Source organism: Symphalangus syndactylus, chromosome 5 (genome assembly GCF_028878055.3).
Source record: "Symphalangus syndactylus isolate Jambi chromosome 5, NHGRI_mSymSyn1-v2.1_pri, whole genome shotgun sequence".
NCBI classification, from domain to species: domain Eukaryota; kingdom Metazoa; phylum Chordata; class Mammalia; order Primates; family Hylobatidae; genus Symphalangus; species Symphalangus syndactylus.
In genome coordinates this window covers 105688406-105760494 of record NC_072427.2, presented here as the reverse complement: position 1 = coordinate 105760494, position 72089 = coordinate 105688406, and the positions used below count along the sequence as shown (strand labels likewise).

General features: G+C 34.7%; 1 long non-coding RNA gene across 1 annotated transcript; it reads left to right on the top strand.

Moving 5' to 3' along the window:
- Positions 1-23881: 23881 nt before the first annotated feature.
- On the top strand, positions 23882-66630 carry LOC129481819 (uncharacterized). The gene is made up of 4 exons (XR_010121212.1): positions 23882-24046; positions 59928-60117; positions 62846-63029; positions 64508-66630. It is a non-coding gene; the product is annotated as an uncharacterized lncRNA (long non-coding RNA).
- Positions 66631-72089: the final 5459 nt, after the last annotated feature.

The window sequence follows — 72089 nt, the reverse complement described above, 5'->3', positions numbered from 1 at the left end:
AGTGAAGATGTTTTTTATACCTCTTCTCTAGAAAAATAATTCCCTGATTCATTAATGTTTTAATCATTTTTGTGATTATTGTCATTATCTCCTTTCATAAATTTCCTTTTTCTTGTAACTTTAATTAATATCATGGTAGAACTTTACATTTGATTTATTTCTCAAAACTATCTTCAGTAGTTTTCGCTTACTTGTGTCTTTCTTCTTCATTCTGGTTAAATCTTACAGACAGATCTATTTCCTTGACTTTGTTTTCAGCTATGATTTATCTTCTCTACAATCTATCCATTAAAAATTTTTGTTTCAACAGCTTTATTCAGTCTATTTTTTACCAAATTTATTCAGCCATTCTTATTCCTTTCTAATCTTTTCTGAATCTTACCGTGATGGTTAATTTTATGTGTCAACCTGACTGAGCCACAGGATGCCCAGATATCTGCTTAAGCATTATTTTGGGGTTTATCTATGAAGGTGTTTCTGGAAGAGATTAGCATTTGAATTGCTGGATTGAGTAAAGCATATTGCCCTCCTTGATGTGGAAGGGGGTGTCATTATCCAATTAATCAAAGGCCTGAATATAACAAATGGTGGAAGAAGGTTGGATTCTCTTTCTGCCTTACTACTTAATCTGGGGGAACTTCTGCTGCCCTTGGTGCTCCTGGTTCTAAAGCTCTCAGATTTGAACTGGAATCTACACCACTGCCTCTCTGACCCTCAGTCCTTTGTACCACAGTACCAGTCTTCATGGGTTTCCAGTTTATAAACATTGCATTATGGAACTCTCAGCTTTCATAATTATGAAATGAGAAAAAATCAGAAGACAGTTTTAAAATTAACTAATAAGAACTTGTAGAAATGAAAATGTATTCACTGAATTTAAAAGTTCAATGGATGGTTTAATCTGAAGATTAGACAGCTAAGAGATGAGCAATGAGTTGGAAGATATAGCTGAGCATGCATGTTAAGAGATGAAAGGCAAGGAATGAAAATTCTGAAAGCTGGGGAGAGTTGAGAGGCATAGATTATGGACCGAATGAGAAGGTATAGTATGCATCCAATTGGCATTCTGAAAAGAGACAATACAGAAAATGGAAGAGGGAAGAAACAAGATTTAACAAAAAAAAGGCTGTGAATTTTCCCAAATTGATAAAAAGCATGCCTCTGTATTTTCAGGAATCATACTGAAACCAAGAAAATAAATTAAAAAAAATTTTCACTTGGACAAATTATACTGAAAATTTAGAACACTAAAGGAGATAAAGAAATATTAAAAGAAAAGAGGCAGGCTACTTATAAGAAGCAAAGAGTAAGTGAACATACAAAATGATACTACGAAACGTCTTCAGAAATGAATGGGGATTATAAAGAAAATTATCAGGATATTCATCAATATTGGTCAAGCATCTATGAGAATGTGATTTGGAAGAGCTAAAATGGCTAATCTCTTCCTTAAATAATTTGATGAATTGTTGGCTATCATGTACTAATTTGTTATATTTGAATATGGAATAAAACATTAAAAAATCTAAAATACTGTAATTCTAATAAAAATGTTGTAAGTCAATTGATTAGGAAAAGAGTATACTTGGATAGAGACATAAAGGAGTTAGTATTTGATCCTCAAAATTAGTATCAACTCTCAATTCCTGAGGCTTTACAATTTGTTAAGCCATCTTCAAAGGGGCATAAATCTATTAACTCCATTAGACCTTACACTAACTCAATGGAGTATATAATTTTGTTTTTCCATTGTACTGATGAGGAAAATAAAACACAAAGCAATTGTCCATAATTAGGTTTGAGTTTTGGCTAAGTATTCGCTTAGAAAGCTATCTTTTAGAACATCAGGAAATCAATCTATCAGAGCTAGAGAACACTAAAACAAAATTACAGCTTTATAATTGTAAGTTAATTAAAATATGCTCCATTTCTTCTAAAATATTTTTCCATAGATGTTTTAATATGCAAAAAGCTATTCTAAATGCTATAATTTTCATTTATCATGACCTCAAAACCTTGAATTTATATTCCTAAACCCAGGTCTATGCAGAGTTTTTGATTTATACTATACTTTACAAAATATATTTTATTCCAACATCCTTGTAAAGCTATTTGGGATGTAGTTTTTAAAATTATGATATAATTAGCTTTGTACATTTATAAATTCAGCACATGACTCAGGATTTTCTGCATGTGGTAAGAAAAATTGTATTACATTGAATAGCAATAACTTCTTGAATAAATATTCAAGTAAGTGAATTCCTTCATATAAATTAGAAATGGTAAAGCTTGTTAAGATCACTTTAAGTTAATGCATATTCTTATTCCTTCTGTAATTCTATGAATACTAATACCTGAGTAACTGTCTTCAATGAAAATCAACCCAGAATATGAGTAACACGAGAAATGATCTGTTCCTAGTTAATCACTCTTAAATAAGATACTTTTTAGCATTTGTAAATATGAGGGTAAATACATACATTTATAAGAAAATTCCTAGCTTAGACTATGTCAGATTTTCAAGTTACATCTTTATATAACATTCTCATCTCTTGTAGAGTATGCTCACTAAACAAACTATGTCAAATGAGACAATGCGTGCTGTGGAAACAAAAGTGACTTAATCTTGGATGCTAACCCATCTTGTTCACTTCGGATTAACTCCAATTTCACAAATGCCTCCAGATTTCTACTTGATATGCTGTCCTTAGCATAAGAACTTGTCAATCTTGATACAAATCATCAGCATACGGCATTCTTACCTGTCCTGGAGAGTTGCCTTTAATTGTCGTGCACAAAGCATATACTGTTCACAGTGGTATATAAGCCCTGAGTCTGAGGAGTAACAGTTTGGGGATCTACCTGTCTTGTTGCCACCTGAGACCATGCTTCTATCAGTAAGTTACCCCAGTAAACAAACTGGATTTCTCTGCCTTCTTCTTTGGTTTGTCACATCTTTCTGCATTTGGAGGTTGTTTTGTAAATATGACCCTTTCACAGAACACATGTGAAAATATATCAAAGTATACATTACTTCATCAGCATCAAATATTATTATGTTACTACTACTTTTATTAAGCTACAGCTTTCCTTATTTTTACAGAGTGGCAGAGGCCATATATAATAGAAGTTGTGCTATTCTTCAGTCTTTGAAGCAATGTTGTGTTCAAATCATGTTGTGCATAGAAAATATACTACATTTCAAACTTAGTGTGACATCATGTCAAGAGCATTTCATCTCTTCACTGAAATTTGAAATAAAGATTATGGATGCCACCAACATTTTTAATTATCTTCTATTTCTTACTTTAAAAAAACAACAAAAGAATAATCATATGAAGGAAGATGGGCCACAGCTCATTATTTTCAGTTTAAAAAGTGAGACATGATGAAAATTAGAAATCTTTATAGAATTTAGAATAAAGAATACAAGAGTTTGATAGTTATTAGTTATAGTTAACTGGGATAGTAAAGAAATACAAGTAACACTACGGCATTTATAACTTAGATGAAATGAACTAATTCTTTAAAAGACACAAGTTTCCAAAACTCACAAAAGAGGAAACAGATCATCTAAGTAGGCCTATTAATTATAGGCCTACTATAATTTTACAAAGAGAAAGTACAAGGCACTAAAGAGTTCACCAGTAAATTCTACCAAACATTTAAAAAAATAAATACTATCAATTCTCCACAAACTCTTCCATAAAATAGAAGCAGAAAGAATACTTCCTAGTTATCCTAATGTCACAATCAGGTAAAAACATTACAGGAAAGAGAAACTATATATCATCATCTCTCGTGAATGTAGATACAATAATGTTCAACAGAAATATTTCAGTACAGTTCAACATTATAAAATCTATCAAAATAATTCATCCTATCAACAAGCTAAAAAGCAAAAATCATATATCATTTGAGGTATAAAATAAAAAGGCACTTACCAAAATGCAATGCCCTGTCATGATAAAATTGTTCAAACTAGGACAAAGGGGGACTTTGTCAACTCTATAAAGAACATCTACAAACAACTTACTGCTAACATCATGCTGAATGGCAGGACACTTGACATTTTCCTTGTAGGATTTGGAGCAAGGAAGCGATGTTCTCTTACCACTTTTATTTGACATCCTATTTGAAGTCTTAGCTAATGCAACAAGACAAGAAAAAGATGCAAATGATAAGGGGGGAAACAGTCTTTTTTTGCAGATGATATGATTATATATGTAGAAAATTCCAAAGAATGAGGAACGACAGCAACAATGTTTGTAATGACTTAAGCTAGTATAATGATGCCACAGGATACACAGTGTTATGAATGGAAATGTGGCCTCCCAAAAGATCTGTAGAAATCCTGAGGTACCGGTGTATGTAACTTTATTTGAAAAGAGGGTCTTTTCAGAAGTGGCAAACAAAAGGTGCAGTCATTAATGGTGGACCTTAATACAATATGACTGGTGGCCTTATAAGAAGGAGAAATTTGGACAGACACAAAAAGGAAGAACATCTTATGACAACGGAGGCAGAGATTGGAATAACTCAGCTGCAAGCCAAGGAAGGCCAAGCATTGAAAGCCAACATCTGCAGTTAAAAAAAAAAAAAGCAAGGAAGAATTCTACATAGAAGGAGCATGAACCTTGAATATTTACTTCCAGCCTCCAGACCGTGAGAGAACACATTTCTATTGTTTTAACCACTTAGCTTATAGTACTTTGTTATGGTGGCCTTAGGAAACTTACGCACATGGTTTCAATAAAAAAGTCAATTATTTGGCCGGGCGCAGTGGTTCATGCCTATAATCCCAGCACTTTGGGAGGCCAAGGCGGGTGGATCACGAGGTCAGGAGATGGAGACCATCCTGGCTAACATGGTGAAACCCCATCTCTAGTAAAAATAGAAAAAAAAAAAAAATTAGCCGAGCATGGTGGCGGGCACCTGTAGTCCCAGCTACTCTGGAGGCTGAGGCAGGAGAATGGCATGAACCTGGCCAGCGGAGCTTGCAGTGAACCGAGATTGTGCCACTGCACTCCAGCCTGGGCAACAGAGCGAGACTCCGTCTGAAAAAAAAAAAAAAAGTCAATTATTTTTTGTTATAACAGGAATAAATACATCAAACAAAATATGTGCAGGACTTATATTAAAAGACCCACAAAACTCTGATGAAAGAAATCAAAGAGAAACTAAACAAAGAGTGATAGCCCATGTCATGAATTTGCTAAGATGCCAATATTCCCAACTGGATATTTAGATTCAATGTAATCCTTGTAAAAATTTCATTGAACTGTTTTGTAGATATCCACACACTGGTTAGAAAGTTTATATGTAAAGGCAGAAGGTCTAGAAGAGCCAACACAATACTGCAGAAAAACAAAGGAAGGGGATTGACACTCTTGATTCAAGATTTACTCTAAAGCTACAACAATCAAGACAGCATAATATTGGAGAAAGGATACATGTGGAAATTAACTGACCAGATTAGGGAGGCCAAAAATTGACCTACACAAATATAGTAAACTGATCTTTAATAGGAGCAGAGGCAATTGATTAGAGAAAGGATAGTCTTCTCACCAATTGGTGCTGGAACATTTGGCTGTCCATATGTAAAAGAAAAATCAACCTAGACATATACATTGCACATTTCAGGTGAACTAACTCAAACCAGATCAGAGACATAAATGTAAGCATACAAAACTAAAAATCTCCTAGAAGCATCATAAGAACAAATCTAGCTGACCTTGTATTTCTCAACGTATTTTTAGATTCAATACCAAAAGCGTGGTCCAAGAAAAACAGATAATTTGAACTTTACTAAAACTAATACTTCTGTGAAAAACCCTGTGACAAGAATGAAATAACAAGCCAGGTGTGACAGAACGTGCCTGTTGACTCAGCTACTTTGGAGGCTGAGGCAGGAGGATCATTGGAGCCCAGGAGTTTGAGACCAGCCTCGGCAATATGGGGAGACTTCACCTCTAAGAGAGAGAGAGAGAAAAAAAAAGAAATGACAAGACAGAGCTCAGATAAAATATTTGCAGAAGAAGTTATCTGGTAAGTAATTTTGTATCCAAAACACTCGAGGAATCCTTACAACCCAACAGTAAAAAAACTAACAGCCCAATTTAAAAATAGGCAAAAGTGGGCAGGCTGTGCATGTGTGGGGATGGGGCTATATGAGAGCTGTCTGTATTTTCCATTCAGTTTTTTTTTGTAAATCTAAAATTGCTCTGATAATTAAAAATGGGCAAAATATCTAAACAAACATCTCATCGAAGAAAATATAGTTGGCAAATAAGCATATGAAGATATTTTCAACATCATTTGTCATTAGGGAGTCACAAATTATAACAACAATGTGATATCACTATACACATTTTAGGGTGGCTAAACAAAAACAAAGACAAAACAAAGCTGGCAATACCAGCTGCAAATGAGAATGTGGAAAAACCGGAATCCTTCCTCATTGCTGGTGGGGATACAAAACAGTACCACGTTGGAAGACAATCTGGCAGTTTCTTACTAAAGTAAACATGGTTTTACCATATGATCCAGTATTGTGCTACTCCATATTTACTAGCTAATTTGAAAAATGTCTAAAAACCTGCACTTGAATATTTGTAGCAGATTTATTTATAAGCACCAAAAATGATTGGAAGCAACCAAGATTTTCTTCAATAAGTGAAAGTATAAACAAAGCATGGTACCCCAATGCAATGAGTGTTATTCAGAGATAAAAAGAAATAAACTATCAAGCACAAAATAATATGAAAGCATCTTAAATTCATGGAGCAAAATGAAAAAAGCCAGTCTGAAAAGGCTACGTACTGTGTGGTTCTAATTATACGTCATTCTAGAAAAAGCAAACTATAGAGACACAAAAAGATGAGTGGCTGTCAAGGGTGTGGGGGAGATAGAGGATTAAATATGCGAAATGAAATATTTTAGGGTAGTGATTCTATTATGTATCACACTTTAACTGTGAATATGTGAGACTATTCCTATGTCAAAACACATTGAGATTTACAGCACACAATGAACTTTAATGCATGAAAATTATAAACATTTTTACAAGGTTGGAGAAATCACAAGACTGAACGTAAAATAATATATATAATCTAACTGTACTGCAAGTATGTAAAACAACCTCAGTAAAGGAGGTAGGAGAAAAAGGTGTTGACCTCAAAATAACTTTGGAAATGAGTGGAGGTCCATAAAAATAATGGCAAGAAATTGAACATAACCACTGAAGCTTCGTTGTTAAAATTTTATTCCCTGGTGATACAAGTTAAAAATTCTGATAGTACTATTTGTGTATACTGGAATTGAACAACTAAGTAGAAGGATGAGAAATGTTGGGAGCCAGATTTCTCCCTGTTGGAATGGGAATTTATAGATAAACGAGGGAAGGAGGGGAGAATGATCCATATAGTAATGGATTAGAATTAGAAACATCACTCTGAACAGATGTTTACTTAATATAGACATGGATGGTTACATATATAAATATTTATAGAGATGTATAAATCCATTGGTTAGTATATACATGCATATATTTTCTTGTTCTAACAGCTAAGAGAGAAGAGAAGCAGGATATCTCAGTAGCAATAAATATACTAATACCTAACCTGTTCTTGATTTCTAATATTCTTTGATAAAAGGAACCAAGGAACCAAGTGTCTTTGGAGAAATGACTGACTTTAATACTTGGGCAGGAAAGTTTCAAGATGAACCTGGAGCATTTTGCAGTGTCAGAAATTAAGGAAATGCTGTAAAAACAAACACACAAACAAACAAAAAAACTTTCTTCACACAACTATGGAGTATGCTAAAAACACAACACAACAAAACAAAGCAAAAAACACAGGAGCCAAATGAAGGAGTTCCCAGTGGCCAAACCTGGAAAGATTCGAGTGACAATAAATAAAGCAATATTGGATTCTAATCTAAAAAATAAAATACATATCCATGAATTCATGCTGTAATCAATTAAGGATTGAATAAATAAATACATAGATTCAGGGGAGAAAATTTTCCATGCAGAAAATTTCCAAATTATTTATGTAGATACCTTGTCCTCAAAGAGGTGAAGCATGACTCCTCACCCCTTAAGTGAGGGCTGTGCATAGTGACTTTCTTCCAAAAAATACAATATGAAAAGTTGGAGAAGATATAACTTTACGAATAAAGCTGATAAACCTTACTGCAGGCAGGTGATAAAAATAATCTTCAACTATGATAAGTGATGTGGATACAATATATCCTTGATAGGATTTTAGTAAAATGGTATTTTACTTTGTGGTTTTTCTCCCAAATGTCCAGAACCCTGGTCTCATCCTGAGAAAAACTTCATACAAATGCTAATGCATGAATTAGAATGTGGGATATTCTAATTATCTGACCAGCACTCTTCAAAACTGTCACGGTTATCAGAAACAGCCAAAGTCTGAGAAAATACTGCAGAAAATGGAGCCTAAAAAGGTCATGACAACTCAATGCAATGTGGTATCCTGAAAAAGAAAAGGAGATTAGGTAAAAACTAAGAAAATCCAAGTTAAGGATGTCCATTATTCAACAATAATTTATCAAAATTGGTTCATTAATTGTAACAGGTATACTTTATTAAGGTAGGATATTAATAAAAGGGAACACTAAATGTGTGTATAAGAACCCTCTGTATTATATTAGAAATAACCTGTAAATCAAAAACTGTTAAAATGTATTAAAATTATTTTCAGAGGTTAAAATGTCTTTTATTTATGTGGATATTAGGAGAAATTTCTATATTGTAGGTTTACTGGATGATACGGTGCTTAACAAGTAGCAGTATGCAGCCTGCTTTCTCTTCTTTTGTAGTAGAAATAACCATGAAAAGAAGCAAATCTCCGACAGAAATCTAAAGTTTCAAGCAAAGTGTAACATTAGAGAAGTACAACTAAAAATATTCAAATGATCAAGAATATAGAGCGGAAGGGAGAGATCTTAAAAGAGCAAGCAAATAGAAAACAAGTTATAAAATGGCTCACAAAAACCGTATCATATCAATAGTCACATTAAGCATTGATGGACCAAGCACTAACAAACAGGTTGTCACCTAATTTTACCAATTTCTGGGTAGTATATAGGAGATAAATGTAAATGTAATGGATACTGTCTTTAATTTTTACTATGGCTTATTTATAAACACTTATTCAGAGACAAAAAATAAGCTTGACTTTGTAAATGTACAGCATATACAAGTATACTCATGCATAAACTAGCTAAAATGTATTGGATTGGTTTTTAAAACATATGTAATATAATTGCACATCGAGGTTACAAATTTCTGTTAGAAATTTTTGCAAAATCTCATCATTATTATTTAAGGTTGTTATTTAAGAATAAATATAATGTATGGACATATTTGATAATCATTTTTAATATACAACATTTTAACCACATATATAAGCCTAGTTCAACAAATATTGTATGCAAATAGTTTAAAGTCTACCTTCTAGTATATTTACTTAATTCATTTTCATTAATTCAGACCCAGAGATTGTTAATAATATATAAAATTTCAATTGAACATATACATATATTCTCCATTTGCAGATTAACCTAAAAATAGATATAATGTTTAGTTTTTGAAATCGAATGACTTATGAAACATGCACTGGAAATTTGCTTGCAACATACGTGTTTGTGTGTGTGAGTGTGTGTGTGTACATGCTTGGGTTATGGATTTGGTTCAAGATATTTTAATTGGTTGAGGTCATTCATGCAGATGTTTAAAAAAAGTTTTACTTTTTTATTTTTTCAAATTAAAAGTGGCAGAGCCAGTCAGCCTTGAAATGATTGACAATATCCACTATGAACTGTAATGAAATACATTTGAGGAAAGCTCTTCTTTAATTTTCTTTAATGAAGCCACAAATTGAAGCTATTATGTGCAAAGTAATTAGCAGCAATGTTTAAAATATTAATTTTTAGAATATGGGTTGTACGTTTAATATATCCTTAGTATTTAACTTCTGATATTTGATCCATGTCTAATTTTGAAATTTATTTTAGAATAAAATAGGTAGATTAAAATTAATAAAAATACTATGTTTTTCATATTACGATTTTTTTCTTGGTATAATAAAATCTGTTCATTAATGAGATTTTGACATTATATGAAAAATATATCATCATTTTTATTAGCTTAATAGGAGAAAAATTGACTTTATTTTTCTCAAGTTTATATTTTTAAATTGTGGACAAATAAACGCAATGGTAGAAGCTAAGACTGAATCAATTTTATACTGCAAATATCAGATTATTTTATTACTTTGGGTTGGTAAATTTTGTTAAGCAATTATGTTTAGCTCTTCAAATGTAATTAAGCATTGGTATTTTTCAAGCCATGGATTTCATCACTGACCTCTTCATTCAGAAGTTGCCTGATAGGATTTGCTGAAATATTGTGGCAACTACATTGAGAAACAAACAACAAAGTCTGCTAATTATGAAAAAAAAGCAGCAACAAATTCAGCTCTTAGGACCTCAGATGTCATACTGTAGCTGGATTAAGACACCTAGCAATTTAGGAAATGTGAATTGAAAAGACATGAGTCAGCCTGAGTATTTCAGAATTTTTTTTAGTTAGTTTTGAATGGATCTTCTTGCCTGTAAACATAAACATTTAGAATAAAGCTATTGCAATTTATATTTATTGATGAAAATACTCATATTTAGCAGGATAGTATATTAATACTATCAACAGAGTTAAACATTGCAATGCCCAGGATTCAGGCTCAAATATTATTGCTTTGCCTTTTGATGATACCTAAAAGCTCATCTCTGAAATGACTTGTAAAGGCCGGTGAGACATAATAGGGAACTTAGCATACAAATTGGAATTTTTATTTCTTTAATTTTAAGTGATTCAATTGAATTTTTTATTGCAACAAGACAGCTATTATTTTCTAGAAATAATTGTCTAGAAATTTTTGAATGCTAAATGTTTGTTAAAAATACTCAAATTTTCTTTAATTTTTTGTGAAAATTATGGATAATTTTTAGAGGTTTTCCCCTAATGATAGTGTTTCCTCATTAAATTTTTTATTTTATGATTATCCAGATACCATAGTTTCAGATCTCTCATATGGCTATTCTACCCATAGAGTACAATGAGTTTAACCCTCTTCCGCTAACATAGTCATAAAGGCAAAGATCAGTAAATGTTCAACCCTGAGGTACCTGGCAGGGGAGGGAACATCACTGAAGCTCTTTTAGAACAGAGAAGTTTGAATCCCTCAAATCTTAGGATTCCGGTGAAAAATGTCCCATGATATCATATTCCACTGTTTTAGCATACGATTATCATTTCTTCAATTTTTTTCTAAAATTGACACTTAAATAAGAGGCTCTAATTTTATTTTGTGGCTTCTGATACCTCTAAGTATAAACTCCTATGTCATATAAAGCCCACTTTTAGATGCAAAACCTAGAGGATATAGATTATTACCTTCCTACAAATAACCATGAGTAAAAATATTAAACTCCATTGGAAAGCAGAAATGGAAAGAAAATGGTTCTCAAATTTCTGCCCCCGAAATACACATCATATGTAATTCTTCCCCCTTAAGTGTGAGCAGAAACCCTGAGTGTGATGAGATGTCATTCCTATGTTTATGGTGAACTGTATGGCAAAAATATTTTACAGATGTAGTTAAGGTTTCTAATCAAAAGAGAGGTTACCTAGCTGGGTCTGATTAAATCAGACAAGCCCTTTGAAATAGAGTCTAGGCTGGGCTCAGTGGCTCATGCCTGTAATCTCAGCATTTTGCAGGCTGAGGCAGGAGGATTGCTTGATCTCGGGAGTTCAATGTCAGCCTGGGCAACATGGCGAAACCCAGTCTCTACAAAAAAAAGCAAAAATTAGGCAGAAGCGGTGGCGCGTGCCCATAGTCCCAGTTTCCTGGGAAGCTGAAGTGGAAGGGTCTCTTGAGCCTGGGAGTTTGAAGCTTCCTGGAGTTGTGTTCACACCACTTCACTCCTGCCAGGATAGGGTGACAAAGTGACACCCTATCGCAAAAATTAAATATATAAATGAAATGAAATAAAATACAATAAGCACTCAATGTAAAAGACAGGAAGCAACAGACTTCTTTCCCCATTCTTCTCTCTCTTAATCTTAATATCACTCCCTCACTTTCTGCTAGCTTTGAAGAGACACAGCACAATGCATTCTATAACTGAAAGGAAATACATTTTGCCAAGAACCACGAGGTAGAATGAGAACCATAAGCTTCAGATGACAGGACAGTTACCACTGACACTTTAATTGCAGCCCTGTGAGACCCTGAACAGAAGCCATAGCAAGTACTTTTAATATAAAAGCAAGTTCTTTTTATGTTAATATTTTCCTGCCCTAAACGAATTTGTTATTTTACTGTATTACTATTTTTCATTTCAATCTGCAAAACAGACATATGGGTCCCAGTTCTTAATTGTGCATAAAATTAAATAATTCAAAATGATAATGTCTTTAGTTGAATTTCAAAAAATAGGCAAGAAAGTTAGAAGTAAATTAAATAATTTAGATCACCTTTGAAGAAAATACTTATTTCAGGAAATTTTTTGACTTCTAATACCTAATGTGTAATTATAAATAATTTTTTTCTCTTTTCTTTGTAATCTAAACTACATAGTTTAAATAAAGCTGTATTGCCAAATTGTTATGGAAATCACAAGTAACATGCTGTATAAGGATGGTACAAATAATGTAATTAAAAATAGTTTTATTTTGTCTCCTACAGTCTCTTTAATATTCAATGTAGTATTATCTTTTCCCCTTGCCATTAAATAAAAGTTTTAGGTGGCTCAAGGGTTATTCCTAGGAAAGATACAATTTCATCTTCACTTTAAACTGGAAAAACACAGTCTGGGTTATGAAATTAGAATGCTCATCCAAATATATTTATTCAGAACTTCAATCACAATTTTTTAAAAATGATACTCATTCCTCCCTTCTCCCCCCACCATCAAGGGCTTGGCAGCAGATCCTTGTCTAGTCTGGGGAAGGAGGTTTTATCCCCCTTCCCACATTTTTCCTCACCATCTCCTTCTCCCAAAGCTATTATAATAGAACTTACAAAATTTAAGGATAGGGAAGGTAGCAGAAAGGTCAGCTCCTCTTTAATCCCTGATGTAATGAAGTGAGGTTGCTCCCTGGTGAGTATTTTCATGGCTGCTTCCAGCCTGGCCTTTCCATGTGTGACTACTTTGATGGGCAGTACTTGGCTTCAGGTGGCAGTTTCTGTCCTCGTTTCAATTTTTAATTATTTTCAGGCATTCTAACCCATGTAAACTCTCACTGTTTTGGTGCAGTATTTATCAAGCAAATCCTTTAAAGTATCAATTTTAAATTATCCCAGTCTTACATTGCTCCCTGGATTCCAAGTCTGATCCCAGGGTTTCATGGGTCTTTTACAGGTCGTAGAGGGGTCTGCAGTCATTTACAAAGCAGCACTGACTCTCACTCAGAGTCTCTCTCTTTCAGCCTATCCTTCCCTCTCATCTTTTCCATCTTACAAATAACCACAGTCTACTCTGTGTTAGCTCAGCTATTCAACAGACACTCCCAATTTAACACCTTGTCACACTGTCCAGACCAGCTCGGTCGGGGAGACCCTAACCCAGCGACGCTAGAGGAATTAAAGACACACACACAGAAATATAGAGGTGTGAAGTGGGAAATCAGGGGTCTCACAGCCTTCAGAGCTGAGAGCCCTGAACAGAGATTTACCCACACATTTATTAACAGCAAACCAGTCATTAGCATTGTTTCTATAGATATTAAATTAACTAAAAGTATCCCTTATGGGAAACGAAGGGATGGGCCAAATTAAAGGAATAGGTTGGGCTAATTAACTGCAGCAGGAACATCTCCTTAAGGCATAAATCGCTCATACTATTGTTTGTGGCTTAAGGACACCTTTAAGCAGTTTTCCACCTTGGGCGGGCCAGGTATTCCTTGCCCTCATTCCTGTAAACCCACAGCCTTCCAGCTTGGGCATTAGGGCTATTATGAACATGTCGCAGTGCTGCAGAGATTTATTTATGGCCAGTCTTGGGGCCAGTTTATGGTCAGATTTTGGGGGGCTTGCTCCCGACATCACACATTTCAATTCTTTTCTATCCAAGAAAAGGGAATACAAGAGAGTTGGATGTCATTTGCAATTGTTTGTAGCAGAAAAAAAATGTTTTTGCTCATACTTACAATCACTAGATGTGACTGAAGGAAATAGATGAATAAAATACAGTGTTACTTGCTATATTACAGACTTAAGGATGAATATTTCTTATATATTTATATTATTCATGTTATGTACAATGTTTATGCATTATACTTAATTCAGAAATCAACCAAACGCAATGTTTATTTTTAAAAATGCAAGCACGTTTAAAGTGAAGGAGGTTTCTCAGTATACCTTTCAAGGCTTCTGTTATTGTTGCTTCAATTTTTTGCTGGGTTATCACCTCAATCTCACAAATGCTTTTCATGTGAGACTGGGATGTGAACCTGGGTCACAGGAGGCACCATTCCAAGTCTCAGTTTCTTTTGAAGATTGTTCATCCTAATATGAAGTCAGAGAGACACGCACTGGTGTCATACTCCCTGCCCCTTTGTCCCGTCACTGAAGTTATAATGTTCATAGGCTTCAGAGAGATGTCTTCTTTCAACTTGTAGTTTCATTTTCTTAACATGGTAAATATGCCTCGCGAACTACATTTGTTAAGGCTGGTATTTAAAAATGTCATCAGACCTTCAAAGTGTAAAGGATCTTCCACAGTGAACAGAAATAGACAAAAAGAAGATTTGTTTCTGACCAATTTCTATAGTTAGTTATCTCACAAAATACTGGATTCCTTCAAGGCAGTGCTTACCTCTTTAAAAGTTATCTGTGGTAAGAGTGGCAAGAGTGGGAAGAGTGGAAGACCAGAATTCTAAGTTTCTTATACATATTTTTAGTATTTGGCAAGCACACATCCCTAAAGATTTTCTAAATTATAAAAATGAAATTTAGGCATTAACTTAGCCTTGTAAATATGTATCCAAGACTGAAAAATATCTTGAAATGTGTAAGTGCTCATAAAACTTTGAAATTTATAATTGGTCATAAAAGTAAACAAACATAAACTCTTGGATAAGGGAGTGAAAACTCATAATTTAATGTAGTTGGTTAGCTGAATGATCCGTATGTGAACAGCTTACAATATTACTTAGAACAATTGTTCAAATGGAAACATAAGAAATGATTTTTTTAGAATTTCCTACTTAAATTTTTCTTCTTAACAAATAAAATGGTTTAGTTGAAAGTCTATCAAGATTTCAACATTAATTTAAATGACCCTTCCTTTCAAATTTAAACTATTTTTTAAATCTTTGCCCTCACCAGATGTCAGCTTTTATTTATAACACTGTATCATATACATATGTGTATGTACATATATCATACATGTATGCATATAGGTACAGTGTATATGTATTGCATATATCACATGGCAAACTATATCACATGGCAATGTCAGGAAGTTACTCTACATGAATAATCCAGCCCTTGTTTAGCATATCATCAAGAAAATAACCATAAAAATGGGCAACCAGCAGTTCTCGGGGCTTCTCTGCCTATGGAGTAGCCATTCTTTTATTCCTTTACTTTCCTAATAAACTTGCTTTCACTTTATGGACTCTCCCCGAATCAGCTTTGAATAAAAATCACTGTGTTATTTAGAACAGAATGGATTATTTTATTAGAGACCTCTCTGAAAGAACTCTTCTTTTTCCTATAGTCTCTTAATATACAAAAACAACATTCTCAAGAGTTTTTTGAGTTGTTTTATACTTACTTGCCACAAAGATTAAGATTATTCTGTTTATATGAATCTTATGAAACTCTCTTCTTTTGATGAGTTTTTTCTGGCTGCTTTAACTAATTACCATAAATTTAGTGTCTAAAAAATACAAATGGATTATCTCACAGTTCTGTAGTGTCTCCATGAGCTTAAATCAAGGTCTTGGGAAGACTTATTACATTTTGTAGAATTTAGTGGGGCATGCATTATCTTGTTTTTTACAGTTTCTAGAGGTCTCACACATTGTTTGGCTCATGACCCCATTATTTTATCTTCAAAGTCTGCAACACTGCATTTCTGTGACCATTCTTGTGCAGTCACAACTCCTCTGACTTCCACTTCCACTTTTCAGGACTTCTGAGTTTACATTGCACCCAGTTAAATAAGAAAGGATGATCTGTCTATTTAAGGTCAACTGGTTAACAATCTCAATTTTATCTGCAACCTTAATTTCTCTTCAGCAAGTAAGCTAACATATTCATGAATTTGGGGATTAGAACTTGCACTCCTTGCAAATTGATGAAATCCTTATTTGCATTTGTAGTTAAGAACAGCTTTCAAGGTAATTAGAATATGCAGTCAGGCTTTTTTTTTTTTTTTCCTGGCAAATCCTAGCAGTGAAAGAAAGAAAAGGGAGGAGATAAAGAGAAAACAGTGGATGATTCTTGCACAATGTCACAATTCATGGAAAATTGAAAAGCCTGTCTTTGAATAAATCCTGACCTTAACTATTCATTATTTTTCTCCTGTCTCTTTTTGATATAATTAAATATAATTTCTTTTGCTGTATTTGATGGTTTTAATTTTATTAATATTGATCTTCATGTGTATGGTAAGGCAAATTTCACCAAATTTGTTTATGTTTAATTACTCAATACTTCTTTCAATGCTGTATTTCTTATTTGGTTGTGAGTTCCTTGAAATAATGGCTCTAACTTATCCATCTCCACATTTGTCAGGGCTGACACATTAATGATTATGTTGCTCATTACAGATGTTCCTTGAATAGTTGAGTAGATGGATGTATGAATGCTTGCCAATCAATAAAGTTATTGCCATGTCATTTCATCTACTAACAAGCCTTTAAAGCTTTGGTCAATATTTAACACTGATTACAATTGCATTTTTCTTTTTATTTTACAAGCAGCATTTCAAATTGCATTTATTTTAGAATAACTCAGAAAATGTTAAACCAGCCATATTTATTTTGTATTCCAAGTTTATAATCTAAATGGAAAAGACGAAACTAAAAAAATATTGCTGACTTGAGGACAGTTGCCATATGAATTTTTATAACATTTGTTTTATTTTACCTTACTGGGTAATCATCTTTTGTTTCAATCATTTAGTATGTAATTTTAACATCAAAAGACCACAGTCACAAGTACAAATGGAGAAGAGTAATAGCTGCTAAATTCTAATGTAAAACTGAGATGCTTATGGGGTCAGGCAGTGACATTATTTATCATAGCATATCCAATTGAATAGGAAGACTCTGCTGAGACCATTCCACCATGTCAATTACATAGTCAAAAGGGGGTATCTCAGGCTGGAGAATAATTAAGCCTGGATGAGTTAGGCATTGGATTTCAACAAAGGCTCATTATCTACCCAACAGCTGTTCTTGAAAAGGGGTATGTCTCTCAATTAGTCAGACCTCAAGTTCAGAACTCCAAAAGGGGGTATCTATAGCTGCTTCCATTTTTCTTGGTTAGGAGCAAAAGAGATAGAATTTGAATTGCAAGACTGCCAGACCTTAGAGACTAGAGGCATTTGTATTAAATCCAAACTACCTGCTGGTTGTAAAGGGCAGAGGACTGTGTCTCATTTGTGTAATTACAACTTTCCCCTATTGCTTTATTGGGATAGTCTACTCTGGAGCTTATGAGATAGAAAATAACAAGCAAATAACATAACACATCAATTCCTAAAATACACTCAAAGACAGAAGCAATGAAACACTACAATAAAACATTTAATTATTTTTTTTCTCCACAACAAGTTTTGCTCAAAGCCATTATTTTATTGTTTTAGAGATAAACTCACAGCTGCCACAAAATCCTGAGATCCTGTTATTTCCTGGCTAGAAAATTGTAATGCAAAGATGGAACTGAAGTGGCAAAAGCTCTCTAAGAGATCACTTAAGCAACAGGAGAGTGAGCATGCTTGTACACTCTCTTGGGCACACATGCTCTCTCTCTCTCCTTTTTGACTACTTGACACAGAGCTTTTATCTGTGCATCTGGAGTAACCATGGCCCAAGGGATCATTTACTGTGCCCCCTCAGACCCTACGTTGGTTCCATCCTACATTTCTTGGTGCCTTTAGCCACCTCTGTACCCACTATCCGTAAGAGAATGGGCATTCACGTACCAGTATCCAAAAGAGCCATAAGAATTAAAATCCTTCTCTGCTTGAAATTTCCAAATATGAGCTATAACATCCACAGTGAGACCTTGGACTCACCCCTAATTTTTAAAGTAGTAAAGTCCTTTGTAGAAGGGCACAAGAGATCAGGTGAACATGGAAAAACTTATATCTGTGTCAGTGAATGAGACACATTTCCTTTCAGGTTCAAGAATAGCAGCTGAGCTTCCCAAAACCATGTTCCAGCTATAGAAATTAAATAATCTTTCACTTCTCTTTGGAAGAGAAAGTGAAAAACAGCAGCAACAATTAAACTTCTTGTATTAATCCTACTTCCTACATAACAAACATCTTCTTAGTTCCTCCTTAAAGAAAAAGGAAGAGAACCACATATTACTAATTGGCTAAATGATTTAGTCAGTATGCTTGCTACCAATATCTACTAGCTAACGGGCCCTTGCTTTTTTTTTTTTCCAGCCAATCGTGTTTATGACAAGATTCCACCTTCTTTACCTAAATTGATATTTTTAAATTTATATTTATTTTTTTAAAATCTGATAGTAAAAACAAAGTTTATGAATCAGAGGTTAAAAATATTATTTACTTATAGAATATCTTAACACATGTTCTGCATGTTTCACTTCTACAGAAGTAACCTGCACATATAGAAGAGGCCTCTGCAGTACAGGATTGGAGCTCCACACTTACAAAATCTCCAAACTTATATAGGGCAATTTGTACATATTTTTTCTTCCCTTCTTGAGAAAGAAGAGAAAGCTTTTTCTCTAATGTAAACAAATCCCCTCTGGGAAGTGTGCAAAAAGGTTCCTAAGTTGCTTCAACTCTTTAAAATGTAAATGAATGGGTCAGAAATTGATTACCTGTTGTTATGTAAATGAATGGCTCTAGAGATGATGAATTTGTAAATTTCCCTAGGGATTTTATCTTTAATTTCCAGGACTTGTTTGCCACTTCCTCATTTTTTTTTTTAACTTGGATTACCAGTACATTTTGCCCAGAAAGTCATGACCATTCAAAAATGTAAAAATAGTCACATTTTCTTCTAACGCAAATTGATCTCTATACTGATGGTGTTATATTGATGGCAAATAATGATTTTCTCAGCACGTAATTATTAAACATGTAGTAATGCTAATGTGGAGGATAAGGCAGTATACAAGGGGGGAAAATATCTTTGCCCTCTAGACATGGGGAAAACAAATAAGCAAAACAAATGGTAACTTAATAATAAAAGCCAAGGGAAAAATAATCAGAGAAACAGACTGAAATCACGGGGACTTTGGGATGTTTCAAGAGGATGTTCAGAGAAGTTCACATTAATGAGAAGATAGTATCTGAATGAAGAATCTAAAAATGAGGGTGTGAACCTTGACAATGACAGAGAGAAGTTGATTAGGGATCAGGACCAGTGAAAGCAAAAGCCTTAAGCCAGAGTCATGTTTGGCTATTCAAGAAGCAAGGATAATAGCATAGCGAGGACAGAGAAAGTGGAAGAGAGACTGGCTATGATAGATAATATTCACAGTCAGGTCACTAAGTAAATTAATTTAATATATAATTGAATGCTAATATATTGCATATGTTACACAGTAAAATTAGGAAAGGTGTCAGGAAAGGATTGGAAATTGGATTCCTTCTATAAAGAAAAATACATTTTATATATACAGAGTAGGGATTACAAAGGAATTTAGGCAAAGTCTTTGTGGCTAAAATCCCTATGATATTACCAAATTTTACCCTTTTTATCTTCAGCAGAGATAATTAGCAGAGATAATTAACATGACTGCCCAGCTAGAATACATGTCTCTGCCTCTTTTATAATTAGATGTGGACATAGCTAAATTATCACAAAAGGCAAATATGTGGAATTAAGTAGGTTTGAGAAAAATGGAATGGCCTGTTCCTCAATATTGTCCACCACGCTGAATCTAAAACACAAAACTGCAAGCGCTTCTGCTTTCTCTTTTCTGCCCTTCCTCCTTTTCACCTTTCTTTTTTCATCATTTCCCCCTTCCTTTCTCTTTTCTTCCTTCCTTTACTCCTTCCTCATTTTCTCCCACAAATGATTCATCCACTTCTACATGTCAGGCACTTTACAAGGTGTCTGAGATTCAGCTGTAAGTCAAACCAGAATCTGTCTTACCCCAGTGGATCTTATACTCACATATATGAAGAGATGATGATAAAAAAAGGTTTCAGATTGAATGTTACATTCCAACTTGTATAACTGGTAATGAAGAAGTATCATAAATTAAAATAATAATAAGTGAAATATGGCAGTATAATATAATGCTCAAAAAAGTTCCCTCACTTTCTGAAATTTCAAAGCCATATAACATTAGGTGGCCGGGCGCGGTGGCTCACGCTTGTAATCCCAGCACTTTGGGAGGTCGAGGCGGGCGGATCACGAGGTCAGGAGATGGAGACCACGGTGAAACCCCGCCTCTACTAAAAATACAAAAAATTAGCCGGGCCTGGTGGCGGGCACCTGTAGTCCCAGCTACTCGGAGAGGCCGAGGCAGGAGAATGGCGTGAACCCGGGAGGCGGAGCTTGCAGTGAGCCGAGATGGCGCCACTGCACTCCAGCCTGGGCGACAGACGGAGACTCCGTCTCAAAAAAAAAAAAAAGCCCCTGTAAAATATACAAGGCCACATGTCTAGAGATCACAGACTTTTTAAAATAATTCATACTTTTAAATTCATACTTTGTTTTTAACAAATTCAAATGCCTTCACAGGAGGGGTAAGAACCATAACTGTGTGAAAAACTGAGCCATCACCTAAGTAATAATAATTTTTTTAAAATTAATAAGAATAATAAATAATCAAAAGCCTAGTGTCAACTTCCACATCCCAATTTAAAGGTGAAGCTATAAGGAGACTTCAAAAATTCATGGAAAAATTGAATTAAAATATAAAAATAAAAAATATAAACTTTATTTCTCAACAGATGCTCCATTAAGTTCAAAACACTTTTATAAGTGACTCCAAACATTTAGTCCCTCTATAAAGAAATGAGAGTCCTTGGAATTTAACCCTATCAATGCAGTCTGTTTTTATATTATTACATAAATAAATGGCTGTTCTTCACATAATTTTAAAAATTAGGAAACCCAAAAATTGTCAGAAGGCACCAAATCAGGACTGGAAAGTGGATGGCTAATAATTTCTCATTGAAATTCTCACAATATTGTCTTTGTTTTAGGAGAGGAATGAGCAGAAACATTGTCATGGTAGTGAAGCTTTGTTGAGTGTTTCTCTGCTAACGCTTTAGCTACCTTTCTCAAAACACTCTTGTAATAAGCAGATGTTATTATCCTTGGCCCTTCAGAAACTCAGGAAGTAAAATGCCTTGAGCATTCTAAAAACTTGTTGCAATGACCTTTGCTCTTGACCGGTCTGTTTTTACTTTGACTGGACCACTTCTACCTGTTGGTAGCCATTGTTTTGATTGTGCTTTGTCTTTAGGATTGTACTGGTGAAGCTTTGTTTCATCTCTTGTTATATGGTTAAAATAATTGCTTCAAGATCTTGATCCCATTTGGTTTAAAATTTCCACTGAAATCTCTTCCCTGGTCTGCCTCTGATCTCGGTGCAATTATTTTGGCACCTATTAAGTAGAAAATGTTCTCAACTTCAATTTTTCAGTCAGAATTATGTAAGCTGAACAAGTTGAGATATCTATGGTTTTGGCTATTGTTTCTGTTATTGGTCTTCTGTCTGCTTCAATTGGGGCACAAACAGGATTAATTATTTTCCTTGGAAATTGGTGTGGATGTTCTGCCACTGCAAGCTTCATCTTCAACATCATCTCATCCCTTCTTAAAGTTAGCTATCTGTTGTAAACTGCTGATTTATTGGGGGCATTGTTTCTATAAAGTTTTCTCTTTTTTTTCCTTCCACAGAATAGAAAATATGGAAAAATTTCCCACTCACTTTATGAGACTTTTATAACTTTGAAATTAACTTTATGGGGACATTACAATTCAGGAGAATTACAAGCCAATTTTATTAATGAATGCATGTAAAATCCTACATAAAATATGAAGACATCAAATGTACCAATTTATAAAAGGGAAACTGTGATGGACATTACCCATAAACTTTTTATAAGGTATTAATCATGTGATCATTCTTCCACTTAAGGATTACCATAAATTTGAGGTTTGTTCTTTCTTCAATTTTCACAGAATTCATGTTGCTCTGATAGGGCTTTTGTCAAACTAGTGTCCTCTCCTTGGTGCCTCAAACTAAATCATATTGAGACAAGTTAGGAAAAGTTGCAACGGGCCAGGCGCGGTGGCTCACGCGTGTAATCCCAACACTTTGGGAGGCCGAGGTGGGCAGATGGTCAGAGCTCAGGAGTTTGAGACAGTTTGAGACCAGCCTGGGCAACACGGTGAAACTCCGTCTCTACTAAAATACAAAAAATTAGCTGGGCGTGGTGGCAGGTGCCTGTAATCCTAGCTACTCGGGAGGCTGAGGCAGGACAATTGCTTGGACCTGGGAGGCGGAAGTTGCAGTGAGCCGAGATCACGCCGCTGCACTCCATTCAGAGCGGCAGAGTGAGACTCCATCTCAAAAAAAAGAAAAAGAAAGGAAAGGAAAGTTGCAACAAGTTAGTATAAGTTTATTATTTTGGTACAAAAAATGTTTAAAATTGATACATAATTTTTTATGATATCTATTTTTTATGAACATCTTGAAGACCCCTAGTTTGAGAAGGAAAAAAGAAGTATTACATGGAAACATTCACTCAGTTCAAAACTAATGACTATTAAGCAAAGGTTCTATGAGAAAGGTACTATTAATTTGTAATGATAAAGAGCCTATGGATCATCTTATATTTTTGAAATTGAGGGGACAACAAGAATGTTTACTATAGGGCTATTATAGTACATTCATGAAAAAGGGAGTCAGAATTTAAAAGGACAACATTGGCAAAGATTACTTATTACACTTCATGTTTGTGACCAAAATTTATCAATAGAAAAGTACTCTTATTTTACCTAAAACTTTTAATCCTTAAAGATCTTTACTATGTTGTACTGCAATTTTCATAAAGAAGGCCAAGTAAAAAAATTATAGGGAAACACTGTACTCTAGTTTCAACTAAAGTCAGAAACACTATACTTCAGTAAAGCACACTTTAATTAAATTTTAAAGAATTATTTAACTCTCCCAATATTTGATTGATTAAAGTTGGCAAAAGTCAGAAAGTATTTGGCATGTAAAATTTCCCTTTAATGGTCAGATGTAACGAGGCATTTTTTTAAGTGTTTTAGAATAACCCCTGGGAATACCATCACTAGAAATACTAACTGGAATATTTAGTGAGTAAAGCAAATGCCACATTCTTGGGTACCTACAAAAAAATCTCACTTTCAGAGAGGCACAAATTATGCATCTTATTAATGTGCAGAACTAGATCTACAAATGGACAATCAGAAAAAACTGAAAACTCTCAAAAAGCTAAGTTCTTAGGAGAAATGTGTATATTTGGGGCAACAGTAAATAACCCCTTAAAAGAAGTACATCCAGTCCTCAAAGCAAAACGGCCAGTCTGAGAGCAAGAGCCCCAGAGAAAGACGCCCGAAGGAAGTCATAGATATAGGAAGTGACTGTAGGTTTAGATGAATGGAAAATGAACTTGCCAATCCACAGCTATGTCCTTCCCAATTTGGGAGGTTCAGGGCAGGAAGAACATGAGAAACTCTTTTGAGAAGCTGCACAAGCTGACATTGAGGATCAAGGATTTCAAAAGCTTTGAATATAAAGAGGTGAGAATTTTTATTTTTATTTTTTACTATTATTCTGGTCTGTTGGTTGAGCTCTGAGGTTAACATCTTACAACACTTTAAAGTGAAACTAAAACAAACACATCATTTTTAAAATTGGCCATATCCGGAGCCCACAAAAATATTAAAAATAGTAACGTGTCCTTTCGGACACCTCATAAAAATTTAGGGAAGAGATATATGGAAATACCTTTTAAACACTTGGCAAATAGAATAGGTTTCAATTACATCAGATTATAGTTTTTAGTCTGACAGTTTGTGTCTGGATGTACAACGGATTAATTTTATTAAGTTTGTTGGAAGAGTTATTGAAACAACAGGTTTCAATTATTTTGTTCTCACTGAAATCTGTCTCACAAAATGGACCACTGAAATGAGAAAAATGGTTTCAGTTTATTTTAATGTGATTTCCTGAGTTGAGATAATTTTCTACATATATATGTAGAAAAGTTATTGCTTATTAACACAGCATTACTTTTCAACTACTCTATTAAAATAATACTCTCTTAGATTTCAATAACATGTAATGTGCACGTATTACACACATGAAAAGTCAATTCTAATGGTCACTCACACTAAGGTGAATGAATATATGATTGTTCTCTGCATGTGATGCTCAGGATATCACATGAAAATGTACAAATTGTCATAAATGGAATTTCCTAGCACTGCCATCTTAGCATAAAAATGATGTGGTGATAATAGTGGTAAACATAATAAAATTGTCAGAGATCTAATGTGAAATATCACTATTCATTTAAGGTGTAAAATGGCTGTTGATAAGATATTTGGAAATGGATATAGCATGATCATAATACAGAAATTACAAATATTGCTACAAATTACAATTTTTAGAATTTGTTTGAAGATATTTCATTAACACTAAACAGGCTTCAAATGTCTACTGAACTGATAAATCCCACTGCCAACTGATTTGTTTCAATATGATGTGTCCATTGCTTGTATTTGGACCTATTAATAACTCCCATAGCTAAGAAGTATGTGTTTTCCTTGCATCTTTATTGTACTCCAACTCTTTATTCCCTGGAAGATAGTCAATGTAAAACAATATTAATTTAATACCAACTTAAATTTTGCTTTATACAATTTTCAGTGTATATGAGAAAATAATTTCTTTATGGACTCTGAGTTAAAATGAAATTTTAAGATTTCAAAGTTTATTATTGTTATTTCAAAAATTACAGTTAAAATTATGTCATAGAAATCATACTTAAGAATCATAATGTTCTAATATAAAAAGAAAGAAAACAAGGGAACAGGTGATTGAGCTGACCATAGAATATCATACAAGTGGAAAGTAAAAGCTCATGGCAGTGTAGAGCTAGAACTTGTTAAAGCAGTTGCAGTTCTGTATGTCATCATCTTAAATAGATATGAGATTGGAATTCACTTGTTAGTGATATTCATTTCTAAAAATATCATAGAACTCCAAAATTAGAAGATTAATTTGGTTGTGATCCCAAGTTCATTGAATAGCATTTTATCTTACTGTGTGTATAAGTAATATGATAATGGTGATGGTCAAAATAGAAACATTGCTTGACGCCATGCATGATACTAATAAGATATGAGCATTATGTTATGTAATTCTAACAATCTTATGATGTAGTTATAACTATTATCTCATGCTTTTATTTATTAATTTAAGTGATATTTATTAAGTACATTTGGTCTTCAATTTTATAGATGGTATAGCTATCATAAATTAAACAAATAAGCTTCTTGGAGTTGTAGAGTTTATTCAGGTTTTAAAGTGAGCAAAAACACACAAAAAATAGTAAATGAGGAAATGGAGAAAATAGAGTTATGGTGAGATTGGGTATGTCAGCAGATGTAATAGGGAGACATTTTTCTAAAGCACTGATATTTGAACTGATTTCTGAACTTTTGAATCAGTCATCTGCACAAAATGCTTGTAGGGATAATTTCAGGCAAATGCAACAGACTGCAGCTATCATGTTGTGAAAAAATAAGTGTATATTTTTGTCAAATCAAAGATACAGGGGATAGTAAGAGAAGTCTAATGTCTGAATTACCAGAAGAGAAATACAGAATGTAGAAAAATTTATAGTTAATGAATAGATAGAGGTTAAGAATGTTGCTATGCTAACAAAATAAATGAAAACAATAAAAATATAAGAAATCCACAGAACTCTAAGCAGCATGAAACATATAAATCTACCACTGTTATTTCTGCAGAAAGCAAAGGCAAATAGGAGATATCTTTAAAGCCAGAAAGAAAAAGATAAATAATTCTAATGCTGTAAATGCTGTATACTGAATGCAGTCTGCCATGTACTAAAACAAAATTACTACCTATAATAGTACCCTTTTGTAATTAAGGTAATATGTATACATTTGAAAGCCAAAAGAGAGAGGAAAGATGACAGAGAGAGAGGATAAGAAGGGTAGGGAGAGAGAGAAAATTTGTAACCAGCATAATTATACTGAATTATACTGAAGGAAATACTGGAATGTATTGTTCAGGCAGGTGAAAAGTTAAAGATAAATATTCTATGTTCAAATAAATTTTGACTACATAAAACAGAAAGAGCAATATTATTTAAAATTTATAATATAGACTTAATTAAGGCACAGCAAAGTAATAAGATATTCTTGTGAAGGGGGAAATAAAAGTCCAGTTCATTGTTTAGAGAAGAATAAAAAGTAGTCAGCAATGTAAGACTCTTACAAGTCTGAGATACTTTGATGTGAAGTTCCTCATAGAACAATTACTATTAAATGATAATAAAATATTGTATATAACATTGAACCAAATAGAATAGAAGCAGAAAAAACAAAAAAAGATACAGGATAAGGAAATCAAAGAGAGAAAAAATATATCATTAGAGGAACAAATAGAAAGCACTTATTATGTTTACATATAATTATGTTATATACATATATACATACATCTATATGTATATATATACACATACATATATATATATACATAATTACATTAATTGGCCAATGAAAAATACTTTCAAAATGAAAAAAAAAAACTAAGTTATTTAGAAGAGAAACACTGAATCATAACCACAGGAAATTTGCAAATAAAAACAATGAAAAAGAATATTCCAATCAAACATTAACCTATATTAATGCCAGATGGACTAATTTTAAGACAAAAATACATTGCTAGAGATGAATGGAATGTTTAAAAAAATCAATTCCTAAAAGGTTGTAAGAAACATATCAGAACTTAATGATACTATTTTAAAATGCAGACTCACTAATTTACAGAAAACCAAGGGGAAATAGACAAACCGACAATTTCAGCAAAATATTTCTTAGTAATTAACAAAATAGTAACAAATTTCAAAATGTAATTGATGAATCAGTAATAAAAGATAGCAAGATTGTCCTTACAAACTTGGAAATCAATAAATAAAAGACTGAACAATCCATTACCTGTAAATTCACAATAGAATTAAAAAATATCTTTAACTGAATTATACCAAAGTAATACAGGTGATGACTTGAAGAATGCACAAAAGCAATATAAAGACAAAAATACATAGCAGTAATGACCAGTAATAGGTATGCAACATTAATGAGAAAATTAATCTATCCCATCGATCTCAGAAAGTTAGGATTGAAAAAATTGACCTATAGAATGCAGAAAGAAGGGAATAATAACGATGAAATCAAAGTAAAGAAACAGGAAAAAACAAAGCACGCAATGGAGAGAATGAATAAAATAAAAAATAGTTATTTGGAAAGGTTTTAAAGTGTATAATAATCTGGTGTGGTTAAATATAACCACATTTTTACCTCTCATTTTTTTCCTTCAGAAAGAACACATCTAAGGTTTTTCTTTCAAGGGATTAAATTAGTGACAAGATTCTCTTTCTCCCTCCCTCTGTCTCTTTCTATCTCTCCAATATCTATGTTTTCTAACCCTGTCTTTTTCTATCTCACCAATATCTGTGTTTTCTAAATGGAACTAGCACTGTTTTGTGTCTGAAACCTTCTCATTTTAAAAATGCACTGGTGATGTATCCTATCTGAGCCACTAATGCCTGGTAGCCAGATAGGAGAATGAAAACAGGTTATTAATCGATTGGTGGAGAGTGAGTAGGGAGGAAGGAGATAGATGGGAATGCTAGCTAATAAACAGGAATTCTGGAAATAATGGAGAATGCTTTGGCCTGGCTTTGTTTCATGTAAGGGTTAGGCCTGGTTTTTCCTTTGGATATACCTTACACTTGCTGAGCAACCGTGGTTCATAATTATTTCTCCTCCTTACAGAGAAAGGTTTAAATTAGATTTTTCATGAAGTGATTTCTAGGCCTAAAGCTCCATGAAATAAGCTAAACCCATTTTTAAGTGTGTACAGCATGTGCATGTTGAATGTCCTCAAATTACTAGTTATATTACTATGGTCAATTATACTTGGCAACTGTGCTTAATTGAAGGTGAAAACACATTAGGTTTTTAATTTAAAAGCCATTGGTAAAACTACTCTAAAAATCCTATTTGGATCTCAGACTTGGTGATGCTTTTCTCCATAGACTGGGATTTTACGGTACATTAACCTGTTCATTCACATAATTAGAACAATAACCGAATGAGCTGTTGTATCAGGTAATACATGATATCAATTCCATTCATCTCTAGTAAGATTTAGATTATGAACATGAAACCACCTTTGAAGAAACTCAGAGAAAAATATATGCATAAAACACATGTGGTGGCTCATGCCTGTAATCCCAGAACATCCAAGAGGCCAGAATGGTAAGATTGCTTGAGGCCAAAAATTCGAGATCAGCCTGAGCAATATAGTGAGATACTGTCCCTACCAAAAATAAATAAATAAATACATAAATAATAAAATTAGCTGGGCATGGTGGCGCACCTGATATCCTTGCTACTCAAGAAGCTGAGGTGAGAGGCTTGCTTAAGCCCAGGAGTTCCAGGTTACCGTGAGCTATTATGTCACTGCACTATAGCTTGAAAGACAGAGCAAGACCCTATCTACAAAAATAAAACTTAAAAAAAATGCATAGGGAATAATTTTTCCTCTTGAACACTTTCAATCAGATTATGGTTATACAAATCATCAAAACATCAATGACGGGAACTGTTAGTTGCTGTAGACTCCCCTTTCCTTATTTTCTTCAACACTCCATACTTCTACAAGTTGCCACATGCTGTTTCTAAAATAGTTCTCACATCTGTCTCCTTCTCTCCAACACTGCTGGCTCACTATGGTCAGTTTCTACCTCCAGTGTCGGGACCCTCACATTCATCTTTCACACTGTTGATAAAATCATCTTCACCGGGTCATATCCTAGTTCAAAGGACCTCTAGTAACCTTCCGATTTTAGGCTAACTCCACATGCTTAGTGCCATCTCCAAGCCTTGATCCCTTTGTTTCCTGTCCTGGGATGTATTTCTTACCAACATTGTGTTTCTTTCTTTTTTTTTTTAAACTTTTATTTTAGGTTTGGGGGTACATGCGAATGTTTGTACATAGGTAAACACGTGTCACAGGGGTTTGCTGTACATATTATTTCATTACCCAGGTAGTAAGCCCAGTACCCAATAGGTATCTTTTCTGTTCCTCTTCCTCCTCCCAGCCTCCACCCTCAAATAGACCCCAACAGTTTCTGTTGTTTCCTTCTCTGTGTTCTTAAGTTCTTATCATTTAGCTCCAACTTAAAAGTGAGAACATGTGGTATTTGGTTTTCTGTTCCTGTGTTAGTTTGCTAAGGATAATAGCTTCCAGCTACAGCTTCATCCATGTTCCCTCAAAAGACATGATCTCACTTTTTTATGGCTGCATAGTATTCCAACCATAATAGTGTTAATATTGCTGAGGTCGTGGCCATTATCAACCCTAGTTCTGCATATCAAGGAGAATACATGGAAAGGCAAAGATGTTACACTAGCGTATTTAATTTTATACCTGATGAGATTGTAGGATCCAGGAGAAACTCATATTAATACTTGATATGGGCTGGGTGCGGTGGCTCATGCCTGTAATCTCAGCACTTTTGGAGCCCAAGGGGGACAGATCACCTGAGGACAGGAGTTTGAGACCAGCCTGGCCAACATGGTGAAACCCCATTTCTACTAAAAATACAAAAATCAGCCGAGCCTTGTGGTGCATGCCTATAATCCCAGCTATTAGGGAGGCTGAGGCAGGAGAATCACTTGAACCTGGGAGGTGGATGTTGCAGTGAGCTGAGATTGTATCACTGTACTCCAGCCTAGTTGACAGAGCAAGACTCCGTCTCAAAAAACAAACAATCAAACAAACAAAAATACTTGATATGGTTTGGCTGTGTCCCCACCCAAATCTCATCTTGTATTTTAGCTCCCATAATTCCCACATGTTGTGGGAGGGACCTGGTGGGAAATAATTGAATCATGGGGGCAGTTTCCCCAAAACTGTTCTCATGGTAGTGAGTAGGTCTCATGAGATCTGATGGTTTTATAAGGAGTTTCCCCTTTCACTTGGCTCTCATTCTGTCTTGGCTGCCACCACGTAAGACGTGTCTTTCGCCTTCTGCCATGATTGTGAGGCCTCCTCAGCCATGTGGAACTGTGAGTCCATTAAACCTCTTTCTCTTTATAAATTACCCAGTCTCAGGTATGCCTTTATCAGCAGCATGAAAATGGACTAATACAATACTTAATGTCAATACTGAAAAAAACAATGATGCCTGCTTCTGGTCGTCTCATATATATTTCCATCATCTGAAAATAAGTCAAAATTACTGTAAGTCAAAACTTTCTTTGCATACTCTTTTCATCAAATGCATTCACTGAGCCCCTTACGAGGGGTGAAGTACCTCCCAACATCTCAGAAGCAGAATAATGAAACGTGTTGCTTATATGATTTTCTCCTCATCCATCCCACACACAAGGGAACAAAAACATCTCGGTGGTTTAACACTATATGTTTTATTTCTCGTTCGTGGCACACTTCAGTGAAGATTGTATATTTCACATGAGTGGCAATCCTTGAAGTAACAACCTGTTTTTACAGTCTCATTACCTCTTTGATGCCACTGTTTCCAGCATGTGACCCCATGGTCACCACAGAAAGGGAAGAAACAATATGAAATATCTTTGAAGCCCAGTGGAAACTTCAGACTGAATCTGGGTATTCTATTAGGTTGGTGCAAAAGTAATTGTTCACTATTACTTTACATTGCAAAAACAGTAATTATTTTTCCACCAATCTGATATTATAAAGGCTTGGTATTCGTATTATATGCAAATTTACAATATAAAATCTAAGAAAAAGTCCTCTATCAGTTTGCAAGTTTCCTCTTTCTCTTATAACAGGTTGCCACAAATGTAGTAACTTTAAAGAACACAGATTTATTATCTCTCAGTTCTGTAGGCCAAACATCCAAGCTGGCTCAGCTGGTTTCTTTGGCTTCAGTTTCACAAGGGCAAAATCAAGCTGTTGGCTGGCTTGGCTCTTTGTCAGGAGACTCTTGAAAGAACTGGCGCTTATGCTCATTCAAGTTGTTGCTCAAATTCAGTGGTCAGTGGTTGTAAAACTGCAGTCCCTGTTTCCTTAATGGCCAGTGGTGAATCTAGCCTACAGAGGACTCCTGCCTCCTCACACTTCAAGACTCTCTCACCTTCCTTTCTTCCTCTTGTGTTTTCTGACTTCATCTTCTGACACATCTCTCAGCTCCTAACCAAAGAAAAATTATCTGTCTTTTATGGCTTCTGTGATTATGTTGAACACGTCTGAATAATTCAGAATAATGTCGTTATTTTAAGGGGAGCTGATTAATCACTTTAGTTACATCTGCAAAGTCCCCTGACAGCAGTACTGAGATTTGTGTTTGGATTAATTACCTGAAAATGGGAATCTTTAGAACTCTGCTTACCACAATCAGTAACACTAACTTGAACTACAACCACACAGTTTATTTATTTACAGTCACCCTAATGTTTCATAACAAAAACGTACAAATAATTCTATGGTTAGGCACAATGGCTCATGCCTGTAACTCCAGCACTTTGGGAGGCCGACGCTGGAGGATTACTTGAGCCTAGAAGTTCGCGATCAGCCTGGACAACAATACGAGACCTCACCCCTTAAAAAAAAAATGAAAAAATACATAGAGATGTTTTAAAACAAATACAGAAGCTTAAAGTGATTCATGTAAATACATAGATTTAAGAAGTAAATTTAAACTTTAAAGTGATAGTCCTTGTTGAGATATATATTATGAAACTTGTGGATGAGTAAATAATCATAATATATGAGCAATTAGCAGGAGGCAAAAAAAGTCCTCTGTAGTAATATGTAACAGAATTGGGGATATAACGGAAAGTTCCCTTTAATACTTATACTTTAAAACATCAGCATCTAAAAGATAAATAGACAGACAAAGATGAGACAGAAAGGAAGATACCAGTAAAAATATCCAAAAATGGATCATTTAGAATGCAAGCAGAGAGGATGTTACAGTAAATAGCACACTTGAAAAATAAATAGTTTAGTTAACTGTTGTATTGTTACTACCCTTTTCCCTTGGGTAAGGGTAGTATTATCAAGGCATTTGTTTAAATACCCTATGATGATATTTTAAGAACAAAGTTAAAGTCCATAATAGAGAGGACTTTATTTACAAGACTCACTTTTGGAATTGGTTAAATTCCTTCATATGTAATGTTAAAAGTTAAAAGAAGAAAATGGTCCAAATAATTGAAATAAAACAATTTGTATGCATCCACTAGAAAAAAAGGCAAAACAAAGCAACAACAACAACAATAAAAAACTGTTTAAAGTTTCAATCAGCTATAATTATGTTTTACATTCATCAAATTAATGGGATAATTGTTCCACATATATATTTAAAAGTGTACATTTGCAGATAATGATTTATTGACTTTTTGGATATATGTAATTATGAGTAGTAAATGCTGGGATTGAGTGAGGTGTCCAAGAGGCTTATTAGGGGTTAATACCTGTGAAAGATAAAATGAAGACAAATTGGAGTTGAAGAAAGAAATTCTTCGACTGCAATGCATATATGATACATGTAAGAAAAGGAAGAAAAGCAGAAAAGGCAAAGAGAGACTCAGACCACAGTGCAGAGGTACAACACGGAGTTCTAGAGCAAATACTGCCTATTAGAGGAGTCCCATGTTGAAAAATAATGGGCAGACTCAATACCAGCTCAATCATTGGCTGGGGCTTCCTTGAAGGAGTGTAGCCTCAGTTTGAAAGATGTGTCTGATCCAGAAGTCTGTAAGAACTGAAGACTGCCAGCTAGCTACACTCCTTGCATGTTCTTTTGTAAATCAGCATGTTCATTTGTGAACAGTTATCTGAACTGTACAAATTACTCTCACCATCCATAATTTGCACAACATAAAACTTCTTTTTCATATATAGGCGAGGCCCAAGATTCCTGTGGTCCTTTTTCTCTGAGGCTGGTAGGAAACAAACATAAAATAGAGATTGGTGGAATTAACTACAGCTCTTATCAATGAAGATAACTTCAAGATTGATACTGATCATTTTCTTACAAAACCACACCTGCTACTCATAGTATTTGACTTGTGGTGTGGTAAAAATTCTCATTCCAGAGACATCAGAGCCCTGTTATTAGAAAGGTTACTGCACATATCCATTCACATTCACAATTATGAGAGAGAAAGAGAGAGTAAAAAGAGTAATGCAACAGGACCATCTGAGTCCAAAAGGCATTCCTGCCTGGCCCCATAATGTTAATAGCAACTCTATTTCTTACTGCCTGTCATGGTTAATTATAGTGCCAAGATGGTGATTCTTTAGTTTTGGTCCTCTGGTCTCTGGCCAGGGAGAGTCCAAACAGAATACATATTTTATATTTGCCCACATATTTACTGCTTTTGATTCTCTCTTTATTTTAACTTTTAAGTTCAGGGGTACATGTGCAGGATGTGTAGGTTTATTACATGGGTGAACATGTGTCATGGGGGTTTGTTGTACATTTCATCACTCTGGTATTAAGCCTGGTATCAGTTAGTTGTTCTTCCTCATCCTCTCCCTTCCCCCATCCTCTGCCCTCCAGTAGGTCCCAGTGTGCATTGTTCCCCTCTATATGTCAATGTGTTCTCATCATTCAGCTCCCACTTATAAGTGAGAACATGTGGTATTTGATTTTTTTGTTCTTGTCTTAGTTTGCTAAGGATAATGGCCTCCAGCTCCATCCATGTCCCTGCAAAGGAGATGATCTAATGCTTTTTTTAATGGCTCCACAGTATTCAATAGTGTCTAGGTACCACATTCTCCTTGTTCAGTCTGTCATTGATGGGCATTTAGGTTGATTCCATGTCTTTGCTCTTGTAAATAGTGCTGCAGTGAATATACACGTGCATGTGTTTTTAATAATAGAAACATTTATTATCCTTTGAGTATATACACAGTAATGGGATTACTGGGTTGAATGGTATTTCTGTCTCAAGGTTTTAGAGGAATCACCATATTGTCTTCCACAATGGTTGAACTAATTTACACTCCCACCAACAGTGTAAAAGCATTTCTTTTTCTCCACAATTTTGCCAGCATCTGTTATTTTTTGACTTTTTAATAACAGCCATTCTGACTGGTGTGAGATGGTATCTCATTGTGGTTTTGATTTGCATTTCTCTAATGATCAGTGACGTTGAGCGTTTGTACATATGATTTTTGACCACATGTATGTCTTCTTTTGAGAAGTATCTGTTTATGCCCTTTGCCCAATTTTAATGGGGTTGTTTGTTTTCATAAATTTGTTGAAGTTCCTTATAGATGCTGAATATTAGACCTTTATCAGATGCATATTTTACAACATTTTTCTCCAATTCTGTAGGTTGTCCTTTTACTCTGTTAATAGTTTATTTTGCTGTGCAGAAGCTCTTTAGTTTAATTAGATCCCATTTGTCAATTTTTGCTTTTGTTGCAGTTACTTTCGGATTCTCATCATTTTTTTTTCAGTAGATCTAGATTTGAACCTGACAACAATTTGCTTCTCCTTGATTGTCTTAATGTAAGATTGTATTGTAATATAGTTCTGCTGCTGATGAATTGTTCTAGCTTTTAAATGTCTGTAATTCACCTTCATTTCTGAAAAATAGTTATGCTTAGTATAGAATTTTAGGGTGACAGTTTGAATTTTTGTTGTGAGGCTAGCTTCTTTTAAAGAGATGGCAAGCTTGCAGATGTTTTCAAGCCACCAGTGTAGATTACAATATAGTAGAAAGTATTTTTTTTTTTTTTTTGGAAGAGTTCACTAAAGTTTAGCCTAAGTAAAATCATAAGAAAGTAACAGAACTTACCTTTGTCATTAAAGTGATCAATAGTTCACTGAGCACTATAGAGATTAAGGCCTGATTTAATTTTTTTTCTAATTTTTAAAATGAGAAGCCTCGCTGGGCGCGGTGGCTCATGCCTGTAATCCCAGCACTTTGGGAGGCCGAGGCGGGCGGATCATCTGAGGTCAGGAGTTCAAGACCAGCCTGACCAACGTGGAGAAACTCCATCTCTACTAAAAGTACAAAATTAGCTGGGTGTGGCAGCGGGTGCCTGTAGTCCCAGCTACTCGGGAGGCTGAGGCAGGAGAATCGCTTGAACTCGGGAGGCGGAGGTTGTAGTGAGCTGAGATGGCACCATTGCACTCTAGCCTGAGCAACAAGAGCAAGACTCCATCTCAAAAAAAAGAAAAAAAAAAAAAAAAGAAAATGAGAAGCCTCAACTTAATATAGTGTAAGCATATATTTACATCAGAGGAGAGTACTCAAATAACCCAAGTGTGAGTGTTCCTTCTATTTTGTGTTCTAGGTGACTCACTGACTTTAGTTTTGGTCCTGATTTATACATCAATTTAAGATGTAAATCTCTCACTAGATGCCAAATGTGCCATATTTTTGATGATATTCCTTAAGAAACAGATATGAATAGTATAACTCAGGAGCAGATAATTTGTACAAGTAATCAGCCCCTTCATAATCACCACAGGATTTCATCAACTCTCCAATTTAAAGTCAACTCTGAAGAGGGGAGGAGAAGAAAAATCTCCCTAGAGTGTCTGAGTTTAACTAAAGATACTGTCAGTTTGTTTTACGTTACTGTAACTGAATACCTGAGACTGGGTAATTTATAAAGAATAAAAATATATTTCTGGCCGGGCGCGGTGGCTCACGCTTGTAATCCCAGCACTTTGGGAGGCCAAGGCGGGCGGATCACGAGGTCGGGAGACCGAGACCACGGTGAAACCCCGTCTCTACTAAAAATACAAAAAATTAGTCGGGCGTGGTGGCGGGTGCCTGTAGTCCCAGCTACTCGGAGAAGCTGAGGCAGGAGAATGGCGTGAACCTGGGAGGCGGAGCTTGCAGTGAGCCGAGATTGCGCCACTGCACTCCAGCCTGGGCAACAGAGCAAGACTCAGTCTCAAAAAAAAAAAAAAAAAAAAAAATATATATATATATATATATATATATATATATACATATATGTATTTCTTACAGTTCTGGAGGCTGGGAAACCCCAGGCTGAAGGGCCACATCTGATGATGGCCTTATTGCAGGTGGAAACTCCATTCAGAGTCTTGAGGCAGGGCAGGATATCACATGGTGAGAGGGCTCCGGACAGAAAAACTGGCTTTTATAACAGATCCACTCTTGTGCTAACTAACCCATTCCCCTGGTAACTCATTATTCTATTAATCTACCAATATATAAATGGACTAATCCATTCCTGAGAGTAGAGCACTCATAACCTGACCACCTCCCAAAGGTGCCACCTATTGCACTGGGGACCAAGTTTTCCAAACACAAACTTTTGGTAGATATTAAGTTGGTGCAAAAGTAATTGTGGCTTCTGCCATCACTTTCAGTGGCAAAAACACAATTACTTTTGCACCAACATAATACACTCAAACTGTATCAGATGCTTAAGATTACATTTTCTTTTTCCAGGTAGAAATGGAGCTCAAAATAATCACTAGATTTATAGAAAAAGAAATTTCTAATCTGCGCATACATGAGATTTTCTATTGAAAATCTTATTTTAGAAATATTAATTTTTTTATTTAAACAATAAATATTTGAAAAGAAATGATGTTTCTTGTAAGAAAAATGAGCATTCTAGAATAGTTATGAGTTGTTTTAACAGCATTTGTAAAAAATAGCGTTTTATATTTCTGGATTTCATTACCTAATATATTTCTCTCATATATACAAAATTTAGATTTTCAGTGCTTAATATCTTCAATTCATCTTAATCTGGCAGATTCATAGGAAATACTTTTTTCAAAGAACACTTATTGTTGAAAAAATCTATAAATTACAGTAGGACATTTAATTTTCAACATTGCTACAATACACTTTCTTTTATCTGCATTTTATAATTTTATGTTATGCCAAAGACAAAGAAGATTGTCATTTGATGAGGATTTTTTTCATCATTATATTGGTCTGAAATGACCCAAATATTATATTCTAAAACATAGCTAAACTATTAGAGTTTGTACTAAAGAAAAGAGCTTCAGTTAATACTTGCTTAAATCACTGTGTGCAATTTTTTACTTATTTTAAAAAATATTTTCTAGAAAGATCACTTATTTATTAGAAGATTGGTTTATAATCTTTATTTAGGAACAAATAAAGATAAACCAGATAGAGTCAAGTGTCTTTCTTCCATGTGCAGGTTAACTTTATTACATGTTAGCAGGTCAATAGGTTAATTAAAGCTGGGACCAATTCTTAGAAAATATAATGCGCTTCAAATCTTCAGGTAAAATGACTACTTTCTAACCACCTATGCACCATAACTTCCTGCTCTTAACTAAGAGTTAGTCAATATAAAGTCTTTGGCAATGAAGAGACAGTAGTTTCTCCGGTTCCCTAAACCTTAAATGGGTTGGCTTCACCATTAGATACGAAGCAGTGGGAAGGGGATCACAGAGCTAATTCTGGTGGGGCTAGATTATTTACTATAACTTTGCCTGTTCATTTACTTTGGAGTCATTATGGGAAGACATGTAATGGCTGGGATGTGTTTACATTATCTTGGTGTCCGTGGTCAAAATACCACTCAATACTCTTATGATCTGAATAATTGTGCCGCTACCCACCCCCCAAATTATATGTTAAAGTCCCATCACCTAATGTGATGGATGGTAGTGCTTTTGAGAAAATATTATGTCAGGAAAGTGGAGTCCTTGTGAATGTAATCAGTGCCCTTGTAAAAGAGATACCATTTCTCTAATGATCAGTTATATTGATCTTTTTTTCATAAAATTGTTAGCCACATGGATGTCATCTTTTCAAAAGTGTCTGTTCACATCCTTTGACCGCCTTTTTATGGGATTGTTTTTATCCTGTAAATTTGTTTAAGCTCCTTAAAGATGCTGGATGGATATTAGACCTTTGTCAGATGCATAGTTTGCAAAAATTTTCTCCCATTCTGTAGGTTGTCCGTTTATGCTGTTGATAGTTTCTTTGGCTGTGCCAAATTTAATAATTTAGTAAGTAATTAATTTAATAATTAAACTATATAATTAGTTTAATTAATAATTGTTAACAATTAATATAATTAATATTTAATATTTGATTAATAATTAGTTTAATTAATAATCATTTATTAATAATTAGTTTGATTATTAGTTGGTGCAAAACTAATAGCGGCCTTTGCCATTACCCCTTAATCTGTCTGGTCCTGAGCTTTTCTTGGTTGGTAGGCTATTTATCACTGCTTCAACTTCAGAACTCGCCCTTGGTCTGCTGAGAGATTCTTCTTCCTGGTTCAGTCTTGGGAGGGTTTATCTGTTCAGGGATTTATTCATTTCTTCTAGATTTTCTAGTTTATATGCATAGAGATGTTCATAATATTCTCTAACTGTTCGTATTTTTGTGGGGTCGGTGGCAATGAGCTACCATTTAACAGCAATCACAATGAGTGTTATTTGAAAGTCATAAAATAATAAATGCTGGATAGGTTGTGTAGAAAAAAATGCGTATACACTGTTGGTGGGAGTGTAACTTAGTTCAGCCATTGTAGAAGACAGTGTGGCAATTCCTTAAAGACCTAGAGACAGAAATACCATTCAACCCAGCAATTTCATTACTGGATATATACCCAAAGAACTATAAATACTTCTATTATAAAGACGCATGCATGCACATGTTCATTGCAGTACTGTTCACAATAGCAAAAAACATGAAATCAACCTAAATGATCATCAATGATAGACTGGATAAAGAAAATGTGGTACATATATACCATGGAATAGTATGCAGCCATAAAACAGAATGAGATAATGTCCTAGCAGGGACATAGATAGAGCTGAAGGCATTATCCTTAGCAAACTAACACAGGAACAAACAAACATCACATGTTTTCTTTTATAAGTGGAAGCTAAATGATGACAACACATGGACACATAGATGGGTATAACATATACAGGGGCCTTTTGGAGGGTGGAGGGTGAGAGGAGGGAGAGGTTCAGAAAGAATAACTAATGGGTACTAGCCTTAATACATGGGTGATGGAGTAATCTATAAAACAAACCCCCTTGACACAAGTTTACCTATGTTATAAACCTGCACTTGTACCCCTGAATTTAAAATAAAAGTAAATAAATAAATAAACAAATAAGCAGATATTATTCTAAAAAAAAGGAACTCCTGAACTGTCAAAATTTTTGTAGCATTTTATATTTCTACCAACAGTGAATGAGTGTTTCTGTTGCTCTCCATCCTTGCCAGTGTCTACTATTGTCAGTGTTTTTTGAATTTTAGCCATTTGAGTTACATGTAGTGGTATCTAATTGCTTTTTTTAATTTGCAATTCCATAATAACAAATGATGTTGAGTATCTTTTCATAAACTTATGGGCCATATGTATATATTGTTAGGTGAAGTATCTATTCACATCTTTTTGCTCAATTTTTTCTTTTTTTTTTTTCTTATTGTCGAGGATTTTTTTTTTTTTTTTTTTTTTTGAGATGGAGTCTTGCTCCATCTCCCAGGCTGGAGTGCAGTGGTGCAATCTCAGCTCAGTGCATTTAGTGCAACCTCCATCTCCCAGGTTCAAGTGATTCTCCTGCCTCAGCCTTCTGGGCTGGGACTACGTGCATGCATCAACACTGATTTTTGTATTTTTAGTAGAGAAAGGGTTTTGCCATATTGGCCAGGCTGGTCTCGAACTCCTGACTTCAGGTGATCTGCCTGTCTTGTCCTCCCAAAGTGCTGGATTAGTGTTGAGTTTTAAGTGTTCTTAGTATATATTTAGATACAAATCCTTTATCAGATACAGATCTTGCAAATACTTTATCCCAGTCTGTGGTTTGTCTTTTTTAGTAGATTTTATTTTTTATAATAGTTTTAGGTTCACAGCAAAATTGAGGAGAAAGTACAAAGTTCTTAAATACCCCCATTCCCTACTCTCAGCTTTCCTCACTATAAACATCCCATATTAGAGTGCTATTTTTGTTACAACTTATGAAGCTACGCTGACCCGTCATTATCATCCAACGTCCATAGTTTACATTGCAGTTCATTCTTTGTGGTGTATATTCTATGGGTTGAGATATATATATATATATATATATATAGCAACATATCCACCAATAGTATCATATAGAATGGTTTCACTGCCCTAAAAATTTTCTGTATGCCTCCTATTCATCACTCTCTCCTTGCAGCCTCTAGAAATCACCTATCTTTCTCCTATATTCATGGTTTTGCATTTTTCACAGCGTTATATAGTTGGGATAATACAGTACATGACCCTTTCAGATTGCCTTCTTTCACTAATGAACATTATTAAAAATAATGTTTAATGTTATTAAACGTTTAACATTATTTCTTGTCTTTGCCTGGCTTAATACTTCATTTATTTTTAACATGAAATAATATTTCATTTTACACCAAGGACTGCATCTCCCCTGTTTGCAAACTGTTCCCTGGAATAGGTGTCTTTTCTCTAAATTCCTCTTCTGAGAACTTTTGTCCACAGAATTCAGAAAAGAAAAACTATGTTAAAAAATCCATATTATTTACTCATTTACTATAAAGTTACAATAATCAAGAAAGTTGACTATTGCTCTAAGAAAATAAAAGATCAGTGGAAAAGAATACTCTCTCACAGATATATAGGAGAATGGATGGGTGGGTGATGCTGGAGAGGCTGGGTGATGTCGATGTGTATATATTTGTGTATGTATATATATACACACATTATGTGTAACATAATGTCTATTAAGTTTATATGCAAAACATTATATATTCACTATAAAATTTATTGTAGCATTACAATTTCATCAGATACAAAATCCACTGTTGCAATTGATGGTACTTTCTCAGGGAATCATAGCAGTAGGAATTGGTGCAGAAATGCATAGCTACAAATGAAAATGTTCATGTAGGCTGCAAAAGAGTTTGGTTTTGTACCACACTAACTGACTCCAAAAGTGACAGGAACAACAAACAAAAAACAAACAACAGTACAGCAATGGCTACATACACTGAGTACATGCAATGCATTAGATGATCTTCTTGTGGGTACTTTACGTAAAGTAGCTCATATAATCTCACAAAACCCTTTGATTTGAATAAAGTCTAATATTATTCTAATTTCAAATGATAAGAAAACCAAGGAACAGAAAGAGCGAGTCATTTACTCAATGTTAACAGAGCTAGTAAATTGCAGAAGCAATTTGAATCAAGGATGCTTGGTTCCAGAGGTTACAGCCTTAATCATATAGAACCATTTTGTCTCTCAAGAAAGCATTAGTAAATTATGTAGTGTTTTGAAAAATATATTTCTTTTAATGCACAGTTTCTAATGCTGAAGGCCAACAATTTTAAGTAATCTATAGATTGACAAAGGAGTTCATTTTCTTTTTAAATAAATGTGATATTCTTCATTAATCTGTCTCTTGAAGCAAGCAGAAATATTTTAAAGATTTGTATTTTCACAGATAATTAGTGGCATAGCAAGATGTGTAAGTCTAATAATTTTTTTATAGACAAGACCTGTAACATTCACACTCTTTCTCATGGCAACAGAAGCAGAGTTGCCTTTGGCTATTCGTAACTTTTGCGACTCCAAAATTCCAAATTCTAAATTATTGTTTATATTTTCTTGATTTTAAAGTAGAACAGTCCTGTATAGCTTTTATATAAAACAAAAATGTAACTGATATGGTTTGGCTCACCCAAATCTCATGTTGAATCGCAATCCCCTGCGTTGGGGGTGGGACCTGTTGGGAGATGATTGGATCATGGGAGCAAATGTCCCCCTTGCTGTTCTTATTATGATGAGTGAATTTTCAGGAGATCTGCTTGTTTAAAAATGTGTAGCACCTCCCCCTTCACTCTCTCTTTCGCCTTCTCCAGCCATATAAGAAATGCCTCCTTTCTCTTTGCCTTTCACCATGATTGTAAGTTTTCTGAGGCCTCCCCAAGCCATGCGTCCTATACAGTCTGCTAACTGTGAGCCATTAAACCTCTTTTCTTTGTAAATTACCTAGTCTCAGTTAGTCCTTTATAGCAGTGTGAGAATGGAAAAATACAGTGACACTTATTGGATGTGTGAGAATGGACAAATACAGTGACACTTATTGGATGTGTGAGAATGGACAAATACAGTGACACTTATTGGATGTGTGAGAATGGACAAATACAGTGACACTTATTGGATGTGTGAGAATGGACAAATACAGTGACACTTATTGGATGTGTGAGAATGGACAAATACAGTGACACTTATTGGATGTACGACTTTGGTATTATTAAGCTAGTGTAAAAGTTCAGCTCCCTGGGTAATTCACTGTAGCTACAATAAAAAGTTAGCTAATCTAGGTTTAAATTAATAAGACTCAGATTTCAGCTAACATTAATATTTGTAGCAATTGACTAGTGTGGTTATAAATTTAACCTAGCTTTATTCTTCAATACTACTAGTAAGTAACTTCAACATAGTTCAGTCTTTTGGGATTAATACTTCAGAATTTGTTCCTGTAGTGAGAAACTAGCTCTTTCTTATTAATTATTTAAAAATGTCTCGTTTAATGTTAAAAAATCTGTATATTCTAATTTAATTGTTTAGTATTGATTTTAGAAAATAAAGATGGAAAAATGAGACACATAACATAGTTGAAAAGGAAGTTAAAAAAGAAAAAAGAAATGCTACGATAACCTTACAATGTAGTCATGGTTACCAACATTATCATTCTCCTTTTTATAAAGGAAGAAACTAAGGCACAAGCCATTAAAGAACTAGCTGTTGTGAATGCACATATTCCTACAGCCTGTGTGGGTTTCCAACTCTCAGAAGTTTTTTTTTTTTTTTTTTTTTGTCGCTCTGTACTTTGTATAAAGTAAGTGCTTATTCAGTATCAGCTATTTATGTGTGTGTGCGTGCGTGTGTGTGTGCGTGTGTGTGTATGTGCATAAAGAGATGTCTTGTAAGATGTTCCATCAATGTATTGACCACGGTCATTTCTGATTCACGGGAGTTTAAGTAATTTTTACCTTTTTTGGCCTTTTTGCTATAATTTGAATTTTCCCAATAAACATGCATTATTTGTGGAAAAAAAAAAAAGAAAAGAAAAAAGAGAAAATATTTTGGAAAACTGTGACATTTCTTTTTGTTTGTTTCCTAGGTGGAATGTTGGTTTCTTTTTTTACATTTTTATTGTTTTAATTTAGAGTCAGCCAATAACAAGGAGATGACAATGTTCTGATTATTTTAACCACACCTATGCATTGGCTTTATTTAGCATATAAATGTAAATATGCTCTTAATTCCCCGTTTTTAATGCACTTATTGTGGCATTAATCAGTTGAGCAGATAACTATAAATTTAACTTTCTGTGAATTTTTATATGTTGTTTTGAGTATCACATTAGTCGTAAAAATAAAATTGTCACTTTCTGCTGATGTGCGCTGTGAATTGTCCCCGTTAAGCCAGCAAAATGATGTAGCTTTTTCTGTTTAGAGTGTTTTCATCAATCCTAAAAGCAAAAGAAACTTTTACCAATTTGATTATACAAAGCATATGTGAAATAGAAAATAATTTAATACATGTTTACTTGAAAGTTATTTTTGCATATATCTTAAATTTAAAAGCTCATTAATTTTAAGCTTTTCAAAAATGTCTTAAATATATCAACCTAAAAATAAAATTTACTTAGAACCTGTAGAGAGAACTGGAAATAAATATCAATTACACTGAGATTTCCCTTCTATCATCTAGTAAATGAGTAAAAGAGAAAGCAACTCCTTATCTTCTTCTTTTGCCAAAGGTTAGAGTATATATATGCATGTATTCATATATATTTACATATCCCATATATATTTACATATATAATATATTATATATATATATATATATATATATAAAACCTAAACAGACATAACAATGAATCATTTATTAGGCCTTAACAAAATATATTTATATAACCTAAAATATATTATATATGTAAATATATACATATAAAAGTTATATATGTGTATATATATATATACATATATTTATATTTATATCATTTTGGTAATGGCAAGCCTTGAGATTAACTAAATCATCCACAACTGTGATCTAAGTAGTACCAAGAAGGAACACTTTCTTGTTCATAAATATATATATAGTATATTCATGGATGTTACCAGATCACTGGTAGAGAGAAGATGCAGGGAGCAAAGGTGAACCAAAAGCCATCAATAAGGTATAGAAATCAGGACAAAATTATCTTCCATTCATCATAACAGAATATTATACAGAAGATATTCATCAAATGCCTGTTACATCACAACCATTCAGGTTCATGTTATTAGCTCTCTTCTTTCCTGAACTTCTAATAAAATGATCTAATAAAACAATCATTAAAATAGAAACATTAAAAGCAGACAACAAACACCTTTACTCCACTTGTAGTGGAGAGCAGGGAAGAATGCAAACTGCAGGTGAGAAACATTTAGAAATTATTCAAGACAAGGAAATGAAGTATGAAACTAAGATGTCTCAACCAGTGCACTATTCGAGATTTCGAAAATATATCAGTTTCTCACCGGAATAGAAAAATCTCCCATTCTCTGTACTTGAAGTTAAAGACCAGCAAAGATTTTGAGAAAATGCAAAATGAATGACTCAATGAATTACAGAGTAGTGGGCTTTCATTATTTCCCTTAGTAGCTTGCTCTCTTATTTCCAATGATTCTGAGCTTCTAACTGCACAGAAATGTTTATAAGCTCCAAACAACAGACTGAAAAAAGTCCTAATATAACTAAATAATTTCTGTTTAAATATGAGCTAACAAGAAAGAAAACAAACAAAATACAATTGACACTTCAACATACAAACCAATGAGATGGTAAACCTCCCTGAAGAGTCAGTGACCAGTAACTTGGAAAATTTATACCACAAAACCTAGGCATGCTAGAACAACATAAAAGTTTTTTAGTGTAAAATGGTTTCCATTTTCAAGGAACAGAAACACATTCAAGTGTAACACTTTGATTTGCTATTCTCAGTCCATAGAATCAATTAAAACAATTAAAAATTGACAATAATTATTAAGACAGATATATATAATATATATTTGGCTTACATATAAATACAAGTTTATAAATATCTGTATCTAGCATTATGTATTTTCTAGATAAACATTTTAATTAAAAAATCATGTCTTTAAATTTTGTTATTGTTAACAGAAGAATCATTGGAGGGACATACTTAACCTAGTATATGCATGGATGTTACTGGATCATTAGTAGAGAGAATATGATACATATTGGTAGAGAGTATATATACATATACATATTGCTAGAGAGTATATGTACACACATAAATATAGTTTTGTTTTACTATTCCAGGAATATATTTTATATATACATCTATATATATATACACACACACACACACATACATATGTGTGTATATATATACACACATATGTATGTATATATATACACACACACATATGTATATATATACACACACACATATGTATGTATATATATACACACACACATATGTATGTATATATATACACACACATACATATGTGTGTGTATATTTATGTATCTACATGAAATAGTAAAACAAAACACTGTTTTTGGTTTTTATGGAACGGACATAACAATGAATCATTTATTAGGCCTTAACAAAATATCTTTATAAATTCTAGGGAAAATAAATGATGTCTGAAATATTTCAAAAAAATAAAATGTTAATCACGAAACTAGAAAAAAACAGTTTCTTTAAAAATGTAGCAAAATATTGAATATTATTTTAAACAATAACTTCTCAAAATATGTAAACCAAATTTCATTCCATTAAAATAAAAAGTAACATACTTAGAAAAAATAATTTTTACAAGATGTGCATGATCTGTAATAGCATTACAATTTAATTGAAACATCAAAAAAAAGCAAAGGTATATCATGTTCTTATTGAAAAGTCACATATATCTAAATTATTTAATACATGTAATCACTAAGGAAATATCAATAAGAATTATTTGGAAGGATTCAAGTTATGGAATTTAGCCTAATTTTATTGGTGTAGTGAGGTAAAATTTCCCAAGGAGCAGCAGCAGATATTGATAAACAGAAATATCAAAATTTAAATATTGAAATTCAATATTCCTACGTTTCCATGTGTTGCATTATTTAACACTAATATATAGATATTTCAATGTTAAAAATCTTCAGATAATCGACATTGGGATATATCACGTAATGTAATGCTTTTTGAAATGTCACACTTTGGTAATTTGTATTCAGTTAAGTACTGGGCTTTTTTTCTTAAGTGGAAATATATAGTAATCTTATATTAAAAAATGAAACTTTAAAGCAGTAAATGGGAATTTGTGGTAGAAATTGGTATATATCTATGTATCATGTATTAACATTACTTTATATTGATGATGTAAAACATTCCTTGCTAAAATCAGCACATACATTTTTAAGCATATAATTTGAAACTATAATACCATCTCAGTTTTTCTGAGATACTTTTTGAAGCAATAATATGTTTTATTTAACACCACTTTCATTCAATAAGTAATTATTGTCATCTTGATGACAGGCCCGAGTACAGTATAGTGAACACATCTGAAAACTCTTTGCTGACTTTGAGCTCACCACTTAGTGTAAGAAGGCAAGTGATAAATTAACAAATATATAAATACATAACATATCAGATAATGATAAAAGAAGTATAAAAGACAAATCATAATACATATGATAGAAACTAAACCCTAGCCCTTTACATCAATTGTTGACAGGAAAAATAAAACATTCTCACTGATTTTATAAGTGGTGTTATTTGAAGCAACAATGAATTGAACCATTAAAAAGGAAACACTCCATTAAACTGAAAAACAAACAGTGAATGTGAAAACCAATACCTAAGGCAAACACGTTTTCTAACCTCTGCTTTTATGCCTCCTTTTTGCCTTTGATGGATGCTGAAAAGCTGAATTGTAAACAAAAACAACACAGAGATCACAATGCTAGCAGATCAAACTATTTTGCATACCAGAAGAGGATATAAATAAAATATATGAGATGCTGCCCAAATGGAAAATGGGAAGACAGTGAGACAAGCAATATAATTGAGTCCATTATTATGCAATTAATTCCTTTTCTAGTGGCAAATGAGACATTTGTTTTATAATCATTCCATTCACTTAGCAAATGAATGCTAAAATATGATCTGAGGCTGATCACAATATTTTATCATTAGTTTCTAAGTCTTTACTGGATCTTTCTTCAGCTTCTTCAAGCTTTCTCTCTCTCTCTCTCTCTCTCTCTGTGTGTGTGTGTTTGTGTGTGTGTGTGTGTGTGTGTCTGTGTGCATGCATTGGCTCCATGATAAATGGCCTTGGGCTTATTCAGGGCCCCTACCCTACTCAGGTCAGAGGCAATGAGATGAGAATTAAAGGAGTGTTCGCCTATATCTGTGGGCTGCAGCTCACACTTGTGGGTGCCAGCTTGTTCTTGCTCTGGTCATGCATATGTCTTATCTTCCTGTCCCAAATGCTTGCCCTATGATATTTGAGCTTTACCATCAATCAGACAGGAAGACAACATTCTTTTTTTATTTTTTTATTATTATAATTTAGGTTTTAGGGTACATGTGCACAATGTGCAGGTTTGTTACATATGTATCCATGTGCCATGTTGGTTTGTTGCACCCATTAACTCATCATTTAGCATTAGGTATATCTCCTAATGCTGTCCCTCCCCCCTCCACCCACCCCATGACAGTCCCCAGAGTGTGATGTTCCCCTTCCTGTGTCCATGTGTTCTCATTGTTCAATTCCCACCTATGGTTGAGAACATGCAGTGTTTGGTTTTTTGTCCTTACGATAGTTTACTGAGAATGATGTTTTCCAGTTTCATCCATGTCCCTACAAAGGACATGAACTCATCATTTTTTATGGCTGCATAGTATTCCATGGTGTATATGTGCCACATTTTCTTAATCCAGTCTATCGTTGTTGGACATTTGGGTTGGTTCCAACTCTTTGCTATTGTGAATAGTGCCGCAATAAACATACGTGTGCATGTGTCTTTATAGCAGCATGATTTATAGTCCTTTGGGTATATACCCAGTAATGGGATGGCTGGGTCAAATGGTATTTCTAGTTCTAGATCCCTGAGGAATCGCCACACTGACTTCCACAATGGTTGAACCATTTTACTTACATGTTAGACCTAAAACCATAAAAACCCTAGAAGAAAACCTAGGCAATACCATTCAGGACATAGGCGTGGGCAAGGACTTCATGTCTAAAACACCAAAAGAAATGGCAACAAAAGCCAAAATTGACAAATGGGATCCAATTAAACTAAAGAGCTTCTGCACAGCAAAAGAAACTACCATCAGAGTGAACAGGCAACCTACAAAATGGGAGAAAATTTTCGCAATCTACTCATCTGACAAAGGGCTGATATCCAGATTCTACAATGAACTCAAACAAATTTACAAGAAAAAAAAAACAACCCCATTAAAAAGTGGGTGAAGGAAATGAACAGACACTTCTCAAAAGAAGACATTTATGCAACCAAAAAGCACATGAAAAAATGCTCATCATCACTGGCCATCAGAGAAATGCAAATCAAAACCACAATGAGATACCATCTCACACCAGTTAGAATGGCCATCATTAAAAAGTCAGGAAACAACAGGTGCTGGAGAGGATGTGGAGAAATAGGAACACTTTTACACTGTTGGTGGGACTGTATACTAGGAAGACAACATTCTTACAGAGACTGCTTAACTGGCTCTCACAATTGCCTGGGGTTAAATCCCCTTACAAATCCCTTACTAAACTCTGCCTGAGACACCATACGTAGCTAATCCTATCCAAGACAATAAGCAATCATAAATAAATGTATAACATTTTTTTCATGTCATTATCAAATAGACCTTAAAACCATTTATAATAATTAAATGATGATTCTTATGGGTATAAATCTATTAAGATGTTGAAGAAAATAGAAATTTTTCTTCAGTAATGTAGACATTTTACAAAAATTATATAAGGCTTGGTACTCGTATGGATGGTAACTTTATCCAAAAAGTTAATAGTTCCATTTAACAGATTAGCTAGAGCTTATTGACAGTTTTAAGAATCAAACTTTGAGTGGTCATAGAAAATATATCTTTTCTTTTTGCTTTTCAAATAAAGTGTTATCGATTTCTGTCCTCCTTTTTCCCTGGAGAAAAAAATTGTTTTGATTTTATATTGAAAATGAAAGAGGTACACTGGAAAACAGAATTAATTTTGACATGCTTTACTCTCAAGAAGAATTCAGACTTTAGTAGCACTGAATCTTATCAGAACTGTTCCCTGTAGAAGGCTAAACTATGAAATTGAGCCAGGATTTTGAAACCCTAGATTTGAGGAAATGTGATATAAGGAAGCCTCTAAGTATTCCTTTGCTAAGACCTACTTTTACTCTGTGTTAGTGTGTCCTGGTTGTACTAACTGAACCAAAAATAAAAACCCAGTAGAACAAACTGTCTCAGGTAAGAAGCTCTTCAACCACCTTTCAATACAACTAAAGAAGCCAACCAAGGTTATTAACGTACACCATTAATACGTCAGCCCTAAGAACTTGGAAACTTGGCTCAACTTGGAAATTGTAGGAAAAGAAACTGATGAAAATCATAGAAGAGGGTTATCTTCCTTTCTCTTCATTTCTCTCTTCAACCTCTCTACACTCTTAACCTACATTGTTTGTTCTGAACTACAGGATAAAGTTCTTTTTCCAAACTATAATAAAAAGTAGGCTAAAGTAACCCTCTAAAATGGAATATGACTACTGAGAAAAGTATTGATCACAGGAGGAATGTATTTAATATGAGGAGGAAAAGGCATTAAATTAACCAGTTACATTAGTAAATTTAAGAGAGACAGTTCAGTTAAACCATGCCTACAAGTAAAACATACAAAAAGGAAATCAATGATGTGGAGTGGATTTTCTTCTTTTAATGACAACAATAAAGATCATCAGGGACGCTTACTATTTGGAACAAATAAAGTTAAGTGTCTCAATCAAAACTGTACTGCACATACCAGATTTCCCAGTTGTCTTGAAATCAGAACCCTCAAAGTAAGCTTTTAGCATTGCAGTGACAAAATGCATGTGAATTAGATAGGCACTACTTGGGATCAAAAACTCAAGTGATTTCTTTGCAGAGAAATCAGAGTATTTCTTTGCAGCACGTTAAAAATCATTCAAATAAATTGAAGGATATGCTATGTTTAAGAATGAAAAGGGTCAGTAATGGCAAGATACAATTATCCAGAAATAAATCTGTAAATCCAATCATTTCAAACAATGGTACCTGATAAACTGGTTTAAAATATCTTCAAAAGATACAGCTGAGGCAATATGGTAATTATTTTAAAAAAGAAACAATATTTTGCAAACTGACATTGGAACAGGACTAATATACAGGCATCAATGGAGCAAAATAGCTACTTCCATATAAACCAAAGTCTCTGACACTTTGCTAAATAACATAAGTCACATTCAATATTAATTGATAAAAATGTATTCTTCAAGAACTGGTATTGCCCAAATTCGATTTCCATATAAAAAAAGTCAAATTATTACCCACCTTATATCATAAGAATAAATTATAAATGAAATAAGAATAAAAAAGAGAGGAAAATTAGAGGAATATTTTTAAAACATGGTACATGCCTAAAATATTAGAAAACATTCTAAAAAGCTCAATCAGAAAAGAATGGATGCATTTATATCATAATGTAAAATAAACCATATAAAAATTTGTAGCATAAATTAACAACTTATGAAAAATATTTCCATCATCTAAATAATCAGTTTTAATGTCCAGAATATTATATATATGTATATTCCAGAAGTCAATTATAAATAAAAAAGAAGTTGATAAACAAATTAGTAGAAATGGCAAATTATGTAATTAAAATGTCTAACACTGACTTAGCTTTAACGATAAGGCCGATGTTGCCTTTTAAATTATATCTTATTATCGATTGTTATTATATCTTGTTATATCAACCGAGTCATTCCTTACACTGATACTATGAGGTAAGTACTGTTATTATCCCCATTGTTTGGGACACTTCTGGTACCACATACAATTGTTCTGCTCTGTGCTCGTTTATTTCAGCCCCTGCTGAGGCACCCACTTTGTGCCGGAGGCTTTTTCAAGTCTCACTAACACTGTTGCAACCCAACAGTGCCTCACCTGGGGCCATGGATTGTACTTTTTTTCCCGTCAGTTCTCTCTGATGTTTAGGTATGCTACGGCTGCAGGAACGCTCTAGACACAGCTGTGCAACCTCCACGTGTGAGCACTTTACTGATGTGCATACAGTGGAGGGAGAGCACTGGGTAAATGCTTTTCTTGTTCCAGGAACTACAGGTAGACAAGTAGCAAAATCACTAAAAAAAGGGGATGTATGGAATAAAATGAAATTCAGGATGAGAAACCAGGATGTGCAGGGTTTTTGTAAGAGTATAAAAAATGTAGATCTTTAGACTAAGAGCAATGGGAAGCACAAAGATAGTCTGAAGTTCCTTGGTGATATTATCAGGTTTGTGTTTTACTAGAGGTGATATTATTTGGGTGGAGAATACATGAGGCAGATCTAGGGAAGGAAGCGTGAAACACTAATTTAGGGAGAAAAGATACTAAACTAAATAATATAAAAGAGTAAATAGAAGAATAATAGTGTGTTGGATGAGAGTAAAATCAGTTGAAATGGAGGAAACTAACAGATTCAGATGAAGATACTACTCAAAAAAATACAAGTATACATAGATACAAATAAATAGATGATAGATAGCTTCATAATAGAACTATCAATTAATGTTATTAATAAACCCTTATTTTCTTTTTCTATAAATTATTTGAATAAAATAGTCTTTAATGATATTAATTATATAAAACCATAATATTTATAATGTCTATTTGAATGGCAAACTGATTTCTAGTGGAAAATTACCAAAATTTAAGGGCAAAACACTATATTATTTCCAAACAATACAATTTCTCATGTCTGAGGCAAAAACAAGCAAAATTATGGGAGGAATTAACAATGTTCTGTTCCTAATATACTTTAAAAGTATCTCAGCTTGCGGTGGCTCACGCCTGTAATCCCAGCACTTTGGGAGGCCGAGGCGGGCAGATCACGAGGTCAGGAGATCGAGACCATCCTGGCTAACACGGTGAAACCCTGTCTCTACTAAAAATACAAAAAAAAAAAAAAAATTAGCCAGGCGAGGTGGCGGGTGCCTGTAGTCCCAGCAATGCAGGAGGCTGAGGCAGGAGAATGGCGTGAACCCCAGGGGGCGGAGCCTGCAGTGAGCCGAGATCATGCCACTGCACTTCAACCTGGGTGAAAGAGCAAGACTCCTTCTCAAAAAAAAAAAAAAAAAAAAAAAAAGTATCTCTTCCATGACTAAACTGCTTCTCAGTAACCAGAATGTTTTTATAACAAATGAAAAGCATTGGCATGCTTTAGGGCAATGTCTAACCAAGCTGACTAAAATGCTATATTTTAAAAAGCATTACTCAATAGAATCTTTCTCGGTGTACTATTCTGTTGTGGGATGTCACTGTGAAACTTTTTTCAGTTATGTGATAATATCTTGCTTCAAGACATTTTTGGAATAACTCAGAAATTCTATTTAACAAGTAAGCCCTACTAAATATTTTTAGGCAAAAAATATATACCAAAATACTTTTAAAACATTTTATTAATACAACTGCTATGTCAACAATTTAGAAAGATATTTCTCCCCATTCATTGGGGTAAGATGGCCAGCTCCCACTATGAAATGTTAAAAGACAGGAAAGCTGGAAAGGAGGAAAAAAAAAAAACCATGGCACACATGACCATCATAGCCATTTTCTTGTCAGATTCAGTGGTACTGAAAGTTGTTCACCTTCCTGGGTGGGAAAACATATACCATGAAATTTTACTAAGAATTACTACTCTACTGCCTTTATTTCTAACACACAGGCATTAATTGGGCAGGTTGTTTACATTCAGAATGTAGCTATAGTAAATGGAAGCTTGAGGTATACAGAATCAATTCCAGCACATCATTTCCATAAAGAGAACCCTAGAAGAAAACCTAGGCAATACCATTCAGGACATAGGCGTGGGCAAGGACTTCATGTCTAAAACACCAAAAGCAATGGCAACAAAAGCCAAAATTGACAAAGGGGATCTAATTAAACTAAAGAGCTTCTGCACAGCAAAAGAAACTACCATCAGAGTGAACAGGCAACCTACAAAATGGGAGAAAATTTTCGCAACCTACTCATCTGACAAAGGGCTAATATCCAGAATCTACAATGAACTCAAACAAATTTATAAGAAAAAAAAAACCCATTAAAAAGTGGGCAAAGGAAATGAACAGACACTTCTCAAAAGAAGACGTTTATGCAGCCAAAAAACACATGCAAAAATGCTCATCATCACTGGCCATCAGAGAAATGCAAATCAAAACCACAATGAGATACCATCTCACACCAGTTAGAATGGCCATCATTAAAAAGTGAGAAACAACAGGTGCTGGAGAGGATGAGGAGAAATAGGAACACTTTTACACTGTTGGTGGGACTGTAAACTAGTTCAACCATTGTGGAAGTCAGTGTGGTGATTCCTCAGGGATCTAGAGCTAGAAATACCATTTGACCCAGCCGTCCCATTACTGGGTATATACCCAAAGGACTATAAATCATGCTGCTATAAAGACACATGCACACATATGTTTATTGGGGCACTATTCACAATAGCAAAGACTTGGAACCAACCCAAATGTCCAACAACGATAGACTGGATTAAGAAAATGTGGCACATATACACCATGGAATACTATGCAGCCATAAAAAATGATGAGTTCATGTCCTTTGTAGGGACATGGATGAAACTGGAAACCATCATTCTCAGTAAACTATCGCAAGGACAAAAAACCAAACACCGCATGTTCTCACTCATAGGTGGGAATTGAACAATGAGAACACATGGACACAGGAAGGGGAACATCACACTCTGGGGACTGTTGTGGGGTGGGGGGAGGGGGGAGGGACAGCATTAGGAGATATACCTAACGCTAAATGACGAGTTAATGGGTGCAGCACACCAACATGGCACATGGATACATATGTAACAAACCTGCACATTGTGCACATGCACCCTAAAACCTAAAGTATAGTAATAATAATAATAATAATAATAAAAAGACAGTTTAGGACACTTCCGTGGGAACAGATAAATGAAATCTAAAAGAACTGAACAAGATTTTTTCTTTATCAATAATTTATAAATATTATTTATAGATATAGACTCCATGTTAGGCTATGTTTTAAAAGAATAATCTAAACCAGGCACTGCTTTGCTGTCAAATATAGCTATTAAAATATTTGCCTTATAAGCTTAGTGATTATACTCAAGTCATTTTAAAAAAATCTAAACTTTTAAGGAAAATATTCCAATATTCAACAGTCAGGCAGTGAGCCTTGGAGTCTCCTATTTGAAAATATAATATAAAGATATGTTGAGTCTACTGCCCTAAAAAAACTCCTGTGTTCCACATATTTGTTCCTCCTTTCCTCCTCCCAAAGCCCTGGCAGAATCACTGTTTTTAATTCCCTGGAGAATCACTTGTGATTATGTTTTTATATGTACACACACTATTCACCAAAATGAGCATTATTTTCTCAAATGCATTTTCTCTGATCCATCAGCCAAAAATTGAACTTTAGAAGAAATGTCATTAGAAGAATATTTGTTCTAGAACTGAAATTATATGAGAGGAATTTAACAAGCAGAAAAGAATATTAGGCTAATTGGGCATCAGATGGGATATGGTTTTTTGCTAATGCTTCCTCAGACTTGTGACATTCAAAAGGCAATGATGATGATAAAAGAAGAATTTCTGAAAAAAAATTAGAAAAAATAACTTCACTGGGCCCAGATTTTAAAAAAGAAATTCATTTTTTAATTACTTTACTAGTTTTGGGTTCCTCCACAACCCTTAAGAATTTGTAATTTCTGATTTTGCTAATCTATTTTTAGTTATGTGTTTTGTGAATAATGTTTTCTCTTTTTTCTGCACTGAATGTAAACCCCCTGAAAGCTGAGATTAGATTTGTCTTGAATTCACCTGTACCCCAGGCATATTCAACCTTGCTCAGTTAAGGTAGCACTCTCCTCTCTACATATATGTAATTTATAAACATGCTTCTCAGAGCCTTTATAACTAAATTTCTACATGTGTATAAAACACTGGAAATCTAGTCTATTTATTAAAGGCTAATTTTAGTAATTTTACAAAGGAAACTTTTAAAACATCACAGTAATGAAATGACAATAGTCTAGAAGTATTTATAAAGAAATAATATTTTGATTGCTGATACCAGAAAATCGATTAGTGTCTCAAAGATGATCACAGTTTTTGGCTTATTCTTATATAAATTGGCAGTTACAATTTCTAGATTTGGACCCAGAAAAGCATGATAAATGTGAGAATTGTGGTGTGTTTTAGAAAATAACCGTTAGCACAAAGACCACACCAGCAGTAGTGGGTGCCCAGGGGATTCCTAGAAAATCTTGATGTTTGTTCTGTGAAAATACTTTCCTATTCTTAAAACAGTGTAAAATATAGAAGCTATTAACACCTGAACAGAACCACACTTAAGACATAGTTTCTATAAACAAAAATGAATGATAGAAAATGTTGATGAGGATGTGGAGCAACAGGAACTCTCATTCATCGCCAGTTTAAATGCAAGACGGTAGTCACTTTGGAAGACAGTCTGGCAGTTCCCTAGAAAACTAAGCATATTCTTTCCATGTTATCCGGCATTCATGCTACATGGTATTTACCTAACTGAACTGCAAACTTGCATTCCCACAAATATTTATAATGCTCTTATTTATAATTTCAAAAATGTGGGAGCAACCAAGATGTCCCTCAATAGGCCAATGGATAAATAATCTTTGGTACATACAAACAGTGAATTACTCATCATTAAAAAGAAATAATGTTATAAAAAAATAAGGAAAAATTAACTGCATCTTGCTAAGTAAACAAAAACAATCCGAAGAGGCTACATAATGTGATTCCAACTACATGACATTCTGGAGATAGAAAACTATGGAGACAGTAAAAAGATCAGGGGTTTCCAGGGCTTTGGGAGGAGGAAAGAAGGAACAAATAAGTGGAACACAGGAGATTGTTTTAGGGCAGTAAAACTATACTGTATGATATTGTAATAGTGAATATCTGTCATTATATATTTGTCAAAATTCATAGAATGTACAAGATAAAGAGTGAAATCTAATGTATACTATAATCCTCACTCAATAATGTATCAAACTTGGCTCACCAATTGTAACAAATGTACCACACTTATGCAAGGTTTTGTATTAGCGAAAGCTGGGATGTGTATGAGGGAATTATAGGAGCTCTGTACTCTACACATGATTTTTCTGTAAACCTAACACTGCTCAATAAAAATAAAGTTAATCCATTTTTATAAATGAGAAGTAAGTAGAAACAAATGCATGAGATATTCAAACATGTTATTCACATCTTGTTTATTTTGTTTTTGTTTTTTGTTTTTTTGTTTTTTGAGATGGAGTCTCGCCCTGTTGCCAGGCTGGAGTGCAATGGCGCGATCTCGGCTCACTGCAACCTCCACCTCCCGGGTTGAAGCGATTCTCCTGCCTCAGCCTCCTGACTAGCTGGGACTACAGGTGTGTGCCACCATGCCCAGCTAATTTTTGTATGTTTAGTAGAGACAGGGTTTCATCATTTTGGCCAGGATGGTCTCGATCTCTTGACCTCATGATCTACCTGCCTCAGCCTCCCAAAGTGCTGGGATTATAGACTTGAGCCACCACACCCAGCCCACATCTTGTTTTAAACAATATAGTTTTTCTACTTCTATGGTTTGATTAAAAATGAGGCCTAACTATTTTCTTTTCATAGGTGTGAATCTGGGATCAGTTTATGTCAATAAACTTTGAGCCGGAATAGATAAAACTTTTTTTTTGCATTATCCACTGATATAAGAAGACAAGAAGCATGGAATTCTATTCAAACTTTAAAAATGATTCAAAAAAAGAAGACACAACAAGAAAAAGCGTGCAATATTATAAACATCTCCAATTATTAACCGTTATTACATAATTATAAGCATTGAAAGTATGGTCTTAAAATTGTTACTAAGAAGGGAAGTAAAATCTTGTTCAGCATGAGGATTCTTCCCTAACATTTCGTCAAGATTCCCATTAAAACATAGTTATAATATTTCAAACATCTATTGATTATATACTATAATATTTTGGATATAATTTTAAAATAATGTAGTCGTAAAGATTGTCTCTTTTTTTTAAGGAAAACTCTTTCATGGGAAAAAGCAGCATCCACTAACTCTCCATGTTAACTGTGCAAAATTCTTTCATCATTTAGGCCACCTCTGCAAGTCCTTTCTGGCTCTGAGGGGCCAAGTAAGATTATTAGTTTTGTTTATGTAATTAATGCTTACTATAAATAGTTTAATAAAGTATATCTAATTCATGATGCCATAGAGTTGTATATATAAGTAACATATTTAAAGGCTCTTTAAAAGTACATTTTGCTGTTCTTGGTGCAATTGGTACACACAATTATGAATAGAGTTTGTGTAATTAGTTTTATACTTATGAATCGATTCATTTAATATACAGTTAAATATCAGATTATTGTACAATATACTTTATTTATGAGTACTAAAGTAGATGATTCCATTTTTTTCTGTTTGATTGCTGACTGCTTTCTGTTTTTCTGCTCCACATCTAAGGAAGGCAATAAGAAAGCCCAACTCCCTGGCATGGCACCCACAGGTAAATTGAAACTAGATAAAGTCACGTACAAACTGTGCCTTTGCAAAATATCATTCTAACCCCACCGTCTAACCACACACACCCATGCGAAAGAGCTGCCATCATCACTTCAGCCTCCTTTGTTTTGTTCTAGCTTAAATAGGAGCCCTCCTGTTTGGAGAATTCCTTTGAAGTTTGCACTGTGATTATTAAACTTTCTTTCACATTCATTTGTGCCAGTTCATCATTCACCCTGACCTCCCTGAGTTTCTGGATGAGTACTGCTCAATAATGATTGTATTTGTGATGTGTGTGATACTCATTATTGAGTAAGAACAAAATAGAAAGCCTTGTCCTCCCTTAAGGTAAATTATTAATTCTTGAAAATAGGTTAACCTATATTCTAGCCTTTCTTTCATTGTTTGTTCTTTCTTCTTTACTTGTTTCCTACTTTTCTTCTTTCCTTTCTTCCATCCTTCCACAAATGGATAATAATACTAAATATATATGTATGTACAATTTACTGTGCTAGGTGTTTGCATGTGAAATGAAGGAAGCACAGATATAAATCAAACAGCATATAAAACAGCATGCTTCTCTTAAGGAACACAAATATTGGAGAAGCGTGGTTTATAAGAAAGATATTGGACTAAAACTGATATTTTAATAAATGCTATATCAAAAGTGTAAAGTCGCTATGATAGCCCCTAACAATGAAAATATATTGTTAATAGTGTGGCAGTTGTGGAGTATGCTTCTTGTATCTCCCATCAAGAGAGCACACTGCTGAATGCAGTGGGTGGCTCACTTGCTTGAGTCCAGGAGTTTGACACTGCAGTGAGCTATGATTGCACCACTGCATTCCAGCCATGGGAACACAGGAAAACCTCATTTCAAAAAAAAAAAAAAATGCACATTCTGAAGTCCTTCAGCTGCTGTACCTTTGGGGACCTACTGCACCATTCATGTCAAGAACTTGTTCTTAGGACTGGCATGGTGGCTCACACATGTAATCCCAGCACTTTGGGAGGTCAAGGAGGGCAGATCACTTGAGGTCAGGAGTTTGTGACCAGTCTGGCCAACACGGTTAAACCCCGTTTCTACTAAAAAATATACCAAAAAAATTAGCTGAGAATGGTGGCATGCACCTGTAATCCCAGCTACTGGGAAGGCTGAGGCAGAATGTCTTGAACCCAGGAGCTGGAGGTTGCAGCGAGCCGAGATCGCGCCACTGCACTCCAGCCTGGGCGACAGAGTGAGACTCTGTCCCCCTCCCGCCGAAACAAACAAACAAAAAAGAACATGTTCTTAGTGGAAATGCCATTAACCAATGCCTCAGCATAGCAAGATTGACAGAATTAAAACGTTTTTGTCAAAAGTGGAATTCCTTTATTGGGTATTTTCTTCTCTTAACCTCTTTGGAGACCTGGCAAAACCTCTCAGAGCTTCTCTGCTCTTCTTACTCCAATCTTTCTTCCTTTTCTCTCTCCCTTCACAGGTGTCAACTTACTTCAGAGCCTGAGACTTGACATGCCTATTTTTGCACTCGCTCCTCTTTCAGATTTCATAGGCATTGCTCCCTCCAAATCACCGCTCTTCTAATTTTATCCTGGAGTGTGCATCCCAGAAGACATAAGCTGACACAATTGGAAACTGAAGTTGCTTGAAAAAGCTGGCGGTAAGATTAGGTAAAATAATTGTGTTACCACCTTCTGAATGGCAATCAATATTGCATCCTAAGTAGCATGTTGGGTTGGATGCAGATAGTTTTTGAAACTAGGTGGTGACCCAACTTACAAATATTTCACCAGTGGTGACCTAGGAAAACAGCCTGATATAAGGGAAAGCTCTTCCCAGTGAGATGATTTAGACATTTGAAAGGACCAGGGCAATGAATAGCGTATGCATGTTAGGATAATGAAATTAACTTGTAAAGGCTAAGGTGTATTGAGATACCACAAAGAAATGATGAAAAAAAACTGATGCCATCGCACAAATAATATTTAACAATGAAAGTTGGCCTCTTATACAGCTTATAAGGAGTATAAGAAAGGATACAGCTGGGAAGCAAGTACAGGACTTAGTAGAGTCACAGAGCTCCAAATATGTTGAAATGATTAGCTAAATTAGATCTGTCATGCTGTAATCAGGTCCTAATTGAGAAAATCTGAAACTCTAAAATATGGCATGCTATATCTATGCCAGCTTGCAACACTGACTCACCCTTTAAAAAAAAATTGTTGGCTGGGTGTGGTGGCTCATGTCTGAAATCCCAGCACTTTGGGAGGCTAAGGCGGGTGGATCACTTGAGGTCAGGAGTTCGAGACCAGCCTGGCCAACATGGTGAAACCTTGTCTCTATTAACATTTCAAAAATTAGCCAGGTGTGTTGGCGGGTGCCCATAATACCAGCTACTCAGGAGGCTGAGGCAGGAGAATCACTTGAACCCGAAAGGCAGAGGTTGCAGTGAGCCGAGATCCTGCCAATGCACTCCAGCTTGAGTGACAGAGCAAGACTCTGTCTCAAAAAAAAATTGTTTATATTTAATATGTGCAACATGTTTTTGGCCCACCCTTCTTAAGTAAGAGTTCACGTTTCTACCATGTTGTATTAGTCTGTTTTCACACTGCTATAAAGATACTACCTAAGACTGGGTAATTTATAAACAAAAGAGGTTTATTTTTCTCAAAGTTCTGCAAGGGGAGGCCTCAGGAAACTTACAATCATAGTGGAAGGCAAAGAGGAGGCAGACATCATCTTCATACAGTATCAGGAGAGAGACAGAGATAGAGAACTCAGGGGAAGCTGCCGTTTTTAAACCATCAGATCTTGTGAGAACTCCCTCACTATCATGAGAAGAGCATGGGAAACCGCCCCCATGATCCAATCACCTTCCATGAGGTTCCTCTGTAGACGCATGGGGATTACAATTCCAAATGAGATTTGGGTGGGAACACAGAGCCAAACTATATCACATGTGAAAAGACCCTTTACAAGTCACTCCCTCATAGGGCAATAGATGTTTCCTATAGGAATGTGGCCTACCTTGCTTCCTAGCTGTTAATCAATAATTACCATTAATTTCCAGTATAAGCCATCTGTCAATATGCTGGGCCTAAAAGAGAAATATGACTAAAGTATATTTTGAGACTTCTTTGTCAAGGGACCTAGAATGTAAACTGGATAAGTAATAAATCACTAACTAGAGGCCTTTTATGAAACACAAGATTTAACATTTGGTTTACAACCTTAGGGTGTAGGGCAAATTCACTGCACAGTTAAGTAGAAGCCTAGAAAATGTAATCGTCTATGCTGCATGAAGTTTAAATATATGTTTCTATGCCAGATGGTAGAGGAAGGAATTTTTAAAAAGCTCAGAAAAGTAGCTGTGATAAAATGAGGTTGTGTGAGGCCATGAAACTTACCAGAAGATTGTCATATATGAGAGGTCCCAGAGGACCCACTATTTACTAAGATCATCAGAAATATGCTGTTAATTAGGGCACCAACATCATAAAAGATTAGCTATCTTTTGCAGATCAGGACTGATGGTAGAAGAGGTAGTCACAGGGTTTAGTTTGTTAATAGTGATGGAGAACATGAGATCCTGGATCAACAGAGACCAGATGGTGGCACATAACCACAGAATTCATAAGAAATGGCAAAGTCAGAAAGCCAGACACTGGGAGTTGTAGTGACAGTGGAAGCTGCCTTCTTTAGAAGTAAAAAATAAGGTTCTGTTTAATATCTACAATCAGAAGAGGGTAAGAGGGTGATGAGAGTCATCCCAATAAAAATCGTGGTTCTTTGCTTTATTCCTGGACCAGTTACAATTTGGATACCCAAAGTCTCATTGTGGATCCCCTTTTACAGTCTGGAATTACAGGGACCATATAATAAATGAGGTCCAGTAGGTGCGCTGCTGGGATTGATGTTCTTAGCAGTTGGAGTAACCAACAGTAAGAGCTATAGCAGCAGGAAGGACTGGGAATATATTAGCATCTTAATGGGGATGACAGGGCCTGTAAGTACAAGTACTGGAACTTCAAGGACAAGGAGTACTGTGTTAGAGGAATATGGAGGCAGCATACATAACAAAGTGGACAACAGATTGTTCATATGCTGACTGTATTTGGTTTGTTTGTTTGTTTTGAGACGGAGTCTCACTCTGTCAGCCGGACTGGAGTGCAGTGGCACAATTTCAGCTCACTGCCAACCTCCGCCTCCCAGGTTCAAGCAATTCTCCTGCCTCAGCCTCTGACTATATTTGTTTTTGGACACCCCAGTACACACCAATATAAACAGAGTCATAACAGTGGCAGAGATAGGGTTAAGCATGGTTCCAAGAACAGAGACTTTTATACTTACCAAGACCAATTTATTTACTAATGTTTACAATCCTTGCATATTTAACAGGGATCAATGTCATGTATCACTATTTCTCAAAGACTATCTGGTCTCTTGATGGCAAACCTACATTATTGAAACCCTTGAAAGAGAATTGTGTTTTGTGAGTTACATGACTACCGTTTGCATCCAAGGTCTCCTCTGTAATCAAGAGAAGAATGCAGAAGCTACATGTTCAAGAATCTCTTTCCAGGTTAGAGTTTACCAATGGGATTAAATCATATGAATGTTGGAAGGGAGCGAGAAAGAAATTCCAATATTCTCAGGCAAGCATTGTGACCAGAGGTAGAAACTCATGGCAGCCAGATGAGGTGGCTGCGTAGAATTCTTTGTGAACTCTCATTTCATGGTTGTATTGTCAAGAGTTCTGCATCTCAAACCTTTTTACAGAGGATACACAGCTCAACTAAAAATTTTAAGGGATAGTATACTGAACACATTTTCCAATAAAACATATTTTATTTTAGCTTGAATTTCTCCAAATATAAAATTTATAGAGAATGGATATATTCTATTGATGATTATAATTTAACCTTTAGATGAATTATTTGTTAACATCTTGCATCTTGATACAAACATTATTCTTCATATAATCACTTTATTTCTGTATTTAACTGAGGCCCTGTTGTTATAGACTCTAAACAGCTTATATATATATTTGGACAAGGCAATGTGATGAAGAACTAATATAATTGTAGGATCACCTCTGTCCAGTAGCTGTTATCCAACATCTACATACTTAGATTTCTGGAGAGGTAGGTAAACTACTGTGTTAGAAAATACTGGAAGTGCGTGACTGTATTTTTCATGTCCAAAGTCTAACACATTAAATAGAGAAAAGGATTCTAAAATTATCTACTTTGAAAGTTTTAAACAAAAGTGAATTTTCTCGGTTAAATATCCTTTTTAATTGCATTTCTAAAAATAGCTTAAATGTGTGTTGTTTGATATATGTGGTGAGATATTTCTTAAAGTACTTAATTATAATGTTTTATTTGATGAGACTAGCTATTTGGTATTTTGTTTAAATGGAAAGGGGGCAAATATACTTAATGAAATGCAAAAATAACACTGGAAAAATATTTTAAATGATTGCTAAGTATTTTAGTGAATACCTAATTGCATTAGTTTGCTGAGACTGCCATAACAAAATAAGGCACATTAAATGGCTTGAACAACATAAATTATATTCACACAATTCTGGAGGCCAGAAGTTTAAGAACACGGTGTCAGCAGGTTTGACTTCTCCTGAGGCTTTTCCACTCGGCTTGCAGTTGTGTGCTTTCTCATTGTATCCTCACACTGTCTCCCTCTGTCTGTGTGTTCTACAATCTAATCTCCTCTTCTTACAAGGATACCAGTCATATTAAATTAAATCTGCACCCTAATGACCCTAATTTAATTTAATTAGCTCCTTAAATATTTTATCTCCAAATACAGTTACATTCTGAAGTACTACAGATTAGGACTTCAACATATTAATTTTGGGGGGAGGGACACAATTCAACTCATAGCGCTCGTGTTGTTCGTCTCACAGAAATTATAACTTTCTATGGGTCTTTCACGACAATGAGTGTTAGATGAATGCTGTGGTTTGAATGTGTTCCTCCCAAAATTCAGGTGTTGCCAATGTGATGATTTGCTTTGTTTTGTTTTGTTTCTTTGAGACAGAGTCCTTCTCTGTCACCCAGGTTGGAGTGCAGTGGCACCATCTCAGCTCATTGCAACCTCCACCTCCGAGGTTCAAGCAATTCTCCTACCTCAGCCTCCCGAGTAGCTGGGACTACAGGCACGTGCCACCAAACCCAGCTAATTTTTGTAGTTTTTAGTAGAGATGGGGTTCACCATATTGGACAGGCTGGTCTTGAAATCATGACCTCAAGTAATCTGCCTGACTTGGCTTCCCAAAGTGCTGGGATTACAGACATAAGCCACCATGCCTGGTCCAATACAATGATATTAAGAGGTGATGCTTTAAGGAGGTGATTAGGTCATGAGGACTTCTTCCCTCATTAGTTGGACTAAGGTCCTTATACAAGAGGCTTCACACACCATTTGGTTCTAGCTGTGCTTCTGCCTCCTGCCATGTGAGGACACAGCATTTCCCCCTCTGGAGGATTTAGCAACAAGGAACCATCTTGGAAGCAGAGAGCAACCATTTCCTAGACAACCAAACCTGCTAGAGCCTGGATCTTGAACTTCTCAGCCTTCAAAACTATGAGAAATACTTTTCTGATTATTATTAGCTACCCAGTTTCAAGTATTTTGTTATAGAAGCACAAAATGGACCAAGATGATGAATTTCTGAGACTGCTGACACCATCATAGGAGCAACATGTTTATTGTGTAATCTCTTGAGACTTATCAGAAGTTAGAAAGAAGGAGGAATACATTCTACTGCCCACAAAGATTCTTTGAACTTTGAATTTTGATAATTTTGATGGATCTAAGCACAACATTTAATTGTGAGTACATGCTATTAAACTGAAGAACAAAAGAAAGTTATATGTATTTACAGATGTTTGTGGAGAAAGATGAAAAAATATTGACAATATTCAACCTGTACAATGCAGAGTTGGTGAAATTCAAAAAGTATGATTGCAGGAAAATAAAGCTAGTTGGCTTCCAACTGGTAAAAGTTCACACTATGAAGAATTAACTCCCCCACACTTCCTGTCTGCATAGGCCTATGCCTTCACAAGAACAAGTTCCCACACCAGGGTCAAGAAGGAAGCCATAAGTCAAGACAAAAGTGCACAGTGAAGGCAGAAGATGAGGGGCCTCAGGTTGCATCTTCTGAGGCACGAGGATTCAAAGGTGAACAAAGCACACAGCACATCATTTGATGTGGTAAGTTTCATAGACATAGAAGTAAGGGGGACGGAATGTCGAAGTGTGTGTGGTGGGGAAGGAGGGGAATTCAAATGAGATTCTGATCATTAAATAAACTTGAAACAACTTGGAAAGGTGAAGTAAAACAACAGCCATTTTCCTGACACTCAAGGATTGCTTCTGCAGGTGCAGAAAACAATGACAGCTTCAGATATTCTATGATGTACAGATGCCATTTATCAAATTCTTTGATTTTAAGTAATAATGGTGTTGGTGCAGCCAGAGTTGCAAAAGAGGACTGTTGATTCCAACACAGTCTCAAAGATGGTTGAATTATGTGCTTCTTCTAATGTGTCTATTGTTCTGGAACCCATATTTGGATGCGTCTTAATCCCTATCTATGATTTTGAAACCGTTTAATTATTTACTTCTCCATATGTCTGGAGGCAGTACTACACATTGGAAGTTTGAGAAAATAGGATACTTAAATATTTATTTAAGATAACTGAAGAGTAATTAGTCCAGGGAAAGATTATAGGATTCCCTAGAGGTATAGGGCCTATTGGAGATGATCAAATTAAAATGAAGTCATTCATAATGATTTTTTTTCACTAGTCCTCTCACGCCTGCATGAGGAGAAGATGTGAACAAGTAAATAATTGGCTTTAACCTGTACTTTTCCCACTTGCATAAAATGAGGATGTTAATGGGAATTGTGGGTATGTGAAAGATGAAGATTATGATGATAGGCCACAGAATTTAAGTTTAGGAAAATGGAAAGTGAGAGCATTTGGTGGTTAGAGAGTAAAAAGGTAGTAGAAACTATGATTCGGACAAGGCAATTAAATAGGAGTGAAGTAGAGCAAATAAAAGGAAACACTGTTAAGGCAGAAGGTTGATACTATAGAATTCTGAGATAATAATAAACTATTGTTTGGAAATAAAATTTATTTGTTTATTTATATTTGTACTTGCTTATTTTACCATCTCATTTTTTGGTTAACGTTACAAGAAGTAGAGTTATGTCCTTGTTTTCTGTAACCAATGACAATAGTAAAAACAAGAATTAATTGAGCACATACTATTTTCAAGACTATTTTATGTGATTTTATTGATTAAATAACTGATATTTCAAACAACTCTGTGAAAAAGGAAATATCATTAAACCTGTTACATAGATGAAAAAGAAGAGCAGAAAAGCAAAGTATCACAGGGCTGGTAAATTGCAGAGCTGAGATTAGAATGAAGTAGTTTGACTTTAGAGCCTGTGTGCTTACCTGGACTTTTCCACTTTCTTGACTAGAATTTAGATCTGATTTCTAGCTATCTTTCTTTTTTCTCACATAGCCATTTTATCTGATGGAAAAATTATAGATATATGTGCACAAATGCACTGAATACTTGATTGTATACTTAATTCATAGTGATGCCAGCCTCTAAAATGGCTTATATGATGAAATGAAGAAGTATCTCTGCTATAAAGGCCTTGGAGTAATGTATTTGTGACCATATTTGTTCATGTTTATAACAACAGCAGACTAAAATGGAGAGTTCTGATCAGCTGCACAATAACCACTATGCAAACATTAAGCACAGTCATCAAAATACCAAAAACAGAAAAAAAATCCAGGTAATGTAAGGATATAATCATTTCAGAATATTTATTAAATCTAAATTCATTGTAAATAATTCTGAATCTCATACTTCATTATCACAGACTTAATCTAGATAATAAATATACAAAGTACATTAAAATTCTGTAAACTATAAAAAAGTTAAAAAGGATTTGATACAGACTTGAGTTTTGGTTTGTTTATAATCTTGACTGTTGCTATATTGACCCTTAATTTCAACAGTCACTGAAAATCATAAGGTAAAATTACTTCCCATTTTTTTTCTAAGTTTCTTAATTAGAATTTGCTTTCTGAGAACACTCAAAACAGCTTTATGTGCAATGCAAAGTAATTAGGGGAATTCTTATTACTCTTGCAACTAGGAGATGGAAGCATCAAAAATTAATTGAATAATAAATATCACAATAGGGAAACAACATTATTTGAATATCACCATCCTTCTGGCTTGAATCCCAGAATGAAGAAAACTGATGGATTTTCAGAAAGGTAGGAAACAATGCACAGGTTTTGTTTTCAATAATTTTTTATTCAATTCTGTACATGAAGCAAATATTTTACTTCTAAAATATCAGTGATCATTTTGCCATTATCTGAAATTCTATAGGAAACTCCAAGAATGCAAAAGTGGTCATATGTGTGTTTGTGTTTGTGTGTGTGTGTCCATATATTCATTTTCTCAAATGTACTATATAAGAGCCTCATTAATACTGAAGACTGTAAAATAAATCATAAAAATATTTCAGCACTGGTTCCAATTCAGGCAGAATAAGTGGAACATACATCTGCTGCATGTTTTATTTTATTATTTAAAATATCCACCAATAAAATGGAAGATGAAATGGTTTGCTCATTTAATTTACAGATATCACCTCATTTTCAAGAGATAAATGGGATATCACCTGGAGATTATTACAAAAGATTTCAAATGGAAAGGCAAGTGTAAAACCCAGAATGACATTGTGAAGCCAATATTGATCAATAGGTGGAGCATATTATTGGAAACAGGAAATTGTTACATTGAATGATTTCTCCATTTAGGTGCTGCATGGGCATGAGAGGCCATTAGAATTCTACCTTATGGGTCTCTTCCCCACTGTTAACTATGTAAACTTGTGTTCTTGCACCTCTGAGGTGTGATCTGATACCATTTCTACAATCCATGTATTGGTCCATGTTCACACTGCTTTAAATACCCGGGACTTGGTAATTTATAAAGGAAAGAGGTTTAATTAAGTCACCATTTGGCATGGCTGAGGAAGCCTCAGGAAACTTACAATTATGGTGGAACAGGAAGCAGACACTTTCTTCACAAGTTGGCAAGAAAAAGAATAGCAAAGGAGGAACTTTCAAACACATAACAACCCATCAGATCTGATGAGAACTCACTCATTATCACAAGAACCGCATGGGGGAAGCTGCCCCCATAATCCATTACCTCCCTTCCACAACACCTGGGGATTGCAGGTCCCTCCCTTGTTACATGGGGATTAAATTCAAGATGAGATTTGGGTGGGAACACAGAGCCAAACCATATCATTCTGCCCCTTGCCCCTAGCAAATCTCATGTCTTTTCACATTTCAAAACCAATCATCCCTTCCCAACAGTCCCCCAAAGTCTTAACTCATTCCAGCATTAACTCAAAAGTCCACAGTCTGAAGTCTCATCTGAGACAAGGCCTTCCACCTATGAGCCCGTAAAATCAAAATCAAGTTAGTAATTTTATTACCATGGGGATTCAGGCATTGCACAAATGCTCCCATTCCAAATGGGGGAAATAGGCCAAAACAAAGGGGCTACAGACCCCATGCAAGTCCAAAATCCAGTGGGACAGTCTAAATCTTAAAGCTCCAAAATGATCTCCTTTGACTCCATATCTCACATCCATGGAACGAGAGTGGGTAATTTATTAAGGAAAGAAGTTTAATCGACTCACAGGTCATCATGGCTGGGGAGGCCTCAGGAAACTTACAATTATGGTGGAAGGGGAAGCAGGCAACTTCTTCACAAGTGGGCAGGAAAGAGAAGGCTGAAGGAGAAACCTCCAAACACTTATAAATTCATTAGATCTCATGATAACTCACTCACTGTCATGAGAACACCATGGAGAAAACCATCCCCATGATCCAATCACCTCCTTCCCTTGATACTTGGGGATTACAGGTCTCTCCCTTGACATGTGGGAAATACAATTCCAGATAAAACTCGAGTGGGGACACAGAATCAAACCATATCACTCTACCACCACAATTACTCTGTTATTTGCCAACAGGAAATATTTTTCTTCTTCAAAAAAGGCATTTTCACCTGTTTTCTTTATTGCTATGTGATGTTCATTCAATCTCACTTACCCAGTGCAGTTTCCCCAGGCCCAGAGATTTCTGGTTAACACCTATTCTTGGCATCTTCGTTGGTTTTCAATTTTTTCCAGAATATATTTATTGACCACTACCCCACTCCATGCATTTTGATTAAATGTGTTAAACATAACCCATGAAACCAGCACTTTCATGTCAATCTATAGTTTTCATAATCTTAGAATTCTTCAAATTTTATTGAACTTGGTTTTGTTCATTTAACCCTCAAACTTGTAAGCTTGGTGGAATTTTGGTTTGGGGTTCTTTATATCTCTAGTACTTAGCACTAAGCATGGCATAAGTTCTCAAGAAATATTGACATTAATTGGTTATTTGTTAAATTTTCATTTTATTCCCAAGGAGGTTCTTACTTCACAGGTTATTCATATAACATTTTGCAAAGCAAAAATGTTAAAAAACTAATCATATTTTTAACTATATGTGCTTTCCATTTGTATATGTTCCATGTGGGTATTTTAAATTTATAGGCATAACGTATACATTTAAAGCAATACACAAAACTTAGAATAAATGAGTATTTTCTACAAATTTAAAAAACTATACAAATAAATTAAAAATATAGATTTTAGCAAATCTGATTTCTTCAGGATCTGCAGGACAACAGCAGCTTGTTTGTGATTTAAAAGAACCGGTAAAAATTAAACGTGAATCACATGAATAAGCAGACCCTCACTCAAGATTCAGGTACTGCAAGGTGTCTGCATTTCGAGACAACACAGGGTTTCAGTTATAGCAATTAATCAAGATGTTAACAAGGGATACTACTGTAAGAAGTAGTGAAGATTTTTACGATGGTCAAAGGAAAAAATACAGCAGTAGAAAGAAAATACAGACAAACATCTAAGATGATTGAGACATTGAGGCATATCTTCCAGGGTTAACTGTCAATCACATAGGATGTAATTTGTCTCCAGATCATGAACTGCCAAAAATGTATAATATCTTGGCTTGGGGAAGACTCATTCATACTCGAGGGGGTGTTTTTTATATTTTTTACCCCTCTGGATGCATGGCCATATTCAATAGCAGAAATAGGTCAAAACAGTCATCAGATGCAAACGTGCATTCTGGATATATTCTGTACAGAATGGATTGGAAAGGTTGCATTCCTTCTGGAAGAGGTAGGGAAGAACAATTTCCTTGACTTTTCCAGGTTCTAGAGGCCACCAGCATGTCTGAGCTTGTGTCTCCACATCCTTCCAAATTCTACGTCTTCTCATAACATCTCTTTCTCTGACTCTGATCCTCTTGCTCCATCCTATAAGGACCTTGTGATCACATGCACGGTAACCTTTCCATCTAAAGATCATCAACTAATCACCGCCGCAAAGTTCCATATACAATGTAAAGTAATATCAGTATCAGATATTAACAGGTAGAAATCGTTTTGGAGGAGATCCCACAGCCAGTTTTTAATTTGGGCATTGGGTGTTGGCAGAGGAACCAAGTGTAAATTATACTCTGCCTGTTTAAATTCTCATAGATTGGTGGGGTAATAATTATCCCATACATCGATTTACTGTACTTCTACTAACAAGATGCTTCACCTGTCTGTTTGAATATCTGTAGGAATACGTCTCATTTTTCATCTTGAATCAGTGTCTGTGATCTTTCCCAAATTTGACCTCCTCTAACATGTTGTCCAACTGTTTGTTGAGTTTGTGTAATCTATATTATCTGTTCAAATTTCTTGACACTTTTTAAATATCATCTCTTCTAATTAGCCAACATAATCAACGTTTTTTTCCTCAATATGACTCTTTTTTAGGTTCATTTATCCTTTTCTAGGAATCCTATTTTTATGTCAATTATATTTAAGTCTCTTTTTCACAGCAACATTTAAAGGTATGATCATGATGTCATGTTTAGTGACCAAGCTTTTCTTAGGATTTCATAAATTTAATCCATTTTCTGCCACTGCAATTTTAGGCAGAGAAAAAAAATAGAAGAAGTGAAAATGTATGTAAATTCCTATGCCATTCCCCGTTATCTCTTTCCTATATTCCTTACCTTATCTCAATCATTGATTAGATGGTGACCTCTTCACTTCTACATACATTTGTTCAATCATGTGACTCATCTCTTCGGTCTTTTCTGAAACCTCAGTTTTTCAAACAGATGTTTCAATTGTCCATTTTTTAAAAAATCAGTCCACTATCTTGTGACTTGTAAGGAAAATGATAATTTCATTGCACATGTTTCTTAATCTTAAACAAGTGTTATGGTGCACGTGCAGAAAAATGATCTCTTCATCATTTGACAAAGCAGTGGATCCAAACTGAAATAATGTTTTTAGCCAAAGACCCCTAGTATCTTTATGGCATCTTGTTCAGGTACCAGATATCAGATATGCAAGTCCAAATCCAGAATCAATATAATTTAAGTCAGTATCCCCAAATTATTGAGTTAGA